The sequence below is a fragment of the Capsicum annuum genome, unplaced genomic scaffold (assembly GCF_002878395.1).
Source record: "Capsicum annuum cultivar UCD-10X-F1 unplaced genomic scaffold, UCD10Xv1.1 ctg5076, whole genome shotgun sequence".
Lineage (NCBI taxonomy): Eukaryota > Viridiplantae > Streptophyta > Magnoliopsida > Solanales > Solanaceae > Capsicum > Capsicum annuum.
The window spans coordinates 70,514-128,377 of NW_025858651.1; the positions used below are offsets into that span (position 1 = coordinate 70,514).

At 31.9% G+C, this 57,864-nt stretch overlaps 1 long non-coding RNA gene and 1 other non-coding gene across 2 annotated transcripts; both read left to right on the forward strand.

The window, feature by feature from the left end:
* Positions 1–29,040: 29,040 nt before the first annotated feature.
* On the forward strand, positions 29,041–30,892 carry LOC107851697. Its single transcript, XR_001669124.2, has 2 exons — positions 29,041–30,165; positions 30,649–30,892. It is a non-coding gene; the product is annotated as an uncharacterized LOC107851697 (long non-coding RNA).
* A 23,226-nt stretch (positions 30,893–54,118) lies between these two features.
* LOC124892799 lies at positions 54,119–54,225 on the forward strand. The gene has a single exon (XR_007050430.1). It is a non-coding gene; the product is annotated as a small nucleolar RNA R71 (small nucleolar RNA).
* The last annotated feature ends 3,639 nt before the right edge of the window (positions 54,226–57,864 follow it).

The window sequence follows — 57,864 nt, forward strand, 5'->3', positions numbered from 1 at the left end:
AATGATAGATTGGCTAATAATTTATAAATTTAGCATTTAATTAAAAATTCTTAGAAAGGGGGGCTCATTGGTGTTTATAGAATTTTGAAGGTAGTTTAAATATATGAATCGGTATAGATGATGTGAGGATGGAGAATATGCTAGTGAACTGTAATGGGTCATGTTATAGGATTAAAATCGACTATCCTGATTATGTAGTTGTACTACACCGAAAGTCCCTTAATTTTTATCTAGTAGTTGTAAGTCAGTCCGATAGGTGAGAAGATGTGAAGTAAATTTTAAGGTATTGTAGAAATATTATGAAGAAGATGTTCTTATAGGCCGTAGTTAAGTGGAATACAAAATTTAGATTAATCAATTTGTCATATATTTTGATGGACCGGTATAGTATACAAAATGCTTCATTGGCAATTCATGATTGGTAATAGATGTTAATCTTGAACTTTTGATGTTGATTGTGGTGATAAGAATGTTAGCTCGAGGATAGTGATGCAAGATTTATAGGAGTAAGTTAGTAGGCTTAATTTGATGTGTGAAAGAGCTCAGGTTGATAACTTACGAAAAATTTGAGTGGATAATTATGATATATATATATATATATGAGGACTAGTGTTGAAACAATAAATTTGGGCTAAGTCATTAGGTGGATAAGAGCGTTAGATTTATAAGAGTAAGTTGAACCCTAGGTAGCATGTTATTAGTTGAGGTTTTAAGTGTATAAGTGCCATGTGTACCTAGTTTATGATCTTGAATTTCTTATAAGGAGAAGTATTAGGAGTTTTTATATGGTATTCTTTAGAGCTGAATTAAGGAAAATATAGATAGATGATGTGAGCCCTTGGTATAGTTTAAAAAATCATTAAGTTGTGAGGTTATGTGATTAGAGGTTTAATGCTAGTATACTAAGGAATGGAGAATGGATTGATATGTATAAGAAGTATGGATATGTATGCTCATGAGAGTGTGAGTTATATGGTGACAACTATAGATCCTTGGAAAAGTTAAGATGAGTATCCCTGAAGGGATATCCTAGATAGGGCTTAGTGTCCCTATATTATAGTTAGCAGGGGGAGTTTTGCATTCATGTGTATGGTGATACTTCTATTGTGCCAAGTGTTGTGCTCATAGATTTAATGAGAGGATATGTATGCAGGTCCAGGATAGTGACCTTTAAGCTAAGGGAGAGATTATGAACTAAGGCAGATTTTGAATTTTCTCATGGTGGTGTGTTTCAGTAAAGAGTCATGATTCTATTCTTACCCTAGAAAATTCCACCTACTTTGGTTTAAGAGTACAATATACTAATGTCTTACGTATTCAAATTATGCCTAAGTCGAAGGTCCAATTTCTCTATGTAATTTATATCTATACTCCAGCCCCTGAACTAGAAGCAATAACGTCTCTCAGCAATCCAAGCTTCCAAGTGCTCAAGATCTACTTTATGATGCCCATGATCCATAAATACATGTCTCACTTTATGCTTAGTTCTAAGAGACTATACTCTTTATATGTTACCAGCTCATTTTATGTCATGTCTTAGCCTAAAGTGATGATATCTATGCAAACTCATGACCATTCTCAGTTCTAGAATGAGAATTAATATCTTTAAGCGGCAATCCTTGTATTATTTCTTGAATATATGAATCTTAGCTTTATGTTATACAACTTGATATATTCTCCTATATTTCTCGGTATGCCCAGTCCTAAGAACTCATGCTATGTTATGTTTATACCCAAACGACCCTCTATTTATGATCCAGGTGTTTTCTATAATGTATTTCACGCCTATTGTACTGTATTTCACTTCATGGGACTCACCTTGAGTAGTATGATTAATAGGAGTCATAATTTAGTATTATCACTCCCATTCCCAATGCTTATACTCTAATCCCTCAATGACCCTCCTTATGCTAAGATGATAGTGTCTATGGATGTGTAGTAATATTTTAGATAAGAAAGTAGATTTTCTTTATTATAAAAAATTTTGATGTGACTACTCAAGCTAAGCTTACAGATGAAGAGGGAAGATCGATATGAACTTTTGTTATGTGAAACAGTTAGAAAGGGTAGATATAGTGAAAATCTTTGTGATAATGATTGAATTTTCTTATTTTTGTGGGTAAATCCATAAAAGGGTGTGTAGTATTGACAAACTTGGATGTTATGATTGATAGATACGTAGATATTTGTGTTCTAGGGCTAGTACTCCTTGTTTAATATTTGAGGTTGTTTGATTACAGTGATAAGATGGAGTAGTTTTCTTGGATGGATGCAAAGTATAGCCCTCTACGGCTTAAGCTAGCACCTTTTAACTCCGAGTTAGGCTTCAACATAGGATAAATATGTAGTTAGACTCAAACTTATGTAGTTATGTGTTTCATAATGGAATTATAGTATTAAAATAGTGAAGTGGGATATTCTTAGATAAAATCATAATGGAGAAGTGTTGCTAAATTTATGGGCTATTAGACATATCATTTAGGGTGGAGAATGTTTCTATTCTTATTTCCTGTAAAAATCATATTTCATGTCAAGCATCAATACAAATCAGGACCTATGATCACAACATAAGATCATTACTTACGTGTTATGATCATGTTCTATAGAATTCATGTCCAAGCTCATCTTAATATCAAGTCTTGTTAACTCATGATTCGTGCTTACATAATTTGCTTGGTGTTGTCATAAAGCTCTTTTGCATGCCTGTGTATTCTTGTTGAGGGAGAATTCATAAAGTGAAGTTACGTCCTTTATTCTATACTTTAAAGCTTCAATAAGTTCCTACCCATCATTTGAGGATGAATGATTCTAAGGAAGAGACAATTTAACACACCAAAAATTTTATAATCTTCGTGCACCCATCATTGTACAAAATGCAAGTACATATGAAAACAAACTTCATAGTATTGGAAGTGATTTATGCATGTATTAAAGACCCACCAAATAATATACAGTTGAATTAGCTTTCCGGCGCATCTACTTTCTCCTTAATCTGATGTCGGAGTAAAAGTTATGGACATTTTACTAAAGTCCTTTCAAGTTGTCTGCCTACTTACGATCCTAACTTATGGGTCATAAGTACTACTATGGGGGCTGTAACTGGGCCCATAAGTAGGTCTTGAGAGCTAAAAAGGGGGTTTGATACTTATAAAACTACTTACGGGCCGTAGATACTACTTATGGGGGTCGTAAGTGGGCCCGTAAGTATGTTTCGACAACTAAAATAAGAGTCTTATTCCTGCGACCCTACTTACGGTCCATAAGTACAACCTACGGGGGCCATAAGTGAAGTTTTGTGGACTTGTTTGAGGAAAACAATTTTGGGTAAGCTTAGGGATATTTTGGTTATTTTTCTTATGAGTTCTGACCCTTATATGTTTAAAATCATTTTTGAACACTGAATTACGATCCTTCTCAAAAAGAAAACATAAACAACTCTTCCTTCTCCCCCAAAATATTCTTAGAGGCAAGAACACCTAGTGTTCTAGATTCAAATCTCAAATTCAAACTCTATTCATCAAAAAGGCATGTTGACCACTACCTGCTTCTATTTTTATCATAAAGTATGAATTTTAACAATTTTTGTGTATGATTAAATTAGTGATTTGAAACTAGGGTTGAGAGGATTCTTGTGAAAAAATTTATATTGATTTCTCTTCTTGCTTTGGGGGTTTTCTAAGCACTATTAATGGGTTTTGAGATTTAATATGTTCTATAAAAATGGTAAACTTGTTAACATGGATTTACACCTTGTAAGAATTTTGCAAGATGAAAATATGGATCTCAACCCACTTCAAAACCTGATTTTCTTCATGGGATTATGATTTCTTCACACTGTCTTTTGAATAAGGTATGAGATGAAAGAATTAAAGGCTAAATGACACTTTAAAATGCTTGGAAGTTTTATTAATGAATTTTAAAGATGAATTTGAGAGTTTAAAACATTATATGAAAATGTTATAGCATAATATGAATTACTTGCAAGTCTTGGTATGACAATACCAATTTGGGAATGCCTTAATGAAAGACTCCATGGATTAATGATTATGAAAATATTTTAGCTGGGCATAAAAGGTAATTGTGTAGCTTTACCGTGAAGGTGTAGTCCTTATGACTAACACTTGAAACCTCATTTGCTGATGTTGGAAGGTCTTGTCCTAAATGGAGGATGATCATTGTACGTTTGCTTTGCGTAGTAGTATACAATTATGTTTATGATGGCTATTAATTGTTGGTGTCTTTAGCCTAATCTTAGTCCATGCGGCTAACATAGTTTGAGGCTCTCCGTTGTGGAGTACCGGACCTATATAGCCCAGGGTTACAGGATGGCGGTGAAAAGCTACATAGTTCAAGACAAAATTTTACGTGGTCATGTCTATATGTTCCTTGTCCCCTATCCAGTACTTTATTATTTTCATTGATGATGATAATAAGCTTTATGACTAGTTTTATAAATAAATATTTTGTCCCTTTTTCAGGGTTGTATGCCAATATTCGTCTTACTGACCGTTCCCAGACATTGCATCATTCCATGATGTAGGTTCGGAGGAACTTTTTCATTGTTTGATGTAGCATTAGGACACTCATATTCTCTCTTGGACAGTTGGTGATAAATTGTGAGCCCTCCATCATCCGAAAGGCGATTGTTCATTTCTCTTATATTTTCATTCTATCATTTTAAGATTTTTTTGTGGCATAGTTGGAGTCATGTCCCAACATAGGAGTATTCTTAAAGTTAGAGGCTTCGTAGGTAGTGTTGGGTAATTGTTTGAATTTGATTTTTAAGATATGGATGTTTCTTTATTTAAATGTTGAACTTTTTTTAATGGTCTTGTTTCGGCAACTTTAAATATGATCATGCTTATGATATAATGCTAAAGGATCATCTCAGGCCTTCATTGGTTTGGGATGCCCGTCACAGCTAGAGCCCCGATTCAGAACGAGACAAAATGTGATGAATTTACTCGTGTTAATTCTTTGTCTAGCCAGTGAGCAAAAGTGGGAAAGACATTGGTGCATTGTGAGAATAGGCATAAAGTTAGCTCGAGACATTAGTTTTAAATAATTTTTCAAAAAGAGATGTGGAAAAGGAGCCCTATTTTTATTACGGATGGTGGGGGTCCCAATTAAGGATGTCCAAATAATGGTTAATGTAGGTGGATTGAAATAGGCAAAATGGTTCGATGGACCTTTGTACTATGTCCGTTTTGTAATGTGGATGCTCCTACTTACATGTTTGTCATCTAAACCCTTGAACCCACTAAAAAGTAACATTTTAAACCCTATTTCGGTGTGTGTAATACAATTACTGCCACATCAGCTTCCACATCACTTCCACGTCATTTTAAATGCTTTATTAAATTTCACGTCATAATATCTTCATTAATTAATTTTTAAAATTATTAATCAATAATAAAAATAAAATGATAAATTAAAAAAATTTAAAATAAAATTCATTTACAAAAGTAAGCCAAAAATATATATTTAAAAAAGAAAGAAAAAAAAAAGACCCTCACCAGACCCTCGTCATTCTCCATCTCCTCTATTCCTCTCAATTCCCCCATTCTTTCTCTACAAACAAAGTACTCCCAAAATCTTTTTCTTGCTAAATTGCTTCCATTTAGAAGTCTTGAACTTACAAGCAAGAGCAAATGAAAAGGTGCTACCCTTTTTGTTAGGCAAAAATTGAATTTAGGATGAAAATTGGAGTTGGGTATTGATCAGATTTGATGAATTTTATTTCTTTTTCAGCGAACTTTGGTGTTCCATGGGAGATTTGGAGATGATATAATTGAAAAAATTAAATTTGAATAAAAATTGAATCGTCGCCATAGTCATCGGTGGCTTCAGCGGCGGTGGTGAGGTTTCTCGTATGTCGTTCAAAAAGAAAAATCATCCGAGTTGTTCTTTTCTTCCTTGCAGATTGAAAATTGCTAGAATAAATTTTTCTTTTTAAGAAAAAGAGGGATTGGAAATTGCAATCGTTGGTGGGGAATTGAAAATTGCAAGAATAAGTCCCTTCTATTAATGGTTAAATATTGGTGTGTTAGACATGGCATTTAACGACAAACAAAAATAGAAAATTCACAGGGAGATGGGGGAGAGGGTGGAGGGACGGAGAAATGGGCTGGTGCGGGGGTGGGGGAGAGGGGTTGGGGGTGGGGGCGGGGGAAGAGGAATGGGGGAATGGGGGCTGGTGCAGGGGTGACGAGGTGGGGGGACTTTTTTTTTACTTTTTTTAAATTATTTTAATGTAAAATTAATTAAAAAAAAATGATCCTCACTCTCACCTCCACGCATTTAGTCCTACTCAGCTATTTAATGCCACATAAGTTCGGTCAACGGTCAATGAGTTTAAAATATTACTTTTTAATGGGTTCAAGGATTCAGATGACAAACATGTAAGTAGAAGTGTCCACATTACAAAACAGACATAGTACAAGGGTTCACTAAGTCATTTTACCATAGAAATACAATACAAAGTATGAAAATGTACGGAGACATGAGATCACCTCAACGGATACCTCAATTAGGGGAGATGAAGTTAGTCGTAGAGTCATAATTAATAAGAATAGCTATACTGCTTGTGCTAATGCAATTTATAATTAGTTTTTTTATTTTAGGAGCGAATTCAAAGTAAGATAGGGTGTGGTGGATGAAAAGACAATATTCAATTTGATCAAAGACTTTTTTAAAATTTATTTTCATCATGACACTACCTTTCTTACTCTTAGTTTATTAACACAATTGTAGATTTCTTGATTTGGGATAACGTTATCACTAGCTCTTTTAACCTTGAGGAAACTAGTCTGGTAAGGTCGATAAGCTTGGTTAAATAAAGTTTGATACAAATAACAATAAATTTTTTGATGACCTCATAAATGATGTTACACAAACCAAATAGGTCTCAGTTTGCTTCCCTCGATATTTCTTTTTGTTTATGAATTGATTAATTTTATCACTGACTACACATAATTTATCTACGTAAATAATCTCATCTCACAGCAGTTACATTGTCACATTATGTCTCAAATGCTTTTATCTAATTTTGCCACAATTTTTTTTTTTGTTTCCATAACTAATGTTGCTTCATAACCACAAAATATACAGACACATAAATTTTATTACAACTCCAGTGCTCACCAAGAGATCTTTTAACTACTTAGCCTCATCATTAACAAACAAAACAATAAATTATGTTTGACTAGTTTTAATTTTATAACACCCCACCATGGCTAATCATATAATAACCCATGAACTTTGTCCTATTTAAATCAAAGATTTAATTAGCATCACTACTAAAATGAGAAGTCCACTAAATTCAATACCAATGTTATCACCAATAGAAAAGTAAAATACATCATTATTTTTTCTTCATAAACGTTGCATTCAGTCACATTACTATTAAATATCATGAATCTATATATATATATATATGCAACATTACAATAATAAATAATTTAAAAGAACTTAGATTATTTATAGGATCATATAGCGCAACCTTTACAAGACACTCCTATAATTTCAAATATTTTAAAATAGGAGATAATTTTTCGAAATAACAAGCTAATAATAATATAGCTTCACCCAAAATATTATTTGTCACACAAACATGTAGGCAATTTATCATTTATCAGGATCTCAAACTACTATATCATCAATAATAAATATTTAGAAACCTCATCTTATTTCTCAATAGAACTACTTTTGTATATGCATTTATAGAGAGAGAAATCATCTTAAAATATGACATAGGAAAATTTAACATCTCTAATTAAAAATTGAGAACATTTTAAACTCTAAATTATAATAAAGACCAAATTAAAGACTCTTAAACAAACCTATAGTATCTCCTACAATTACAAATGTTAGAAAAGATTTTCACAAATTTGAGTTCGATGACATTCTCAAAAGTTAACAATAGAAATGAATTCAAACACAATTAATATTTCAAAGATTCATTAATAGTTTTATTATCACCTTATATAAAACTTCAACAAAAATATTCATTATATCTTATCTCATAATTCTATAAGAGTCAAATTACCACAAATATTTAAATCATGTTCACTTCAGTTAATGTTAATGTTTTTCATATGAGAATTTAATAAGAAGAAAATATAACTTGGGTGGTTTTAGAATCTCCAACATAAATAAATTATTATTATTCTTAAATTTGGATGTGTAGAGCTGTAGAGCACAAAGTAATTTTACTTGGTACAAATGTGTCCAACAACAACAAAAGTCTAACACCAATCTCTTACATTGACCACAAGATTCATTTGAGAAATGATCACAAAAATTTATATAATTCATTTACTCCAAATTTTTTTTCTTAGTGGGATTAACTTTTTCTCCGGATCCTCCTCTACTTTAGGGGTATGCTGGCTCAATTTGCCACAAGTTGGTTTTGGACTTGTAATAATATCTCTCAATTAAAAAGGGAAAAAGGACATGAACTGATCCCTTTTTAAATAATTGATGTTTGGGTTGTGGGACATTCATGGTCAGTCGGTCTAAACAAATTTCATATTATGATCATGTCATAATTTGTGTCATTTTGACTCAGATAGTTCAGATACATTTTATTTACCATATTGACACAATCTATATACCATACTATTATATTTCGTAAAAAATAGAGTTGTGAATTTATGGGTAAAAATTATTTTATTATTATATAGAATATGAATTTTTTAATATAATGTGCATAAAATTTATATGTGTGTGTGTATGATATGCATACATACATATGTGTGTGTTATAAGATGCATATACAAATTGTATCTTTATTGTATAGAATACATATCTATATAAGATGTATATCAAATTTGTATCAGTATAGTAAAAAGCTGACGCAAATGGCTAGAAAATGAAATTAAAATTCAGTCGTTATTTTTGCGTCAATAATTTCATTTGGAGTGTTATTCCCCATTAAAAAATATAGATATTATAGAATAGTTACGTATCTTATTAGCATGAACTTAAAAATTCACTTATGAAAGACCTCTCTAGCTACTAGCCTCAATCAAGAGAACAACATCTCTTTTAATGAAATTTGCTCCTTTTCTTCCTCAGCCAGCATGTTATCACCTTCAACGCATATACCATCTAAACCAACTTCTGATGTGGAGCTAGAGAGTTATTAGAAAAATTCCAAATCTGTAAAATGAGTTAAATTTAGGAATATATAAGTTTCAAATCTGTAAAATACATTTCATCCAGGAATATACATGTCAATTCAAGAAATACTATTACAATATCTTCGATATCAAGATACACATAGACCTTACCTGCATGAATAAATATTTTCACAAATTACCAAGCTTTTGCGTCAATTATTTCAGAGAAGAATATTTCAAAGAACTTCTAGAAAATGATTCACTTAGAAAAAGGATATCATTCCGAAATTAAAGATTTAGTCAATTTTGTATGTTACACAACATACAAAGACAAGCTAAAAAAAAGATTTTGTCAAACTGTCTTCAGATCAATCATCAATTTGACAAGAAGTAATTAATTTTGTATCGTAGACAGTAATTTCTATGAAAACTAATATATACTCGAAAAGAGTTTTTTCTATGCATTTTTCTTTGGTATAAAACAAGTATTATTATCCAAAATTTTAACAAAGTGTGGATTCCCAAATGTTGCCATGATTAGTTTTAATTTAGTTTATAAAATAAAATTACTATTATTAATTTAAAGTTAAATTTTAAGGACATCTAAGTAATTTCACTTTAAAATCTTTATATATATATTGCAATTATTAGTGTTTATTTAGTTTATAAAATAAAATTTCTATTAGTTATTTAAAGTTAAATTTTAAATAACTTTATATGTGTGTGTATTCTCCACTCTTACACTAAATGGTAGAAGAAAAATGTGTATTTATAATCGAACGAACTGTCAAAATCACTAATGTAGTCACATAATAGAAGACATTTAAGTCAATTTAATTGGATTGAATAAAAAAAAAAAAATAGCACAAAACTCCCTCAATAGATTATAACAAGTTAATGGTTATAAAGAGACAAAAGTAATAGGTAATTATGAAAATAAAGGGTATGTTACAGTTGTAATTGTCGATCGTAAAAAATAATAATTCTTTTGGAGATATCAAAATTATTTGCCAACACGAAGAGGGATACAGCTAGGGCGAAAAATATTGAGGTAAGGTGATTAAACTGGACATTACGCATATTCAGGTTGACCTTATATAGGGAATGTGGAGAACGCATATTAGAGTAGAAGTTTAGTTGGGAAGGAATGTTGGCATGCACCATAGTATGTTAGCTTAGGGTTTAGCGGTAGATATCTATCATTGTTATTTCTTATTGTGTATCAATTATCATATTATTTTGTGACCGAATATTATTTTCCTCGTAGATTTTAGATTGTTTCCTAGTTAATTGTTATATTTTCTTTACTGTTTTTCTCTTTTTGGTATTTTGCTACACGAGCTCAATGTCTTTCGAAAATAACCTCTCTACTTCATCGTGACAGTGGTAAAATCTGTGTACACTTTATCCTCCTCATACCTCAGTAATAAAATTTTATTAGATATGTTATTGTTATTATTTTTAGTTGCCAGATAAATAAAATATTTTTCTGATAAAAAGGAATTAATAAATTAATATGATTCTAGGGACACATATTTGACTTCCACCTTAAATTGAAGGCAAAACCCATACGCAGCCCCTTAAGTACGCATCATTTTTCACTTAGGCACATCAAGTGGACATTGTTTCATTTTGGCACCTCAAATAGGTATAAAGTGTGTCACTTTGACACCTTTTGCTGAATCAACAAATTTATATTGCGTGTGTGTATTACACGCGTCTGGTGATGTGGAAAGTGACAAATAATATGCCGACACGTGTCATTTTTCTAAAATATAATTTTTAAATCATTAATTAATTTTTTTAAAAAAAATCAATAATCACCCCTTTCTCCAATAATTAATTTTAAATAAAAAATACTCAAATAATTTATAAATAATTAATTTAAATAAAAAGTACTCCTTCCCTCTAACCTACCCACCCCACCAACCTTCTTATTCAAACACCCCACCCACCCACCACCACCACCACCACCCCACCTACCCCATCAGTCCACCCACCCACCCCCACGCCACTAGTCCACCTATCCCTCCGCCACCCCTCCCACCCCACCAGTCAATTTTTAATTTTTTTAATTGATTTTATTTGATTTTAATTTTTCTTCACGAATTTAGCTTTATTTTTTAATTTCTTTCATTAATTTTGCTTTGATTTTCAATTTTCCTTCACTGATTTTTCTTGGTTTTTATGCTTCGATTTTAATTTTTTTTTATTGATTTTGTTTCAATTCAATTTTTCATTACTGATTTAGCTTTATTTCTTAAGCATTCTTATTTCTTATAATCAAGCATTCTTATTTCTTGATTTAATCATTCTTGTTTTTTTTATTTCTTCTTTCATAAAAGAAGTAAGATTCTTGATTTGACCATTTTAGCATAAGGATGTGTTAAGGAAAAAAATGGTGATAAGTTAATGGATTGAAAAAAGAAGAAGAAGAAGAAGAAGAAGAAGAAGAAGAAGAAGAAGAAGAAAAGAGAAGAAAAATAAAAATTATGAAAATGCCACTAAAAATTTACGAAAATGCCACCCAAACGCGTCTTCAATGCGTGTGTCACACACACCTTGCCAACTCAACAAAAAGTGTCAAAATGGCACATTTGAAAGCACTTGACGTGCTAAAATGGAACAATGTCCATCTAAGATGTCTAAGTGAAATATGGTGCGGACTTGAGGGACCTGTGCGTATGTATTCTGCCTAAATTTAACTTGTTTTATAAATTTGCACATCAAAGGAGATTTATGATATGATATGTCATTCAACAAATTAAATTGATATAACCTGGATTTTAAGTTTTAGAAATTAATTAAGAACCATCTTGATCTTCTGAATCTAGCTAAGGCATTAATAAAATTTAAAATATATATGATGAAAATTTTTATTATTTATCCTTGCTTAGACACTAAGGGCTTGTTTGGTATGAGATGAGAGATAAGAGATAATTAATTTTGTGATTATTTTTTAGAATGAGTTTATCCTATGTTTAGTTGAGATAAAATGTATTGATATATAACTCATCCTAAAATTAATTATTCCGGGATCGTAGTGTTATTTTTATCCCATGCATTTTGAGGATCTAATACTCCCTCCGTTTCATTTTAGTTGACCCTCTTTCTAAAAATATTTGTTTCAATTTAGTTGTCTCATTGATGAAATCAAGAGGATTTTAATATATTCTTCCAATAATACCCCTATCATTAAATGACTAAATAAGTTATATATATTTAAATTTGTATTTTTAAAGCATAATTAATAAGGTTTATTTAGTAAAATAGACCCCTAATAAATATTCTTCTTAATGAAAGTGTCAAGTCTATAGGTACCAACTAATATGAAACGGAAAAAGTAATTAATTTCGAATTAGCTAATACTCGAACAATTTTTAAAATAACTTATTTCCAACTAAACAAGCCTTAAGTGCAAAATGTTAATTAGTTTGACTTATATAGATCATGTAAGTAGAATTTAAAGAAATCATTAATAAAGAATTGATTGACCAATTTTTTTATTATAGAGTTATTATTCTGAAATTTGAAGTCATGAAAAGTCCTACCTATAAGTTCATATTTTTGCTGACATAAACTAATATTATTCATGGAATTGTCAAATATTTTGGGATTATCATTTTGTACTGATACAAAAACATTCAAAGTTTTCATCATTCTCAGTTTTATGTTAAGATTTAAATAAGGTTAATTTTTAAATGAGAATGAAAATATTTGGCTCGCGTGTAAACAGTCTTTGCACTCGAGAGTCAATCTTCGTCCAATCCAAGAAAACTTTTGCACGCCTCTGTTACCTTTTAGAAGGTGTCGTAAGAAGATAGTCGTATTGGAAGGATCACAAATTTAAAAAAAAAATCATCAAATGAGACTAAATAAGGTAGGGCAGACGGGGCAAATTTTCAAAAACAACTAGACGGGGAAGGGCTGGGTGGGTCAAAATATTATTGGGTCAAGGGTTACCCGCCCCAACCTGTTCCATTGCCATCCCCCTCTCTTACTAAAAAACAGATGAGGTAAATGTGGAATATACCTCCTATGATAGACAAAAGAGTAGATGTTATTTCTCATTTTGTGTATACTCACTTTATACAACTACAATACACTTCCTATGTTAGATCTAACCATAAAAAATATACAAAGCATAGACTATATTTTGGCTGGTCAAGAAAAATGTCATCACTCCTGCTGCTCCCAATTTTAGTGCCTAAAGGTACCATTTATCCATATTGATAATGCCCTCAATAGATTGAGGAAGCCTACTATATTGAAGAAGGACTGTATTTGGTTCATCTCATCGCTAAGGAATGTGGACTTCTTGGTTGTTTCTTTGGCTTCCCTATACTAATGCTTCAAAGAGAAGTTTATTGCTCAGCTTCTCATTAATAGATTGAACCTTTTCATTGATTTTTCAAGGGGTACTATAATTATTAGTTACACAATCCACTAAAAGTTGAGTCACTTTCAGCATGCACATGTTTCATATCATAAGCTAGATTCCCATTTATGCCAAAGAGCAAAGTGTTGGCCCCATCCCTCCCCTCAATATCAATAAATAACATGTGTTGGAATAATGGCATTCCAGCCACATCAGTTCCATTCATCATAAAAAAAATAACTTCACTCAGTTTCAAATTGCAAGCATTAAAATCCTTTGGCAAGTAGTTACAAAGTGGTCCTCAGTTGGACCATTTGTCAAATCAAAAGGAGATACCCCCTTTGGCCACTTTCTATAGAATTTTTTTAGCGCACTTTTTTCTTTAATTAATCTTGCAAATGACCATCTCCAAAGTGAAAATACCAGAGTGACCTCTCCTACTCAGAGGTTCAATTCTTTGAAAATACTTGAATAAAAGAAAATCTTTTCGAAGAAAACTGGAAGTGCTGAGATTTCACCAAAACTTTGTTATAAGGAAACTACTAAAGTTTCCCAGGAGGCCTCTTAATGTTTGATCTTAGCAACAATTTTTTTTTATGAATTAAATTTTGAGAATCGGTGAGACTAGTAAGAATTCTCCAATAGGTCTTGCTGAATAGATGAATGTACATGTGAAGGGCTAACATTACATGATTAAAACAACTCTATTTTTCCCTCCTTCAGATAGTAACCGGATATGTCACTCTGATAACTTGTGCAAAAATGTTGTTGATTATTTGAGAAAAGAAATTTTTTCTTCTTCCTGCTTACGCAGAGAGCAGAACACAAATATTAATGAGAAACTCCTTATAAACTATGCCAATGATGACTTGTATCTTATTAATCTCAGGAGCTAACATTTGATGCCAAACTAAGAAAAGCCTTTAATTTATTGATTATCTACTTAGAGACTCTTTCATACACCTCTTGAGCTTCCAAGATAAATCCGAAAGACCTCTAAAAGTGTTAGGGTTCAAAAATTTTAATAGTAAATTATATGATTTCTACTTTATTTGAAATAATAATGAAGGTTGTGAACTACGTCTAAAAATATTATCTAAAAATAGAAAAAATAAAGAAAGAAAAAAATCATCTGTATTTTTACCAAAAGTACATTAGAACTTTGAGTTAAACAACTCAAACTTTATATTAATAAATAAGTTTTAACATTTAACTAAAAAAAAAAATTTTTAACAAGAATATCTAAGTTAATGTATTGCAAATAAATATCTAACATCTAATTTTTTTAAATTTATCCATATTTTTATAAATAATCATATAACAATCAAATATGTGAAGTTAAAGGTTATGCGTGTGTCTTTTAAAAATACTAAACACAAAAAAAAACTAATATGTAAGAAAAAAAATAACTTAAAATTATTCTAGTATTATTTTTGTATGTAAATGTATATATTTAAGATCTCTTAAAAATTTAACTTTAAATCATTAATTTTATTGAGACGCTTCTGCACACAACCACTGAAAAAAAGGATCACATCGTGAACGAAAACAAGATGATTAATGAGTGAACATTTCTTATTTGTAAAGCAAAGAATAAAATCATAAATATTGGAAATACTTATAAGTTCTTTAGAAATAATTCAGCATTGTGCATAAATAGAGAAGCGAAAAGAGATTTCTCTGTCTAAGTCCTCCTTAAGATTGTCATTGATAACAATATAAAAACACCAATATATATATATATATTTCTATTATATAGAAGAGGTGGTTTAGACCACCTTTCATGCAATTACCAAAAAATTCCTCCACTCCCACTTAATTACATAACATGTCCCAATATATAATAATTCCATTGTTTCATCATAATGGTTTAAATATTTAATATATTATATTAATTTATATTAATTAATTATAACTGCATATTGGAAGTAAAAAATTTTTATTTATTTAATTGGCTATCATGTTCAAAACTAAGTTGTTACCACGAATCACAATAATTAATAATTTAAAATATTTAAAAGACATATAGAAATTTTATTGACTCTTATTATTTTAGCAATGCCACATAAATTGAGATAAAAGAAAAAGTACGGCAAATCATAATAATTAACAACTTAAAATATTTAAAAGATATATAAAAATTTTAGTTGATTCTCAAAATTGTATCAAAGCCATATAATTTGGGACACAAGGAGTAAATATATTATTTTATAATTACGTAAAAGTTATTATAAATCACAATAATTAACAAGTTAAAATACTTTTTTAAAAATAGATAAAAGTTCTATTCAACTCTCAAAATTTTATCGATTCACTATAAATCATGACAAAATAAAAAAGTATCTTAATTAATTACAAATAAATATTTAAAGTAAATCAATTTTATTATTTTAATTGACTTTTATATAGAAAATTAATCTTTTTATTTATTTATTTATTCTAGTAAATTTAAATTTTAAAAATATTTTTTTATTATATAGAAATACTAATATTTAACCTTAACTTTAAATTTTTAAAGCACAAAATTAATAAATTTAATTTAATAAAACAAATTTCTAATGAATAATTTCTTTTAAGGTTGATGGATTTCGGTTTGACTTGATGGGTCACATAATGAAGCGTACAATGGTAAGTATTTAAAGCTTTTTTTTTTTTTTATGTGACAGAAAATTTGTATTCTTAAAGGGGAGCCTTGGAGTAACTGGTAAAGTTGCTGTCATATAATCAGGAGGTCACGGGTTCAAGCCTTGGAAATAACCACTGTCAGAAATGCTAGGTAAGGTTGCATACATTAGACTCCTGTGGTCGAGCCCTTCCCCGGACCCTACATATAGCAGGAGCTTTAGTGCACCGGCTGCCCCTTGCCCTTTTTTAGAGAAAAATTGTAACCATTTCGTCCATTTAGGAAGGCAAATTGCTATGCAGTAATTATTTCTTATTAGTTTTCCAGTTGTAGATGAAATTTTACAAGACATTGCTCGCTGTGATTTTGCGGTACAAGTTTTTTTTTGGGGTAAACCGCGAAGTAATTCCATTGACAAACGAATTCAGTACACCTAAGGAGCACCTAGGAATCCAACCACCATCTAGGATAGGTGTTGTATTCTCTAAGCCTCAAAATAAGCAGCTAGTTGCATAGTCTGGCAACGAAGGAACTACATCTATGAGCTTTCTTTATGGCCTGTATACTTTCTAATTTTACTCTAATCTCCTTTTGAATCTGCGTAATTACAAAATTAGTGTTAACAGTAGCCTTCCTGAGAATAGTCCAATTCCTTGCTTGCCATGTGTAGTCAAGCATAGCACTCCAAATAGCAAACACCACCTCTTGCTGAAATTTCCTCCCATGCCTCCTACTTAGCCAATAAGAGGTCGTTTGGTAGAGTTTATAAGAACAATACAAAATATAGTGTATTAGTAACGCTTGCATTAGTAATACTTGTATTAGTTATGCTTATATTAGTTATGCATGTATTATTTCTTATACATTGTTCGGTTTGATGTATAAGAAATAATACATCTTACATAATTTCTATAAAAGAAATATTTGTTTACAAAAATACCCTTCTTTGATTTTGTACACTTTTTTGCTACAAAGTTCTTTTGCCATCTCAAACAAAATTAGTATTGTTGCACTAGTATATAGAGATTTAGGATTAATTGCAAGACCTTCGTCTTTGCGCATAAATGTTACGCCGACCGATTAACATAGTCGAAACAAAAATTAAATACAAGACGCAAAATTAAGGAATTGTATCAATTTTTTAAAAATCTTTTTAAAGACTCTTGAAACAAAACAAAAATATGCTATATAGTTATTTAAATCAACTATTCATTGTTGTAAATTAAAATGGTGAGAAAAGAAATTGTGAAATGTTTTAAAAAGATTCGTTATTGCAAATCAAAATGGTGGAAAAAGAAATGGTGAAATATTTTGAGAGAGAAATGAAGGGTATTAAGGTCATTTAATAAGTTAATGTATGTGTTTAAAGTCATTGTATTACTAATACATAGGAAATGGAGTGTATTACTAATACACACTCCAATACACAATAGAGTGAATAAGCATTAGTTATACATAGGCAAAAAAACGTACCAAACAAGATACTAATAATACATATTAACTAAGGCATGCATTATATTTTACAATACACTCTACCAAATGACCCCTAAGTGATTTGTTGAACCCCTATTATTGTAGCTGAAAACCTAGCCAATTTGACAAACCATCCCTCACTTTCTTGATCCAATCACAGTCTCCAAACAGGTGCTTTTGAGATTCTACCTTGTTCTGATCACACAACTCACATGTAACAGTAGCAACTGGAATATTCAATCTGGTAAGCCTCTTTTTTGTCAGTAGCCTTCCTTGATGTGCCAACCATATGAAAAAACTATACTTTGGCTGTAAAATGGTCGACCAAATGAATCTAGCCTCTTGTAGTTTGCACTGTGGTCCCGTTAATGCATTATAGCTCCTGGTCACTGAGTACATGCCATTTGCAATTAATTGGTAGTGATCATTAACATACCAATGATTCATGAGTCCTTTGAGGCTATTTATCTTTCTCCAATACCAACTACAATCAGCTGGTGGGTGATAATTCCAGATATCCCTCTCTTCCTTCATATAAACCCCATGCACCCATTTTACCCATAATAAATCCTCCTTTCTAGCTAATAACCATAGTAACTTCCCTACTGCTGCTATGTTCCAATTGCTACAGCTCTTTATGTTTAAACCACCATACTTTTTTGGCACACACACCCTGTCCCATGCCACTAGGACTTTCTTTGATTTTCAATACTCCCCCAAAGATAGTCTCTACATTTTCTGTCTACTGCTTTCAAAATGCTTATCATGTTCCATGCTTTGAATATTTTTGTATATTATCCCGTGTCTTAAGTCGGGGGTATATCGGAAACAGCCTCTCTACTTCTTTAGAGGTAGTGGTATGGACTGCGTACATTCTACCCTCCCCAGACCTCACTAGGTGAGAATATACTGGGTTTGTTGTTATTGTTGTTGGGTTGGGTCAATATGTATCAAGTTAAAAAGACATAAAGAAAAATGTATAGTAAAATTTTATTATTGTGAGAGATAAATATAATGCACTATCCAATAATATTTAATAATATCATATTTTTCATATGCAAATATAACATCCCGTATTTAATTAATATACTATTTCGGTGAATTATCGATGATTACTATTGGATATGATAAAATTATATTAATTTTTATATTAATAACATAATCAATCGCTCTTAATTAATTATTATGAGTCATCTAGGTATTAAGAAAATAAATAATATTTAATGAAAAATAAAATAGACATAAAATGCGAAATTAACTCTTAATGTTTTAAATTAAATTTTCGTCTTTCCAAAGATGATTTTACTATATCACTCCTTATTATAAGTCATTTATGTATTAGAAAAATAAGAATAACAAAATGATATGTCAACATACAATATTTGATTGACTATCAAAATTATATTAGTGCCACATAAATTGGGATGGGACACAAGAAGACATAAAGCAATATATATTATTTGAAAATGAAATAAAAAGTAATGTAAATAATAATAATTAACCAAAAAAAAATTGACTGATTTATGCTGCTTCAATCGTGATTTTAATGTATCACCCGCAATTAATTATTATAAGTCACTTATGTATTGAAAAATTAATAATATTGAATCCACGATTTTATTATATATATATATATATATATATATAATAAGAAATGAATAAAAATTTTCATGATATTTTTTTTTTAAAAATAAAAATTACTACATATACTTAAAGGGCAAAAGAGAAAAAACACACATGAGATAAATGTACAGAAATCAAGAAGCACCAAATGGATTATTAACATTTGTAACATTCAACACATTTTTAAATATTTTCAAATTCTTCTTGAATCAACACATACACATAATAAAAATAATAAATAATAAATAATAATAATTACATTTTACTATATCACCCCTAAGTAATTATTATGGCCATTTAAGCATTGTGCCACATAAGATGAAATAGAAAAATATTATAAATAACAAAGATTAAAAATTTAAATTATTTAAAAAATATAATTGGCTATCGCCGACACAAAACTTTGAACAAGGAGAGTAGCATATATTATTCAAAAATTACATAAGAAGTATTATAAATTATAATGGTTAACAACTTAAAATATCTAAAAATAATTTAATATGTTATATATTTCAAAAAAATTACATGAAAAATACTAGAAATCACAATAATTAACAACTTAAAAAATTTAAAAGATATAAAATATTTGGCCGACTCTTAAAATTATATTAGTGTCACTAAAATTGAAATAGGAGAAAAATATTATAAATCACAATAATTAAAAAATTAAATTATTTTTAAAATATAATTGACTATCAATGCCACAAAAATTTGGACAAGAAAAGTAACGTATATTAATTTGAAAATTACATAAAAAATATTATAAATTACAATAGTTAACAACTTAAATTATCAAAATACATATTAAAATAACATATGTTGAACTCATGCTAGATTCCGGATGAATCCTATAAAACATGTCCAATCCTTTTATTAAATTTTTTATTTAAATTTATCAAAATTGAAAAGATAAATAAATATCTTAATGTTGGGCCCGTGTTGACACGAGCCATGCTCCCCTAGTATATATATATAAAAAGAGGATATTGGATTTTAATAGTCCTCACAACTTTCTTGATCAAATGATGTTGCTACATGTGGCTTTATCCCCTCTAAAATTTTGACATGTAATTGATAAAATTATGATAATTTTAAAATTATTTAAAATTCTCTAAAATTGTGACATGTAGTTGGTAAATTACTTTTTTCCTCTAAAATTGTGACATACAATTGATAAAATTACCCCCCCCCCCCCCCCTCTCCCCCAACACCCCTTCCAAAAAATAAAAATAAAAATTGTGACATGTTGATTAAATTATTTTCTCTCCTCTATAATTTCGATATGTAGTTGATAAAATTATGATAATTTTTATTTTTTTTAAAACCTCTAAAATTGTAACATGTGGTCGGTGAATTACTTTTTCTCTCTAAAATAGTGACATATAGTTGGTAAAATTACTTTTTTTCCTCTAGAATTGTGACATATTGATAAAATTATTTTTCTCCTCTAAAATTGTGACATGTAGTTGATAATTTTTTTCACACATGTTCATTTTTTATTACTTGGGTGCTTGCACTTGGTATATCATAATATGATAAACTACTCTATCTTTTGAGTTTATCTTTTTATTTTTAATTATTTAACTAATCAATAAATTCTCTTAGAAGTTCTTATTATAATATTCTACTTTAGATAATTACATATTACGTAATTAAGTCAATTGAGAATATAAAAATTTTATATCTAATAATACATTTTATCTATTAAATTACTTCTATTTCATTACTTTATTAATGCATCTTTCAATAACATTATTTGTACAAAAATTTTACAATATTTATTCAATGACAAAATTAAAAAGGTTTTTTTTAAGAAAATATCTCTACCATGTTGATTTATCTTCAAATAATTAAAATAACCTTTAAAAAATTAATATATATACATATTTCTATTTTACATGTTTTTAAGAATTTATCTTATTTATTATTATTTTTTGATGCACTCCACTTTATGTTATTTTTATTTATTATTAAAATTTATTCTTTTATGAGTTTAGTAAAAAATGTAATAATAAAGTTTTAAAAAGATAAGATCTTTTATATAATAATCGTTCTTTAAAAAGCATATTGTGATTGTGGAGAACTTTCTTTTGTTGGATGAACATTTCATAACTCTTCTTCCTTTTTTTTACTATTTATCTGAAATAATATTTTGTGAAAGAAGTTTGTACAAATACTTTAGGAATAAAGAAGAAGTAAAAAAGAATAGTTAAAATTGTTTTGGACATTTATGCTTATATAAGTTTATATTTTATTTATGATGAACCAATTATAATTTTCATGTAATTTATTTTTTAATTACTTTTTATGAATTGCATATAATTTTTTGTAGACAATTTCATTCACTGCTTATGAAATATTACTAATATATTTTAAATAGTGAAATTTAAAATTATTGCTAATGTTAAAAATGAAGGTAGTGTATCTATCATTATCAAATAATTTAAAAATATCTTTTTTGTTAATTGAAAATTAATATTTTTAAGCATAAATTTTGTAAGAAGAATTAATTGATTCTTGAGGTTCATTTTAACAAAAATTAACTTTTTTCTTAATTTTGTATAAAATTAAATTTAAATCATCACATTTATTTAGCAAAAATTTACGTCCTTTTGTCAAATTGTAATTTTTTTTTTTTTACATATTTTAAATTGTGTAATTATAAAATATCAAATTTCTTAAATTCGAGCCTCAAAAAACTAGTAACATCATATAAGCGAGGATCCCTCATTTTCGTCATTCTCACAAGGGTCCTATTGTAATTTTATATTTAATGCTTTATAGATGGCTACTCTAATTTGACTTTTCATTACATTGCCCTCAATTCAATGTCACTCATTCTCACATGCAATCTTATAATTGGTGTGTTGGTGTATTGTGTATTTTTTAAAAGTTTTTTTTTTTTTCAATTTTTTCATATCTAGGATTCGAATTCGAGACTTCTGATTAAGGAAGGAGCAATTTCATCTGCTGCACCATATCTTTTGATCGTTAAAGATCTCTTTTACCGTGGCTCTACCTTTATCTCTTGAAGGTAGTTCTTACTTCAATTGTCTCGTACTACTCTTATTTTATATTACTTGGCTCCTATTGATTTGATATATTTAGTTTTTATAAAATTTTAATTCGGTGTATTTTTACTTAATTAATCTTATTATTGATGTTCATTTATCTAATACTAATTTGTATAGTTATTTAACAGTTAATACTAACGGTAGTATGAAAAAAATAATAAAACTCTCTTAATTTATTAAAATAGACAAGTAAAGTTAATTTGTTTTATTTCTAGTATCAGGGTCAAATAAAATGAAACAAAAGAAGTACTATATATTTTTTAATAACCTAGCTTCTGTCCATGAATTTTGTGAGTAATTTATGAAAATTTGTCTTCAAATATCTATCTTGCCAAGAAATTTGACATTTTCTTAAAATATGATCTTCAAATTTATTCATAAAGCTTTAAACGATTTTCATGTAAAATGCATGTTCAAACACATTTTCAAATTCATTTAATATTTTAATTTTTTCAAGTAAAATGCATGTTCAAGAACATCTTTAAATTTCAAAAATCACAATTTTAAAAACTCAAAATTTTAATTTAATAAATAGAACTACTTGCTGACAATTCTAAAAAATACAATAATATTTTTCAATTTATGATCTTCACCAAGTTGTAATTATTATATTTGGTCACTTTAGTTTATAGAATATTAAATCACTTCAATTTCTTGGGATCTTTCGAAAGCAATCTCCTTATCTTAACGAGGTAGGAATAAAATCTACTTTTACTCTCTGAACTTCACTTATGAAATCACATTGAATATATTGTTGTTAAATCACTTATGTCCCTTAGTATTTGTCAATTCTACTTCATCATAAATAAATGCTTCTTTAAAAATCATCTAATTTCATAACGAAGAATTTTAATAATTATTAAAACTTGTATATATGATTAACTTTTAAATTAATTATGTAGTAGAAAAATACAATACAAATTATATTTATTTAATAAAAATTACATGCTGCTTTTGATATCTTGAATTTGGTCACGAGCCTCCTCAAACTAGTATCAGAATAGCCAAGAGACCCCTTCATAAGCATCGACCATATCCAACTTCAATATCACATTGCCTTTAATATTGGGTCTACATCATCATGAGTAATTCATGTACCAAAATTATGTTCTCAGTAATAGATCCTCCCTTAATAAAATCACTTTGATTGAGAAAAAAAGAGCACATTGCATCTACTTATATGATTATTGAAGCATCGAGGAGAGGAAACCTCAAAAAGCATCACAAACAGGTGTTAATGAACCACTATAAAAGATTAGTCCCACATAATAACACAATTAAAGCTAGGATTATCTCAATTCCAAAAATATTCTAATATTCCTAGCTATAAAAACTTGCGAGTAAAACTATCTAATCTTGGCGAACTATCTGAATCCATGAAGAAAACACAAGGTAATTAATCGGTTCCTCTGAAATCATGGGATCAATAATGTGAAGATCCTTAAAGTAGTCATAATTAGGAGTTTTGCAAAAGATGTCCCTGAAGTAAGAAATTGCAACTTTGGCCACTTCTTGCAAAAGATCCTATTGATTATATTCATCTTGATTTTTGTAAGTGTCTATATTCCTTCTCTAGTCTTTAATCGCACTATAGAATCATCTCAAGTAGAAATAAGGTTCTCGATCATGAGCATATTATTCAAATTTGATTGAATATAAAACATATGCACACATATCTAGTGTTATTACATGTGATTTTTGCACCATTAAAGATTGAATTTTTAAATTTAGTTCACCTGATAGAGAATCACTTGAACCGTTTCATTTAAAATTAAAATTATTATAAAAGAGTAAAAGTAAAGTACATTATAGTTGATGTACTTTTATCATTCGATATGAACTCCCATAGGATTTGGTTTCTTTTTCTTGAAATCATCCGAGGATGTGGTTAAATGAATGTTATTAGAAGTGAAGTCAAGATCAGTTTCTGGATTTAAGAACTTGCCACTAAGCCATATCTTATTTTGTTATATTGAGTTAACGACTAAATTTGTAGACATATATCTAATGAATTTTTTATATATATAAATACAAGGTCTGATTAAAAGCAATCATGATAAGATGTTATGATAACGAGTACAATCAGGCTTGAACGTCGCTAGATCTTGTTTGATATATTTATTTTTGAGTTTCAATCAGATCTTTTCCTACTTTCTATTTTTCACTATAACATTCAAGTTTTTCTTGAAACTGACTATAATATTTTATTAACTAATATCTTTTTAATAGTAGTATTTTATCATAACAATTAAAAAAAATTTGAACTGTCAACATTATCATTGAGAAATTTGAATGTATTTTAGTCACTTTGTTTGCACATACTATGAACCCAAACAATAATACAAGTCTAATGTCTTGTTTACATCAAAGCTGCATCATTAGCTTGTCACCGCTACACTCTTTATACAAGTACCATTTGTAGTTCTGTCCTTATTTGTGTAAGAATTAAAAGAGAGTAAAAGTTCATTTGTCTTTATACTTGATTCCATTTCTCAACTGTGCTTTCGGTTACAAAACTTCAAAGTAATATTGACTAACAAGACTTACTGAAATTTAGCAACAACAATATATATGTGTTCACGCTTAAATTGTTTCAAGTGTGAAAACAATATATTGTTGTTGCTAAATTTCAAATACGACCTTGTGACATTTAGCAATAACAATAGATTGTGTTGCTAAAGGCCAAGTACGACATATATGTATATATAACTATCTCTCTCTATATATTTACACACATCAAGTGTATATTCCAAGTGTAAACACAATATTTATTGTTGCTTGTGTTGCTAAAGGCCAAGTACGACATATATGTATATATAACTATATCTCTATATATATATGCACACAGCAAGTGTATATTCCAAGTGTGAACACAATATTTATTGTTGCTAAATGTCAAGTATGACCTTGCTAGTCAATAATTACTTTTACTCTCTTTTTCATCCTTACACGAATAGGCACAAAACTACAAAATGTACCACTAAATATTTTAGCCGTGATGGAAATATTGGAGTGTGAACACAATAGATTAGTGTAATAACCCATACTCCAAAAAAAAAAAAATCCTACAATTCATTATTTCCATCATATATTATAGGATTTTTATAATATGGATGTACCAGGGGCGGATCTATGCAGGTGGATTGGGGTGTCGCAGCACCTGCACTTCTCGATTGAAATCCTGTAAATTTATATATATATTTGTATATTTGTATCAGTTAACGTATAATTATTATGCTTGGTACCCACACTACAAAGCGAGTTGACAGTGCAAGTGGTTGAGACGATTGGGTTTAACCCAGCAACGCAGGTTCGAACCCAGCTTAGGACTCTTTTTTAGCATTATACTTTCTGCTTTCTCATTAAAAAATCGAACGCAACTTAGGACTCTTTTTTAAATTGTTTTTTAGCATTATACTTTCTGCTTTCTCATTAACAAATAAAATCCAGTTATGTAGAGTAGAACCCTTGACCTCTTTTAATAAAACCGTTAATGACACTAACTAGGCAAGCCTTCATGCTATACCAACTTTTGTTGATATATATAATTATAGTTTACTTTGTGAATATTGACTCCACTATCCTAATATATTGTACGGAGTATACGTTATTGTTCAAAACAAGGTGACACCCAGAGCTTCCAAATCCTGGATCCGCCTCTGGATGTACCACCGAAAAGGAGAAAAAAGAAGTATTAATGAGAAGTGATTCTTGTTTTCTTTAGATGAATAATTCATTATTCAACTAGATATACTTTCCCCGTTTTAAATTATCTATCCCAAATTTTCTAATTTGATTTCTTATTTTACTTGTTTTTTTCATTAATCAAGAAGAGATAATTTTTTTCCATGTTTTACCCTTTGCATCAATTACTTTTTCTTCAAATTAAAATGTAAACCTCATTTAATAGGGGTACTATGGTAAACTAGCCATTTTATTAATTATTTTTTTAATCAATATGCCATCTCAATTTGGGACAGATAATTTGAGATGGAGGAAATATTATTTAGCCTTTTTAAAGCGTAGGTGCCAGCAAATAATATTGGATCAATTCTAACAATATATATATATGTATATATATGTATATATATGTATATATATGTATACCTAATTTGTGGATTCAGGTGAACCACATATAAGGATATAAATTCACCTTATATAAATATATAAGACTAGAAAAAAAGTTATTGAATTCACATTAATTTAATCCGCTCCTGTTTGGCAACAATAATAAAAATAAGGTTTACTTATTTCAAGTATATATATATATATATATGAAAAGACTATGGATTTAGGTGAACCACATATGAGGATATAAATTAACCTTATATAAATATATAAGGCCCGGAAAAAAGTTATTGAATTCACATGAATTTAATCCGCTCCTGTTTAGCAACAATAATAAAAATAAGGTTTACTTATTTCAAGTCTCACCAATTCTCAATTAAGTTACTTGATTTGAAAGGGAAACTATGAATGGAGTTTGAGAATTAGATTTAACTTATATACTGAGGATTAAGTAAAGAATGTTTCTAATAAATATATAAACTCAGTTATCCTCCAGGATACTGATTTATATTAGATAATTACTTATAAGTACTTTTAAGTGGCTTAGTGGCATATATGAGCTCTTGGACAATCAATTTATAAAAGTTAAATAAGTTTATACTTATAAATATCTTTTAGGAGGCTATACAATAATAATAACATATTCATTATAGTTCTATAAGGATCTTATCCGTATCTTTGTGGGATAAAAAGATATTTTTAATAGATTATCGGTTCAAGAAAATTATTTTTTTAATTGGTTTGGATGAAAAGAAATAAATAAAAGTTATGATGGAAATATTGAAGAAAAAAAAAGTAGCAATGAAAGAAGTAAAGATAACCACAATTACAAGAAAATAAGGGGTCGTTTGTTTGGGAAACAAGTTATCTCGGAATTAATTATTTCGGAATTAGTTATTTCACCCTTAATAAGGTTGGATAAAAATAACACTACAATCCCGATATAACTAATCTGAGAATGAGTTATCTTATGCATTCTATCCCAGCCAAACATTGGATAAGCTCATTTTAAAATTAATCAAAAATTAATTATCCCTCATCACTTGTATCAAATGAGCCCTAACTACTGTAATAAAAACGAAGAATAAGCTATTGCTAGCGTAATAATAATACTAATAAGAGAACGGATAGATGCTCCAACAAGAAGGCTACGATATTGTGCTCAGATTCAACATAAATACAATTATCTTGTTAAATTGATCTTAGCTAAAAATGACAAATAAACACCACTTTTCCAAATGAGAAATTTCAAAGTATGACAAGCATGATGTTCTAAATTGATATATATGCTAATTATAGTGGGTACAGGCAACACATAATGCTACATATTTCTTCTTTATACATAGAAAAGATAAGCTCTTTCCAGCTTATACAACTTTATGGTCAGTACATTTGATTCCTTACTTAATTTACCTTCAGAAACATGCATGTGAACATGGAAAAAGAAATTATCTTTCTCAAGTTTGAAATAAAAAAGACAGTAAAAATATTAGAGCAAACAACAAACAATCACTCAAAAAAAATAAAAAAAAGAATCAACTATTGTGAATTATATTCGCTGTAGCTTTATTGCTAAACACTCCATTCACTTCGTTTTACTTGGCCTAGCCTTACTAAAAGTACATGTTCAATTAATTGTCCAACTTAAGAAATCAATATAAGTTTATCATTTTTTTCAATATACAAAGTATTAGTCTTCGAATTTAGATTTTCAAATCATAATTAATAAGGTTAATTTAATAAAATAAACTCCTAATAAATATTTTTGTAAGAGAGTGTCAAGCGAACACTAACCAAACACAATGAATGGATTTTTATTTGTCTATTTTTTACCCCATTGTGTGAGAATATATCAAGTATGTTGTTGTAGTATTCACATAAGTTGTCCATAGCTAATTCATGATTTTCGTGATAAGTATGAACGCAATATAAGCCTTTTCCCTTTGAATCTTTAAAATTGCAACATAAATCAACCAGTTACCTGTTTCTTCACCTGTTCTAAATATAAATTTTATAATTTTGAAAATATAATAGGTTACTTGCCGTGATGGACCTAGCATTCATCAAGGGAATTTAGGATATAATACTCCAAATTGAATAGGTTACATAGCTAGTTACTCAAAAATTGTATCTGCCACTCTATTAGATGTCCTAGCTTCATGGTGTATCAGCGTGATCCCCAACTCCTGTAGAAGATCACTGCACAAAACCATCAAGTTAGTGTCAGGAACTTGTGAATCATTCAGAGCTGAAACTAGCATAGCAGAGTCAGTGGCTACAGATAATTGTTTGCATTTCATATTTTTTGCCATTTTTAGCCCCAGGAATAGTGCAGTAGTTTCCGTGTGCAGAGGTGAATGACCCGTGAATTTAGCACTAAATCCACAAATCCATTCTCCATGTTGATCTCGAAGTAAACCCCCGCCTCTCCGTCTTTAGTATTATAATCAAAGGAACCATCTACATTAAGCTTCAATCCTTGTTCTGGGGGAATCCAGCAAGCCAGGAGTACCTGAAGGGTTCCTGGTGACCGGCCCAGTTTTCCCTGCAAGTAAAGTTAAATTATAAGAAATTGAAACTGCAATTTGTAAAGGTTATAAGCGTCCGCTAATTGCTATCAATAAATATTGGAGGTTTTAAAGCCCCCAAAATTGCAATGTTAATCTCCACAATTTATCAATTTTTAAGTGAATTCATATAAAATATAATATTTTCTTTTGATTTGTAAAAGTAAAAATGATGAAGAGATGTGAGAGGTGTAATTGTGTACAAAAATGAGTTGATTTGTAGTGCTATTAAAATGGAGTAATAAGTAAACTCATGAAAAAGGCAGCACGATTCAAAATACGTAAAAAAAAAATGTATTAACTTTATATATAATATAGTTTTTCGATGAAGGAGTTCAGTGCACCCTAGCTCTATTACAATACTTGCTACAATAGACTATAAATATGATATGATGGTAAAAATTTCTTACACTGGCATTGTATATAACTTAAAGGTATATACAACAACTTGCATTTAAAGTTGGCCTCAGCTTCAACTTTCACAAACTCGTCTTTACTTTGTTAGTTGAACACTCTAACTTATAAGATGATCATCTTAACATGCACCTACAAATTTTATGTGTCACGTTAGTATAGGGTGTTTATGAGACACAATTAGAATGAGTGAGAATGTTTAATTTAGTTTCCCGTTGAGACCAAATATGTCTAAATATACATTCTTGATCTCAACTAGAGATGTCTAAATATATATTGTCAAAGTTGGAGTGCATACTTGTTGGCTGAAGCAAACCTTAAATGCAAGTTCATGTATTATGCCTAACATAAACTTTAACTTCATTAGGGATGATATCATCGTCTCCTCAACAATAAAAGTAAATGAGAAAAATCCTTACAACTAACTTTAACCTCATCAAACTCCCATATCTGTTCTATTTATATAGCACTACCAATCAACTCATTTTTGTACACAGCTACACCTCTCACATTTCTTCTATCTTTTTTCCTTTTACAAATTAAAAAAAAAAATGAAAGATCAATTTCGTGAATTAACCTTTAAGGAATTTCTTGAAGAGATAACAAGGCAAGAACAAAGTTTTTTTCAGAAAAAAAGAGCTGAAATGCTTAAAGAAAATCCTGAGTTATCAATAAAAGACCTTTTTCCTCCAATGCCAAACAAAACTACTAGTAAAAATAATGCTTATAATGCATCTACTCCAGAAACTGAATTTGAGCAAGCAAATTAATGTCAGTGAAAAGATGCCAACTGGTGATATTGTTGTGAATGAGATGCAAAAAGGTATTCTTACTTTTTTTTCCTTTGTGTAAACGTCTTTGATATGATAAAAGTCATTTTTCACGAGAAGTATTTTTAGGAGTTTTTGTTTTTCAATTTTCCAAATTTTTTTTTTTTTCGATCGGAAGTGTTTTTTCTGAAAAATGTTTTTGAGAAATTGGACCACTAATAAATTAAGTATGGTATTTCTGATGGAAAACATTTTTCAAAGAAAATAATGCATGGACAGGTAAAGATCACAGACTAAGGGAGTAACATCTTAAGTCTTATCAGTTAGTAATGACGGAAGTCGTTTTTTTCTTTTTGATGGAAAACGACTTTCTCATGAAAAATAGTTTTTCAGAAAAATGACACATATGCTAAAGCAAATACACCAGTAATTAATTACATGTGGCCTCAATAACATGGTGGATTTTTTATTTTTTTTTTAAATTTGGGTTTTGGGCAATATACATTTTACTGTTTTATATTTCCATTGTGATACAGGTAAAGGACAAAAAGAAGCAAAAGCTTAGAAGGAAGATGGTAGCTAAAAGTTGAGAATCAAGTGTTAAATGAAATGGAATTGTAAATAAATAAATGAAGTAAAAAAAAACTAGCCTCAGTCAGTGACTTTGCTTTAAGAAAATTAAGTCAAAATTACAGAAAAATGGAATTAATGTGATGCATGTCTGTATCTATGTCTGCATTAAGTTAAATAAACATCATCTGATGATGTCTTGTTTAGTAATTTTTTCCTCACTTCCTATATTTTAGTTACATTTTTGCCTGTATATATTGATCATCGAATTAACCTAAGAATGCTTCATATTTTTTTAATTAAAGCTTCAAAAGGAAAATTCAATCTAGGATAACAGATAAGCACACAATTGGAAACTCCAAAGTTGAGATGGAGTAGCATGTTTGGTACAATGAAAGTCCTCAAAATATTTTTTTAGGAACAAATTTTTGCTTTTTGATTGGTGAATAAAAACTACTTTTTAATAAATCAATACAATATATTCAGTGTAACTTATAAGTGGGGTATGGGAAGGGTGATGTATAGTATGTGTTACCATTGGACAGAATAAGCAATACCACAAAGCAAAAGAAAACAAGAAGAAGGCACACAGATTTGCGTGAAAATCCTTGACGGGAAAAACCATGGGTAGAAGAGGAGAATTCACTATAATGGAGAGGAGTACAATAATGAGACGAAAGTCTCAGTGACATATTTTTATGTTGGGTCCAAAATGACCCACTAAATGCACTTATATAATACGTGCGTACAAATAAATTCTAAGCCCAAAAACATACAGGTCCATACCCCCGATCCTTCCGCTACCACCACAGACCCCACAAAAAATCACCAACATGGGTCGCACCGCAAACTTTTCAGAGCCAGATCAACAAAATTCGGTTCACAAGCTCTAACAGTATGTATGAAGTATTACCCCTAATTTGAGAAAATAAAGAGGATGTTTTTGGTAGACCTCCGGATTAAGTTATTAATATCAAAATCGAGTATGCAAACAAATATAGTAATAAAGAATCCATACAAGAAACAAATGGAGAAGAGAACAATATAGCACCAAAAAATAAGCAAATAATACGATAGTCAAAGACAAAGAGATACTAAAATCTGAGACCAAAATAGTAGGAGAGTAGAAAAACTAATACTGATAATAAAATTAGGCTGTTTGGTTTTAGTGAAATGTGAAAAAAAAAATGAAGGAAAAGTGAAATGTGCATTCACTTTATGAAAAGAATGTTGGTGGGAGAAGAAAACATTCTTATGCTTAAATATAAAAGTATTACTCCATGTGGATAGCGAGACAAGAAGAAGGCAAACCACCAGTTGGCGCTCGCTTGGCTTCGACTTTCAATTTGAATTTGTCAAAGGATCGAGAGATTATCTCTTTTATAAATTTCATTTGGAACTTGAAAGTTAATGACCTGCGCGCACACTGCAGATGCCAGCGTAGGTAGGATGAAGCTTACTAGTTTTAGTGATAAGATAACCTGCAATTGCATGTGGCCCATCTACGGTCGCAAACAGGCTTCGCGGGTTGGAGATGATCCAAAACAGTGTGATCTTTCATGAGTCATTGCTTTCTTTCTGAAGCACCATCTTTTGATTATAAATACTGATTTTTTCCTCAGGTAAAGGAATAGAGATTTTAAAGTAAGAACACTCCCTTTTTTTTAAAAAATTCAAGTGTGATTTACAAATCGTTGAGTGAGTTCGTAGTTCGATAAATTTGAGGTACCAGTATTTGATGAAATGAATCATTTTGTGAGGATATATTCCATTAGCCTCGGGTATTTGAGGAGAATAATTTTCTTAAGGACACATCGTAAATTTGGTGGACTTGATTCTTTCTTTCTTCATCTCTTTCTTATGTTTTTTTTCTAATTTTAAAAAAATAGTTTGAACTTCTTTTGTTATTTTTGAAATTGTTGTTGATGTTCATGTTGTAAATATAGATTGTATCCGAAAAAAAATAACAATGTTCGACTACTTATTAACCTTTTATCATAAATTTTGACATTCAAAACTTTCTATCTAAGATCATGTCCTCGCGGTAAGCTGGGTGTATTAAAGATCAATAGTAACAATATTGGCAAATGAAAGAATGTTTTGGCAAAAGATGATATGATCTCTATTCAAATATTGTATTCATCAAAATACAACACAATATAATACATTATGAAAAAACAATCCAAACATGTTGTTAGTGACTAGAGCCATTTTTAAAACTTAAAAATTTAAAATTTATAGACCACCTCTGTAATTTATCTCAAATTGACTTTTTAAAACGTGTCTAGATTGATCAAAGTTCAAAACAAACACCTACCCAGAGGGAAAAACCTCAAAAGAAAGAAAAAGGATACTTCCAATTGAGAAGCATCTGTAAGTAACAAAAACTGACTCGGATTTGTTAGATTAACTGAATCCAATTTGAAAGTTTCAAAATAAGACAAAGTTTGGTACTTTTTGTCAAGTAGGTAAAAATACAAAACATTAAACGTTATGTAAGTAGTAATTGTCAGGCCATTATAGGAAAATGCAAGTAATTCAATGCTGAAAAAAAGAATTTGTGAAAGGGCATATTATGTAGCTTGACGTAACTCATAAAGTTATTGCTATCTGATTAGAAGGACACACAAAATATCAATTACAGCCCCTACGATTTCATTTTCATACCCATCACCTACGTTATTATAGGCCTATGCCATGTTTTCTCCCTCCATGTATTGAATTCCTACATCAACAAATTCATAACAAAGTAGTCATTCTCAAACTTGACCCTTCTATATACATGGTATACGATGAATTCCACCATATCATGCAATTGTAAAGGAAACTCAAGAATTGGTTGAGGAGTTTAAGAATAATTATCGTCACATTGTTGTCCATGATGTGATAGTAAGGTTAACTGAAATTGTTGGTGGTAAGTCTAACCAGGATTGTTACGTAGTTGATATGTTCATATATTGATGTATCTTTATTCATTACCCAGTATTTTGATAGGTGTATTTGTTCATACGAGTTGTTGATGTCTTGTTGCACATCAACGGGGCGGTGTTAGGTGCTAGAAACAAGTCAGATATGTTGCATTAGCAAGAGAGTCAAGTTAAATTATTATGATTGTTGTATTTGTTTTTCAATGCAGCTCACATCAGTTCACGAGTAAGCTACTCTTTCCTTGCTCATATGTGTTTCACGAAGATTGCATTAAAACCTGGTTAAAGAGGGCTCATATGTGGCCTATTTGCGGTTATGATCTCCTAGATACTAGCTAAACAAGAATTAGCGGCAGCTAACTTATCTAAATTTTGCTAGCAAAGAAGCATTTGTTGGATTTGTCTTTGTTTTGTAACAAATAGTTGATAGTTGAGAAAGTTGATTTGAATAAAATTACACTTTGAACAAAATATACTTTAAAATCTTTTTTCCACTGTTGTTATACATTGTTAAATTCAGGCTAATAAGCTTTTGCAAGAGATTTCACGGGGCATGTCTATTTTGGCAACATTATTTAATCTGTATTTTTTGTTCGAAGTTCATACATATAACTTAAGTTCAAAAAGCAATGATTGGAGTCAGGCAAAAATTCGCCCATCACATCAGTCATGGATAGCCGGTTACACGTCTGACCGAGTTTATTAGCATTTGCTCAAATAATTTGTATTAATAATTTTGTTAAGTACAGATATTAAATTTAATTAGAACCCAATTATCATCATTTAGAGTCATCATTCGAAAATACCCAGAATGACGTATAACACTTCGGACACATGATCAGTTAGACTTTATTAACGCTTGATTTGCTAAAAAGTAAATGCAATTTTTCCAAATTAAATAAATATGTCTTGATATACTTCTATTACTCCCTCCGTTTCATATTAGTTGGCCCCTATGAACTTAGTATATTCATTAAGAAAATATTAATTAGGGGTTTATTTATTAATTAGTCTTATTAATTATGCTTTAAAAATATAAATTTGAGTAAGTACACTTTGTTTAGTCATTTAATGTTAAGGATAGGATTGAAAAAACATAGTAAAATCCTCTTGATTTCAAGGGACAACTAAAATGAAATAAATATTTTTAGAAAGAGGGAATAGTTCAAGAAGCCAAGTTTGCACCCCAAGAAAAAAAAGTTCAAGAAGCCAAGTACACTCAATGTGATCACAAAAAATATTATTAATAACGAACAACAATAATCACTTTTAAGGCTATAATTGGAATCTTGTGCTCATGATCTAAATGTTTATATTATATTCTCTTAACAAGAAAGAAGGACTTTATTACGTCCCTTTTCAAGCCTAACATTTTTCATCATCCTTTTTATAATTTGAAATTAGTTTTGAAATGTATGATGGACATAATTAGATAAATGAACTCATTGCATAATTCAAACAATCTTCTTAATTGGTCAAAGAAACTTTTATCTAATTATCATTAATTATAAATGTAGTCCAACTCATTATCTCTGAGTAGTTTGCAATTAATACAATTTGTTGTAACGACTCATTTCGGCGTTATTAAATTATTCGTAATAAATTAATAAAAATTCTTAATTTTCATTCCTCAAATTAACTTAGGTTCAAAATAGCCAATATTTTATTTATTATGTCACCTTAAATTTTTTTGCGAACATTCTAGCCTTCGGATGTGTGTAGATAGACTCAAGCTCGATGAAGTTAATTATTCATGAGTGTTAATATCAATAATTTAGTATGAAAGTTCTTTAGGTATGAATTAAGGTCCTACAATATCCCTAACACAAAGTTAAGTATAAAACTTTTTTTCCAATACAATTTCGATATGAGTTTTTTATTAGGGCCAACTTCAAATGATCATATCTCAAAGAATATAAGGAGTTAGGGGTCCCATTACCTATCAAATCAAATATCTCTTAGTCCTCTTTCCAACGTAACAAACTGTTCCTCAATCCGAATTCGAAGTAAAAAGTTATGACTCTTTTACTGAGCACTGTCCGGACTAAAATGGAATTTTATTACAGCGAAAATTCTGGTTGTATTTAAATTAGTTTCAGTCGTATTTTAGGTCCAAAAACCCCAAATTTCATTCCCCAACCCAATAGAGATGATTTGCCAAAGTGTAAGATGAAATTTGTTTGTGGAGGTAAGTTTTTCCATTACTTTCTTCGTCTTTTAATTCTTTAATATCTTAGAATTCTTAGAAAGACCTTTAATGGTGGAATTCTTTTGGGAATACTCATGGGTGTTTTTAATATGATCTAAAGCTAATTCTAAACTATAAATTAAAGATTCCTAACATGGATTTCATAAACTAGATTATGAATTTTGATGGTTAGGAACCTTGAATTTCGTAAAGATGAGACCTTTAGTATAAAAACTCCATTAATGGAGATGAGTTAAGCTTGAAAGAGCTAATTAATGATTAATTGAACTTGGGGAATGATATAAACCTTGAATCAAGGGTAGAATTAGTGGGTTTGAATCCCAAGATATTTGATTAAAGAGTAATTACTTATTACTCTTATAATTGCTTGATTTTTAGATGATTGGTTATTCCAAGGCATGAAGGAAAGGAAAGAGCATCTTTGTTGCAACTTTTTTTTTTCAAAAGCTTGGCGTCCAGGTAGGTTAGGTTTAATGAGTAGAAGATTATGTTAATTTATATTTTCATGATTTAGAATTGATGGGAGAAAGCATGTCTAGGCTCGCCGGCATGGAGTTGAGGTGGATAAAGACACAAGATCTTAACTTTAATCCTGAAAATTATATTATTGATTAATTATGTGATATTTGTGACATTATGTGCTATGTGCTGCAATGAGATTGTTGTAAATGAAGGGTGTGGACATGATAGTTCGTAGTTGTTCTGACGATGAACCTAGTTAAATTATAATGATATTAAGTTGTATGTGTTGGGCAATAATATGGTGAGGAGAACTATGCTAGGATTAAGTACTGATGAGCATAGTAAGATCTAAAAGATAGATGACTTGAATCAGTGTGATGATTGTATTATATGGCAAGAGGTAGTGACATTTTAATAATTAATGAGTAAGTAATACTCCAATGGTGACTTGCATGCTTAAGTGTTAAATTCTGATTTATTTTATGATATTCTTGTTTTGGTATTGATAAAAGCACTTTATCTATTGGATGCCCATAAGAGGCTAAATTGGTGATAATGATGATTTATTGAAAAGTGCCTATGAAAGGCTTATTTGATAATGATAACTCCTTGTATTAATACCATGAATGGCTTGTTGACACATGTATAAATGATTATTGAAATTTACTTGATGGAATTGTCTCATAACTTTAAGTGTACTTGTAAACTTGATACATTGTATTGTATTTTGTGAAGAAGTGTAAATTTGATATTGATATTACTTATTTATGGTGGATTGGGTACCACGTCGGTACTGATATGTATGTGTTGGATCGGGTACCACGCCGGCATGGATATGTAGATGTTGGATCGGGTACCACGTCGGTACAAATATGTATATATTGGATCAGGTACCACAACGATATGAATATATGTAAGTTAGATCGAGTACCACGTCGGTACGAATATGTATATGTTGGATCGGGTACCATGTCGGTATGGATATGTATATAATGGATTGGGTACCATGCCGGTACAAATATGTATGTGTTGAATCGGGTACCACGTCGGTATGAATATGTATAGGTTGGATCGGATACCATACCGGTACGGATATGTGTATGTTGGATCGGGTACCATGCCGGTATGGATATGTATATAATGGATCGGGTAACACGCCGGTACGGATATATATATGATAGATCAGGTACCACGCCAGTACGAATATGTGTATGTTGGATCGGGTACCATGCCGATATGGATATGTATATGATGGATCGGGTACTATGCTGGTACGAATATGTATATGGTGGATCGGGTATCACGTCGGTATGGTACATGGACATAGATTGTTCCCTGCAGGTCATGACTATTTGGGAAAAAATAAGTCCTATAGCATGTGTGTACATATTTGTGTTGGGTCTGTGGATTTTTACAGTATGGTTAATACTCTTGATAGTTATGTGGCTTGTTTGTGAGCACTGTTTTATCTGTTATTGCTGTATTGTAGATTCATTTGGTATTTGATTGTGTAATGTGTATTTGAAGAAGTGAACCTTTGTACTTACTTATATGTTGGTTGACTTGCTTCATTTATACGTGTTTTAATCATAGATTACCAGAATGGCTAGTTATCATTCTTTAATATTACATGAGAGCATTTGGTTGTTAGCCCGACAGTTTAGTGTGGGTTGTCTATGATTACGGGCTTGTTCCTGTGAATATGAGTAATGAAAAAAGATAAGGTGAATAAAGAAGAATAGTGATGTATTAGCGTTGAATTGTGGTTGATTGTGTGAATTAATGAGGCTAGAGTATGTTAGTAGTGAATATAATACTGATGGAGTTGGAAGAGTAATTGGATGATGTAACTTATATAGGTAAAGTAATAATGTTATTACAGCCTTGGTTGAATTATATTCATTCAAGATGTCATAAATTATTTTTCTTAATTCAATTTTATGATTATATGAACTAACACGGTCGGCCGATGATGCCTACCAGTAAGAGTGGTTGTACTGACCCTACTCTTCTACATACCTTATTGGGGTGTAGACTGAATGCAGGTTAGTTTGCAGGTACTAAATGGATGATGACATTCAACACTAACTTCTGCACTTTCTACCTGACAGATATTAGAATCCTTATATTATTTATTTCATTGTCAGTCTATGTTGTAATAGGTAGCTCTTGTACATGTCGACCAAGTCTTGGGATAGCGAAGGGCATTTGTAAGAAGTTTTTGAAAAAGTTTATTTATTGGTATTTAATTTACTTTATTATATTTAATTCAATATTTTCTTAAAAACAAACGTCTTCCGTATATTTTTAGTTGGTTAATAAGGGTTCTCCTGACTACTTAGAATAGCATACATGTCCGCACGACCCGTTAGTCTGGGTCGTGACAATTTTTTTAGTAATTTGCAATTAATATACAATTAAGCTATGCACATTTCTCATTTTAAAATATTGCATAGGTTAATTAATATGACTCAAGATAAACATATAATCCTAATATCAATTTTGAAATTATTTACTAACCTCTTTACTCAACAGAAATTTTAGATAAATGTTAATCTTGAATAATATTTTTTTTCGTTTTACAAGGACATTAATAAGTGTTTAATTTTAAAAAAATATGAAATATATTGTATCAAAGCCTTAGGTAATTAAATAACCTGATTCAAAATGTAGTGTGTACGATACTGATTATTGGAATAATCATCAAATTAATGGTATAGATTTTCTTTTTTCTATTATATGGATATCCACTGTTGAATTTAGTTTCCCCTCCGAACAATTTATTGTCACTCTCTTTCAGTGGGTGATTGACTACTTATCGTGAGACAGGATCATCGATCACATATATTGATTCGACGAATAATCACGGTGAATAATTATTGTGGTTTATTACACATGTAAGTGTACGTGATCGTACAAGTAATATAGTGACACAAAAGAATCAGATATCGAACCCACGAGGACTACTTGATTAGTAATTTACTTAATTTCAGTTCCGACAATATTATATTCAAGTATTTCAGAGGATCAAAATAGTTGTAACAATTTAATGAATATTTTAACAAATAAATAAATAACAAAGTGTGTCGATCGCAACATAATCTAAGTTGTAAACAATACGAGAGAGAATTCCAGGGTTGAGGCACTCTTAACAATCCTATAAATCTCTATTCTTATCGTGGTTGTGTTGATTATTGGGTTGTTGATTCGCAGGGTTTAGATTACGATCATGGTCTTCCGAGCCTCTAATCTTCTACCTAAAAGGACATTGCAACTACATCATTGAGTTGGAATACAATAGTCCATTTAGATGCTTTAAGTTATCTTCCTACATTTGAACCAAACAAGGCTTCTAGGGATATTCCTATTCCAGCCGCTACTTCAAATCCTTTGTTCTATAAAGGAATAAGAACTTTCTTCTTAGACTCTTCAATCTATCTTGATAATTCTCCTTTCGGGTTCAGAAAAAGATTATGGATGTATTTTAATGATGGTCATTCATTAAAATAGTAAAAATAAGAGACTAAGAACAATCCATGCGATAAATCAACGTTAACCGCTCTAAGAATATCAAAATATAATCATGTGTTCGGCCTCAACCCTAGAATAAGGGTGTTTAGACACCCATGTTCGAAATTAACACCAAAGAAATATAATTAATTGTACAAAAATCAATTTTGAAAGACTAAAAATAAAAGAACCCAAATAATACTCTCGTAATTGGTTTTGCTTTGCTTTTTCGTATGCCAAAGATGTTTATAAATTGTATTGAGTGTCCCTTTTATAGTAGAGATTGATGCATGAAAATTAGTCTTCATCGTGTCATTGACATTATCATGGAGACTAAGGTTCATGACATGCCATTATCACGGATGCATACTGGAATGTGCCATCCAAAATAATCCAACCTCCGTGCCACAGAGTTTATCGCAGATACTAAGGTCCGTGGCACGGGGCTATCGCCAAACTTCACTAGAATTTTCCATCAAATTAAAACTCATCAATGTGCCACGTAGCCTAACGCTGAGGTTAACCTCTATGGCAGGGAGGCTTGTCATTTTATTCCTTTCCAGCTCCTTTTATATTTTTTTGCTTTCGTACTTTGTTCCGTGCTTTCCAATCTTTTTTCTAGTGTCTTCATGCTCAACATGTAACTCCAAATGCCTCCATTATCCAATAGCTTCCATGTTAATACATCAAATCACGTACAATTGTACCACGATCAAGCTCTGCAACACTAATCATGTACATTAGCTGGAGAATATGATTTTAGCTCAAACACAATACAATTAACAAATTTTAGTTCATAGAACAAGTACAAGTATGGGTAAATATTGACACTTGGACGTATAAATATGCTCAAGATCACCACCCCACACTTAGAATCTTGTTCGTCCTCGAACAATTCCAGGCAATCATTATGATCCAACTAGGATTCATACCACAATTTGAACAAGATACTTTTGTTGGGCACACATAGGTTACATGTTACTCATCAATTTTCATCTCAAACATGTCATATCACATTGAAAACACATGATTACTATTTTCAAACTCCCTAGACTCAAAAGTGGACTCTAGAATGCTGGCAAAATTTTTGCACATTATTCAATCAAGCAGTCCGACTAGTCATCTAAGTATCCTCCACATGCACCCTCACAACAAGATGATTACCTATATTCACTCACAATCTTGCAATATATAATAAGCATGAGTACATAGAGAATAAATTTCTCCCACTCTCGCAAAGAATTCACACATGATATATGATGAACCACAGGCTTTCCTTTAGTGTATTACTCCATTAAATCAAATGTTAGGATTAAGGATCAACTAGGTCTTTAAAGGTTGTAATGTAAGCTAAGGGACGGGTAGAAACTCTTTGAGTAAAAATAGTGGCTAATTTTCCTAAGTGCTTTAATATATACAAGAACATTAAAACACTCAATTAACAACTAATTCTTCACCTTATCTATCTTCCCCCTTTTCTTTTCTTTTGGCCGCATATCATAAAGCTGATTCGTATACACTGCAGAAGGGAGTCTACTTATTGAACACATTATTCATTTTTCTTGAACATTCCTTATTTTTTTCATCACCTAACTCCCGACACATTGTACCTCAATTCTTATACCAATAGCTATATTTAGGGGCTTACTGTCACCTTTTTCCTACTTGTTTTTCAACTTCTTACTCAACTAATTTTTCACTAAAGCACCTAGGAGCTTTGGATCAAATTAAGGTCAAACAAAGAAGGGGTACAGGCCACATATGAGGCTACAAAAGAAAATAGGCTATAGGCTCAACAGGGCTCACTAGGAATATTTGCAAGGGTAGGTAAAAAAGGTCTAAAACATGGCTATCAACAAAATGTCTACATCATTTCCTAAATCCAAAACCCTTTAATTCATTTTGTAAACACACCGAAAATGTTTTAGACATTACTATGCATCTGGAATAACTAGATAATCTCAGTCAAACGTGGTTCATGCTAGTTTCAAATAGAATCCCTGTAGACTCTTGATCTAGTAATTGGACAAATTCAAAATTAAGCCAACAACCCAAGATTTACATAATTGAGACCAGGTGTCTCAAAATAGCATCCCTATTTTTACTTTGACATGCTTCTCTCTAGAACGAGTGTTTCTCATGTCAGATGGATGCATGTCCCAACACAAAGTACCTCGCACTAGAGTACTGGTTAGGTTCTTCTCACTTATTTATTTCCTAAGACTAATTCCCCTTAAGACAATCGTCATCCATCCATCCATCATAGAGGAAGGCACCTAACTATAATGAGTTATTAGAATCACCCTAAGGAAAAAAATTTACTCCTAAAATTGAATTAAACTTAGATAAGCAAACAAAAATTATGAACTTAAAATAATGAAATAAGCAAAGTAAAGAAACCAGCACAAATTACCAATTCAACAAATAACATAATTACTAACTATTTCAGACCGAATAGTTAAAATGTTAATCAAATCCCACATCAGCATCAACAATAATATCCAAATATAAATATCCAATAACAACAAAAAAATGGAGGTAGCAAACAAAAAATGCGAAGAATGAGAACCACCATCCCATACTTAAAATGTAGCACTATCCTCAGTGCTTGCATACATAACCAAGTAATGAGGTGGTGTAGTACTCCCTGATTAGGCCTCGTCCATGTCATCATCAACACCTGGACTGTAGGCCTCTGCTCCCAAATCTGGGTCCATAGACCCCTCCTTCTCTGACTCAATATCAGAATCTCTCATATGTCACTCCTCATCTATGGGAACATCATCATCAACAGGTTCTACAAAATCTGGGCCTATCTGCCGCAAGGTCCAGACATGATGACCGAGTGCGTAATCCAACTTTACAACAAAAATTTCCTCTATCATTGCTGGTCTACCCCTACTGTCAACTAAAAAATTTACAGCCCGTATATGTGGACAGTAATCTTATCATCTCGAGCATGACGCTTGAGAAAAAAATCACTTGCCCATCAGCCACATCTAAACCACGAGTCCTGGTCATATTAATGAGGCACATTTCTACAACTAGCCTATAATCCAATGCCTCCCCCATAACATTGTGACCTCTTAAAAACCTAGTCAACAAACCATGTAACCCATATTTGCACCACTGGTGGTAGCATACCTTTTTCATTACAGACAGGATAGCAATACCTATATTAATATCAATGTAATCCACATCAAAGCATAAATCAGGAAGACTCTATCATTAGTAACATTTGTCATATATTTCTATGAAATGAGGCAATCATAGATAATATTCAACCACATGTGTGCCTCCCTTTGCATTAAGCATATGGGAATGCCGGGCAGAGGCTACTTTCTCTGTGATAAACCCACCTAGCTTTCGATATGTTTCTGTACAATAGATGTCTGATGTTGGCATATGGTGGGGTAATATTAGCTCCCTCAATAGGAGTGCATCTACCTCTGGAGTACCTAAGATAGCATTTAAATAATGGGTCGAGAAATTCACTACCTGTCCATGAATCATCACCTCGAAATTGGGTTCCTTGGGTTCCAGTTGGCATAAAATTCTTTGATAAGGTGCAAGTTACACTCTGTGGGCTGCTCCAATAGATTTCACGTACAACTGCTCCAACCTCCGTACCATGCTAGGGTACTCCCATAGTACGCTCGCCTAGTTGACGAACTCATCCAGGTGGTACTTAGTCTAAATATGCTTTGAGTACTATTTCTTTCTAACTTTATCGACCCATATAGTTCCATAAATACGTTACTAACCATGGGGAACTACAGGAACTCTCGGTACCCGGCTTTGTCTGTTTCTTTTTTTGGAAGGCTTAGATAGACCAATAATATCTTTTATCATTTATTGTCTGCTGTCCATAGTAGCTGTCAGTTAAAATATGCAACAAATGAGTTAAAAGGTGCATATATTTGAACTAGCAAATACTAAGTGTAGGCTGATTTAGGGGCCATCCCATACTTAGTTGCTAGTATAGGTGCATAAGATGTGAAACTAGGGAACTTAGACTTCCCCTGTTCCACATTATAATATCATTTCTTTTTTTTCCTCACAACACTTAAGCAACAGTAAATAACTTGGGTGTTACTTTACTCAGACTTAAAGCCCACCCCACACTTTGCATACAACATAATTCCACAAAACCATTAAGTTTCTGCAGTCTAACACATAATAATATTGTGATTTTTGTGCAAGCACATGTGCAACCATGACTCATAGGGACCAAACATTTCAACATTACTTAATAATACTCACTTAAAATAATATTCATAATGCAACAATGATATAACATTCCAAGCGATTATAGTGATCATACATGTATAGTGAGCATGCCCTACTATATGATGACCAAAACTTCTTCTTGTACACAAGCCAAATCATTCTTACTTTGAAGAGGTACTAACAGTACAATACTTCATGATATATAAGAAGGCAAAACAACATATGAACCTCAAAATAACAACAACTAAAGCACATGCCTTGGTTCATTAGTCCTAATTCCACACAAGAGTAATATCAAGCACGACTAAGGGAGATAATAGAATAATCTATCAAACACCAAAAAGCATGGCTTGATTCATATCAACATACCAAATTTTCATAAGAATAGGAATACAACGCCAGTCTCCACACAATTACCACGCTTAATTAAGTTTCAAGCATGGTAAATCAAAGTCATTCTAGTAGACAAGTCAACACATGCACCATAGAACAATTTAAAATCTAATTCCTAAGCGCAAGTCTCAAAATTACACTCAAGGGTTAGTACATAAAGCAGTGACACAATTTAAAGAAAGCATAGTGATTTAAAGCACCTTAAAGCGCACATGGTGGTGTTTAACTGTGTATCCACAACTCAATGCACCAAGAACTCCCCACTTAACATAGAGCACTTCAAGTATTCAAACAATTTAAACCTAATAAGTTTTTGATTACTATAATCAGATAAATAGAAATACAAAAATCTCAATCATTTACCCGAATTGAGATATCAGAGAAAAGAGAAGAGAGATTCTTTCGGCGTGACACACTTTAGGGGTTATAAAAAATGGGGAGGGTGGCACGCTAGTTTGAGAGAATTTTGATAGAAATTGGGGATTTAGGGGTTTTATGAAGGGTATTTGGGTTATAAGGGGTGGATTCGGGTAAAACCCAATTTTAAATTGATAAAACCCAAAAAGCACCCCTCCGTGTCACGAAACTTAGTCTCTACGATAAGCTCCATGGAATAGGGTTATTGCAGAGGCTTACTAGATTAGCCTCCAGAGTGTTTCCCTTTATCATGATATAGACCTTATTGCAGAGGATAGTGATACAAGTGAAAGTGTATCATGGCCACGGTTTAGGGACGAAAAGGAATATTGCAATCCCCCATGAGGAGATCGGAAGAATGAAGACTACTTTGTTATGTTTTGGGCTTCGGGTCACTTTTGGATCCAATAGATTTTAGGATCACTTTTAGGCCCACCTGTAATAAATAGCCCATGGCATAAATAATTAGTTTTCTTTTATTTTTAGGTAGATGCTTTTGGATATGTTTTGAAATACACTTGTGAGTGTTTATGTTAAGCCTGTTGGGAGCCCACGGATTGTCTAAAAACATGGGTTTTGAGGGTTCAATATCCCTCTTGGTCTTTGTAGGAGAATTGGTGCTTGTAGTCAGATTACGTTTGAGGGCCTCAATTTAGTATATAGTGGTTTGCTTACATTCCTTTTCTTGTGTTATTCTATCTATCATTTATGTTATTGTTTCATTATATTTTGTTGAACTTGTTTTCATATTATTTCCAATTTTTTGTTTTACGTCTCGTATCATTTGGTATCAGAGCCGAGCTTAGACTCATTCCCACGATTCTAGTCTTAGGTCTCGTTGTGTTGGAAAATTGAAAATCCAAAAAAAATTCACTATTCACGTTTTTGCCTTTTGGTCAAATTTTGAGTCTATGATTTTATTATTTTTATTATGTTTTGGTGTTAGATTCTTGTTTCCTAACGCCATTAGAGGCTAAACCTTGAATTTGAGCTCAATCGAAGGTGAATCGGAGGGTCTACCATTATTGAGAAGCTCAAGTTTGAATGTCGAAGGTGGAGTTAAAATTTAGAATGTTTGGTTAAGAATCTGAGTAAACTGATGCTTGGAATGTGTTTAGGAGGTTGAAAATAGCCTAAGTTCAAAATTTCACCGCATTCCGAGCAAGTGTTGAAGGGTTAGAACATTTTGATGTTGTTGGTGTTCTTGGAGCAATTCAAATCTTCAAGGGGAATTTTATTCAAAATGTGGTTGTTTGATACTCAAAAGTGAAGAAAAAGGTGTAAAAAAGTGTGTGTACAAGTACCTAAAGAATATTCCACAAAAGAGTACAAGGAGGATCCATTTAGAGGGCAAAAGGGCCATTTCAAGAGAGAGGGACGGGCGCCCAAGGTGCTCTTGGTCTGATCCAGTAGGTTCAATGCTACTCAAACCAGTAGGGGGAGGTCCTATTGAATCCAATGTGTGATTGACATGTGCACCACCTGATGCAGCAACTCCCCAAACGCACCTCAACACAGAACACCTTAAATTGAGCGCAAGTCTGCCCCAACACATACCGAACACAATTCAACACTTCTCCAACATCAATTAAACTTCTAAAACACTTTTAATCACTTCAAAACATAATTTATCAGGTTAAAACACATCAATTTAATCTCTTTATTCCTCCTTTTATTTCTTTGATTCTTGAAACTAATTCACAACTAAATCATAATCTACTTAGATGTTCAATTGGTTCTTGTTTTCTCTTCTTTTATGTCTTCATTTCTTTTGTATTTTCCTTATTTTATCCTTTTTTATTAGTTTAGAACTTGAAATTCAAGTTCTTCAAGTCCTTCACTTCTTAATAGAGTCATATACGTTAAGCAACCAAGACCAACAAGTTGAGCTAAATTGTGAGCAAACCAAACACTTAGATTGAGAGTGTTAATTCCACTAACTTTAACCTTGTTGCTAGTTATGTTTGAGTGTCTTTTTGATAGGTACTATGACCACGGATGATGAAATCCAACCTACTTCAAGCGGGGAAAGTTTTGACACCTTGGTCGAGGCAATAATGGGAATGCGGCAAGATATGAATGAGAAGTTGTCCATTTTGGAGGAGAGAGTGACAAATTCAAATAGAAGGTTGGTGAGTGTGGAAGGAAACCAAAATTCTTCCAATGCTACTCCTAAACTCCACCTCCAATCATCCTCAAGTGTGAAAGTTCAAGAGACTTCGGCTACCATCTCTCCTAGAACTCTCCACCATATGTTCTACCCTTCCTCACAAGTAAGTGCTCCCTTGCCTACCACCACTACTACTAACGAAACTCCACAAAATGTAGACCGACCTCTATAATTCAACTAACAGATGCCCCAAAAAACCACCTAAACTCCCCAAATCCTCACTCCACCCTATCAAACACCCCCAATTCAAGTTCCAAATTATTGAATTCCCCAAGGATTGAACCCAAAAGGCCTCAATCCCTGCTACTACCTACCCTATCAAGTACCCCAAATCTAATTACCGCACTTCCAAAGGCCGCCAAATATGAATCCACCCTACTAAGATCCACTTAACCAAATTCCACCACACCAAATTCCACCAAACCAAGACATTTAAGTTCAAGGAGAGTTTGTAGGACATGTTGAAGGAGGTTATGGATATAGTGAACAAGGGTATGTCCCAAGAGACCAATGTGGCTATGTAGGTCGTTATATGGGTCTCAATTCTATCAAGGTCACTCTTCTTATATTTCATGGAAGTAGTGATCCCGAAGTGTACCTCAAATTAAAGTCACAATGTAATAGGATTTTCAGAGCTAATGATTTGCCCAATGTTAAGAAGACGACCTATGCCGTCTCTCAATTTGAAGGATATGCTTTGACTTTATGGTAATCGGCTAAGAGAACACAAGGGATCCTTCATGGAGGTCAATATCAACCATGGGATATTATGAAGGCCCTTATGAGTGCCAAGTATGTACCAAAAAGATATAGATAAGGTTTGCTTGCCAAGTTGTATAATTTAAGACAAGAAGACAAGAGTGTTGAAGCATAACATGATGAATTTCAAAATCTACTCTTGAAACTTGATTATAACGAGGATGAAGAGCACACTAAGATCCAGTTTAACATAGGATTAAATTAAGAGATTGCCTCTCGAATGTTAATACACAAGTTTGCCCAGATGGATGATCTTTTAGAAGTGGCTATTGATGTTGAGAGAGATATCAAGTTGGAGAAGGAGGCAACTAAGTCTAAGGTGGGGAATCAATTTTCCTCCAATTGGATTCAAGGCCTCAACTTTAACAAGACTTTTGAGAAGAAAACTATTGAGAAGAATGCTCTAAAATATCCTCTTAGAGAAGGAGGTAATCCCAATTTTAAGGGTACTCAATGCTTTATATGTCAAGGATGGGGTCACCGAATGTGTAAGTGTCCAACAAGATGAGCCATCATACTTCAAAAAGGTGATCCATAATACAAAGATGAAGTGGAGCATGGGGAAGGAGTTTGTGATATTGATTAAAATGTGGAGATTGATGTGACTCCATGTGATGGGGATTTTATCGTTCCAAATTTTCTAGCCAACAAAATGCCGATGGAGGAAGTTTGGCCTTAATAAGGTGAGCTTAGCATTTTATTTTTCTTGGCTACACATGTTGTGCTCTCTAATTCCTTGATCCTGAACATGATGAACTCTTGAATTTGAGGACAAAGTCTCTTCAAGAAGGAGACAATGATACACGTGAAAGTGCATCATATGAAGAGGAATATTGTGATCCCCTATGAGGAGATTGGAAGAATAGAGACTACTTTGATATGTTTTGGGCTTTGGGTTACTTTTGGGCCCAATATCTTTTAGGTTCACTTTTGGGCCCATTATGTAATAAATAGCCCATGGCTAAAAATATCTAGTTTTCTTTCATTTTTAGGTAGATGATTTTGGATATGTTTTAAAAAACACTTGCGAGTTTCAATGTTAATATTGTTGGGAGCTTACGAATTGTCTAGAAATGTGGGTTATGAGGGTTAAATGTCTATCTCGTTCTTCGTAGGAGAATTGGTGCTTGTAGTCGGATTGCGTTTGAGGGCCTCAATTTAGTATATTATGGTTTGCTTACATTGCTTCTCTTGTGTCATTCTATCTATCCTTTATGTTATTGTTTCATTTTCCTTTATTGTACTTGTTTTCATATTGTTTCCAATTTTTTGTTTTTCGTCTCGTATCAGATAGGGTTTGTGGCATGGAGGGATCACGGAGGGCTACTGAATTTTGCCTTTGGGGGAATTTTCCCCCTTTTTTCTTGCCTTCAATTTTCATTAAATTAATACACATTTTACGTAAATGATAGCCTCCAAAACAAAAATTTTTACTCACTTTTGATTCTTCCCCATTCCATGAAGTTTCTCATTCTTGCAAACTCAACAAAAACAACAAAAACACATAAGAAAAGTAGGTGCCTCCCACCTAGTGCTTTAGTTTTGGTCGTGGCTCGACACATCTTTTTATTTTTTTAATTTCTTATCTCTTTTTTTTCAATTAAAACAGAAATAAACTATGCTATTACATTACATTACATTCGTGGGTTGCCTCCCACTCAAAGCCTTATTTAATATCGTGGAACGACCAAGCTCAGTCTCATTATTCTTAAAATATGATGGAAGTCTTCTGCCTATCCATCCGATTCGCCCAATAAAGCCTAACTCTCTGTCCATTTTCTAGAAATGTTGCAGTTTTGTCCTCGTGCCAAAGTTCAACAGCCCTATGAGGGGTCATTCTCACAACTTCAAAAGGTCCAAACCACTTGGATCTTAATTTTCTCGAAAATAGCTTCAGCCTAGAATTGAATAACAACCCTTAATGGCTAGGCTCAAAGACTTAAGCCATAATCTACATATCATGTCATCTTTTGGTTTTCTCCTTGTACAACTTTGCATTTTCATATATATGTAAGTGGAATTCATTGAGATCACACAACTGTAGCAGCCTCTTATTTCCAACAGCCTCTGAATCAAGATTCAATTTCTTCACTACCCAATAAACCTGATGCTTAAGCTTTATGAGCAAGTGACACACTTTTCTATACACTATGCGATAAGGAGAAGTCCCAATAGGCATTTTGTAGGCTTTTCTATATGCCCATACTGGATCATCCAGCTTAACCGACTAATCCTTATACTGACCATTAACTATCTTCTTCAGAATCTGCTTGATTTCTCTGTTAGATACTTTTACTTGGCCACTCGTCTGTGGATGATATGTAGTGGCCACCTTGTGTTTGACTCCATATTTTCCCAACAAGTTCATGAACCAATGATTCACAAAATACATTTCTCCATCACTAATGATTGCTATGGGTGTGCCAAAATAAGAGAATATATTCTTCTTGACAAATTTCATCACCTCCTTAGAATCATTAGTGGGAAATGCTATAGCCTCTATCCACTAGGACACATAATCTACAACCACCAAAATTTACATATCACCATTCGATGTTTGAAATGGACCCATAAATTCTATCCCTTACACATAAAAACATCTCCACTTCAAGGATATCATTTAGGGATATTTTATGGATTCTTGAGATAGTGCCCATTCTATGGCACTGAACACATTCTCTCATATAAGCTATAGCATCTCTGAATAATGTAGGCCAATAGAAACTAGACTATAACATATTTAGTGTTGTCCGTTCACCTCAATGATAACCTTCATAAGCTGATGAATGAAAAATTTCCAGCCTTTATTTGTATTCAACTTCTAAAATACATCTTCTCACAATTATATCAGCGCCTTGTTGAAAAAGATAAGGCTCTTCTACATGTATAAGTGGGAATCATGGAACAACTTTTTCTTTTGTTAAATTGTGTCATCTGGAGGATAAATACGACTAACCAGCAAGTTCATGATATCAGCATACCATGGAACCTCTACTATATCAAGTTCTATCAACTTTTTATTAGAGAACTCTTCCCGAATACATAAGGTATCATTAGCAAGATGAGCATAACTTTCAAGACTTAATAAGTGGTTTACCACTTGATTTTATGCTCTCTTTCTATCACAAACCTCCAAATAAAATTCTTGGAGAAGAAGAATCCATCTGATAAGCCTCGACCTTTCATCTTTCTTGTTGAACAAATATCAAATGGTAGCATGATCAGTATGGACAATCACTTTCATACTCACCAACTATGTTCTGAACTTGTTAAATGCATAGACAAGTTCCAACATCTCTTTATCTATGACTGTATAATCGACCTGGGCTATATCTAAGGTTTTACGTGCCTAGTAAATGGAATAAAATACCTTATCTTTTTGCTGCCCCAATACTTCTCCAACAACCATATCACTCAATCACACATCAGCTCAACTCGTAGTCCTCAATCAAGAGTAATTAGGATGGGTTCTTTTGTTAATATTCTTTTCATATATTCAAAGTCAAGCATTACCTATTTCTCTAGTAGCTTGCATATGGGAATTGCTATCTTATAGAAGTCTTGTTAAAGTATTTGTAAAACCCCGCATGCCTGAGGAAGCTTCTCACACCTTTCACTGATATTGCATATGGTAGTTTTTCAATGACCTTCACTTTTTCCTTGTCCATCTCAAGTCCACTGTATTACACCTTATGACCAAGGACTATACCCTCTTTGACCAAAAAGTGGCATTTCTCCTAGTTTAATATGAGGTTAGTCTGCTCACACCGAGCAAAAACCTTGTCTAAGTTCTGTAAGAACATATAAAAAAAATTACCAAAAACTAAAAAATCATCCATAAATTCCTTAATAAAATACTCCACAACATCATAAAAGATAGCCATCATGCATATCTGAAAAGTTGCTGGTGCATTGCATAGACCATAGGTGCCATAGGGACAGGTGAACGTTGTTTTTCCTAATCTTCTGGTTCTATGGCTATCTGATTAAAGCTTGAATACCCATCCAGAAAGTAGTAATATTCCTATCCTATCAACCTATCTAACATTTGATCAAGAGAAGGAATGGGGTAGTGATCCTTCTGAGTGGCATCGTTTAACTTCCTGTAATCTATATAGATCCTCAACCGAGTCCCTATATAAGTTGGAATCAACTCATTATTCTCATTATTCACAACATTCATCCCTCATTTCTTTGGAATACATTACATAGGACTGACCTATTTACTATCTGAGATGGGATAAACTATCCCAACATCAAACCACTTAATGACTTCTTTTCTGACTACTCCTTTCATAAAAGGATTCAGTCTTCAGTGATATTGTACACTTACTTTGTATACCTTCTTTATAAATATTTTGTGCATACAAAAGGTAGGAATGATTCCTTGTATCTGACATTTAACATTCTATTACCTTCTTCCTTCTCTTCAACAATGTCAATGCCTCTTTCACCTACACATCAGATAAGCCTACAGATATATCATAGGTAAAGTATTATCATCACTAAGGAAACCATATTTAAGATGGGAAGGTATATCCTTAAGATTTAGCTTTGATGCTTCTTTAATAGATGCCTTGGGAGAGGGACCAATGGATCTATTCAAAGGCTTAAATTCAGATTTTTTTTTGGAAATAATGCTTGCCGCATACAGAATCTAAACCATTTTAACTGCTTCAACATCACCAAAAAGATCATATCCTGTAATGCTCGCTCCAAGGGGTCCTTGGATGTAATAAGGTGAAAGTAAGACTCAAGATCCAAGACTGTGATAGTGAATAGTTCTTCGTATACTGCAGGCAACTTTGTTGCCTTCTATATGTCAAACACCTCGACCTTGTCAGGAGCACACATGGTCAATTATTCTAAAGCTACATCAATCAATGAATGCCCGATTGCTTAAAAGAGACATCCCTAAATAAATGGGTCTTCTGGATTAACATCAAAATCAAGAATCATAAAATCCATAGGAAAGATGAGTGACCCCACTTGCACCAATACATCTTCAATAGTTTTATTTGGTCTGGAAAACAAACATTCAGCTAACTGCAAAATAACTATGGTGGGTCTCGAGCTGCCTAGACCCATATTTTTGAATAATAATATAGGCATAAGATTTATGCTCACCCCAAGATCCCATAGACCTCGAGCACTTATTAATTGCCCAATTCTAATCTAAATGGTGAAGATCCCTGGATTTTTCAACTTTATAGGCAACCTATTCTGAATTCGTGATGTACACTCTTTAGTAAAGGCCACAGTATCATATTCAGTCAGGCAATTCTTGTTGGCCACTATGTCCTTTATGTACTTATCATACTTTGAAACACTCTACAAAATATCAATGAGAGGCAGTTTAATGTGAACCTATTTTAACACATCAATAAAATTCTTGTAGCAAGCTTTTTGTTGGTGTTTCCACAACCTTTATAGGAATGGTGAAGGTGTCACCATACTTTTCACCTTGGTTTTTTCCCTTTCTACTTTATCTTCCATAACTTTCTTATCATCTTTTTCTTTTTTACCATCAATAGCCTTGTGATTCACCTTCTTGGGTTCGAACTTCTTTATTTCCAACCCACTTTGAGTATTGATTAGCCTAGTTTAGATTTGGCTCAATAAAACTTCCTAAGGTCTAGTGTTTGGTGCTCCTACAATCTAACCTATTTGAACCTCCAAGTCCATATAATCTTCTACTGGTTTATCACATCTACTACCAACTATGCTTGAGTAGCCGTAATATACTTTAGCATCTCTTCAATATTTCTTGATTGAGAGGTGGATTGATTTCTTAGAACAGCTTCTGATGATTCTAATTTAGTTGGCCATGGTATTGATTTGCATTCTGTGCCTGATTTACACCCTACGAGAAATTGGAATGATTTCACAAGTTAGGATTGCTAGTGTTTCCAATGTTCTGATGTCTATAACAATTAGCATTTCCTACATAATTGACAAATTCTAGATTAGCTGCACAAAGATCTTCTGTATGATCACTCTTTCCGTATACCTTACACCAATTCTGATTCTGATGAATTATATTTGCTATTGCTGGAGTGGACTGTGTGATCCCTAAATTCATATTTTTGAACTAGGTAGTTATTTGATTCTATAGTACAACAATCTGTGTTGATATACCCGTAAACTATTGAACCTCCAAAACACCTGCAACCTTCTTTGGATCACTTCTTGTTACATCAGCATGCCACTTATTATTCCCTTATGAAATATGATTCAGCAGTGTGTACAATTCATCATAAGTCTTCTCTAGTATTGACCCATTAGCTGCTGAATTTAGAAGAATCTTGGTGTTTGGCTCAAGAACTTCAATGAAAGTATGTACTAATACATCATTAGTCTGGTGATGGTCAGGTAAATTTCTGAGCTTAGCCTTGAATCTTTCCCAGGATTGGTAAAGAATCTCTCCATCTTCTTGCTTGAAACTCAAAATCTCACTTCTCAAACGTGCTATCTTCCTAGATAGAAAGAATCAAATAAATAATTTTTGAGCTAAATTATCCTTGAAAGTGATGGAGTTTGGTGGTTTAGTATTTAACCACCTCTTTGCTTCCCACAATAGAGAAAAGGGGAAGAAGGACAGTCTGACGTAATCAGTAGATACCCTAGTAAAAATTTAGGTATCACTGATCTCTAGAAAAATCTGTATGTTCTGTTGTGGGTCCTCATGAGATAAACCTGTAAACTGCCCACTCGTGTGCAAGAGTTGCACTATATCTTTCTTCAATTCAAACAAACCACCTAAAATTGGCTTCCAGATACTATTAGTAGAATTGTTCGTAAGTGGGATTGTCACTTCACGATAGGTCTAGATTCTATTCTATTTGTAGAAGCAGCTGGAGACATCGGAACTGGAGCAATTGGAATAACAGGAACATAATTAACCTGATCTTCCATTTGAATTTACTGAACTGGGTGTTGAAGTATTGCTGCCCTTCGCCTTTGATGAAATATCCGTTCAAGTTTTGAATAAGGCTCAACCAATTCATTTTCTCTTGCCTATCTGATACATCACTTTTTCTTCAAAAGTCAGCCGCTAAGATCAAGTTGTTAACACTTAAATTTATTATCAAAAGAAAAAAATTAGAAAAGTGCTAATCATTTGAGTCCCCGGCAACAACGCTAGAAACTTATTGTGGTTTATTGCACACACAAGTGTATGTGATCGTACAAGTAATATAGTGACTTAGAAGCATCAAATATTGAACCCACGAGGACTAGTTGATTAGCAATTTACTTAATTTCAGTTCCAACAAAATTATATTCAAGTGTTTCATCGTATCAAAATGGTTGTTACAATTTAATAAAATATTTTAACAAATAAACAAATAACAAAGAGTGCGATCACAACGTAAGCTAGGTTTAAATAATATGAGAGAGGTTTCCAGGGTTGAGGCACTCTTAACAATCCTTTAAATATCTATTTTTATTGTGGTTGTGATGATTATCGGGTTATTGATTCACAGGATTTATATTACGATCATGGTATTCTGAACCTCTAATCTTCTGCCTAAAAGGAAACTGCAACTACATTGTTGAGCAGGGATGCATTAATTTATTTTTATGCTTTAAGTTATCTTCCTGCATTTGAACTAAACAAGACTTCAGGTATATTCCTATCCTAGCCGCTACTTCAAATCCTTTGTTCTGTAAAGGAATATGAACTTGCTACTTAGACTATTAGATCTATCCTAATAATTCTCCATCCTAGTTCACAGAAGGATTATGGATGTATTTTAATGGTGTCCATTCATTAAAATAATAAAAATAAGAGATTAAGGACAACCCATGTGATAAATCAACATTAACCACTCTAAGAATATCAAAATATAATCATGAGCTCGACTTTAAGTCCATAACAAGGGTGTTTATCCACTCATGTTCAAAATTAGCACCAAAGAAATATAATTAATCATACCAGTAATAATGTTGGAAGATGAAAAATGAAAGAACCCTAATAAAAATCTTGTATATTATTTTTTCCTTGCTTTTTCGCATGCCAAAGATGTTTACAAATTGTATTAAGTATCCCTTTTATAGTAGGGATTGAGACATGAAAATTATCCTTCCTTGTGTCACAAAACTTATCACAGAGACTAAGGTCTGTGACACACCTATCGTGGATGTGTACTGGCGCATGCCAACCAAAATAATTCAGCCTCCCTTCCACGGAGGATATCGCGGACACTATGATCTATGGCACGGGGATATCATGGACATTCAATGGAGTTTTCCATCTGATTTAAACTCATCAGCGTGCCATGGAGCCTAAAGAAGAGGATAAATTCTGTGGTACGGAGGTTTGTTATTTTCTTCCTTTCCAACTCCTTGTATATTTTCTTCTTTCCATACTTTGTTCCATTCTTTTTGAACCTTTTTCCAGTGTCTTCATGCTCAGAATGTAACTCCTAATGCCTCCATGATCCAATAACTTCCTTATTAATGCATCAAAGTACGTACAATTGCACCATGATCAAGCCCTGCAACACTAATCACGTCCTTTAGCTTGAGAATACAATTTCATCTCTAACAAAATATAATTTACAGGTTTTAGATCACAGAACAAGTACAAATGTGGGTAAATATTGTCACTTGGACATATAAACATGCCTAAGATCAATAATTTTGGCCATCCCATCAGAATAGAATTTCTGACCATACTGTCTGAATAGAATATTGGACCATTTCACCGAAATAGAATTTTTGAGCATCCCGTCTGAAAAGATTTTAAAGATCCGAAAAATATTTTCATCCATACACTTCTTTATCTCTTGTTTTAAGGACCATATCCGACTGATAAAGCATCCTTATGTGACGCCCTAAAATATCATCCTGAGACGCCACACGGTGCCCAAGGCTACACGTAGCCTCAAGCTAACCCTTTAAGCCAAAACACTACCCTTGGGTTCCAACATAACAACATACACGCTGCGCTACAGATATATATAAGTACATATCATATCACATCGCACATGGCACAGAATATCATTAGACTGTACATATATGGAATGTCTATACACAAACCAACCCAACAATACACTAGTATGACATAGCCTCTATACAGAAAAATCAACGAACCATTGGCACAAACCCCCAACTGACTCAACAGACCAAAGGGATCACAAAACAACAACACTAAAACTAGCAACTTGGTCCTCAAACCATGAGAACTCACCACTGAAGGAACGTAGATGCGTCACTCGAATATCACTGCCGCGGCTGCGGCTGAGTACCTGAACCTACATCATGGTAAAAATGTATCCCATAGAGAAATATGTGGGTCAGCACAAGATACGTACTGAGAATATGGGGGCGCATGCAAAATATAAATAATATCATAAATTTTGCAAAAACGTACATACGGACCATAATGCCACACCTGGCTTGAGTGACATTGAATCATGCAACTCATAACATCTTAGATAGGAAATATAGGAGAAAAACCTCATAAATCATTATAGATCATCATAGGCAACGTTTGAAACCTCCGTTGGTAGGAGCGTCATACTCTTTGCTAGGGAGTACGACCTTAAAATTGCAATAATCACAATCGGGCTCTCTGGCCAATAATATCATCATCAAACAACACCACGGTGGTACATAGGTTTGGAGAAATACCTAATTTCCCTCTCGGTGCTAAGTACTACTCCCCAACATGCTCATAACATGTTAGGAAATATACCATAACATCACAAGGGTCTATCATAAAGACCAAATCAAATCTCTTTCTCATTTACCAAATCATATCAATTTGTGGATTCCTAACTCAACACATTTTAGCTCAAAATATTTTAATCTTCCTCAACATCAACAAGATATCAATGCACCGAACCATAATCGACTCGACATTTGGACAAGGATATGAAGACTCAACACATAACATTTTCAACAATTTAACTCATCAAAACCATCCAAAAAATACCATGAATCATTGCAACTTCAATATCAACATTTCTCAATTTGCCATCCAACTCTCATTTAAAGGTACTTGAGACATCAACCCATAGTAGGGATATAGAATTTCCAATATCAATTATAAATTCATAATAAGGAAATAGTGGAATGATAGTATAAATCAAGGCTTAAC